Source organism: Acomys russatus, chromosome 15 (genome assembly GCF_903995435.1).
Source record: "Acomys russatus chromosome 15, mAcoRus1.1, whole genome shotgun sequence".
Taxonomy (NCBI): Eukaryota; Metazoa; Chordata; class Mammalia; order Rodentia; family Muridae; genus Acomys; species Acomys russatus.
In genome coordinates, this window is record NC_067151.1 from 62,637,930 (window position 1) to 62,708,811 (window position 70,882).

A 70,882-nucleotide genomic window follows, 5' to 3' on the forward strand; every position below is an offset into this window, starting at 1 on the left:
AGTCTCGGTATCTCATCCATGATATCTAACATATAACTAAAATTGTTGCATTTGTGAAAATGTTGAAATTTTTACCTATAATCACAGAGTAAATATCAATAAAATCAGATTAACAGATTATCTGTTATCACTATGACAAGGGGAAGAAAAGAGACACAGTAGGTGAACAATGAGCTCAGGATGAGCACTGGCCTAGCAGGCACGAAGTCCTGAGTGAAAGTCATATGATAACATTTAGGGAGGAGTGTGTAAGGGCTGGAGAGATGGCTCAGTGGTTAAGAGCACTGACTTCTCTTCCAGAGGACCCGGGTTCAATTCCCAGCATCCACATGGCAGCTCACACCTGTCTATAACTCCAGTTCCAGGTAATCTGACACCCTCACACAGACATGCATGCAGACAAAACTGTAGGCATAAGGTTATTGTGTGGTTCAAATACTGATTTCTGTACCCCCCCCCCATATCTGGGTGTAGTCCTTGTTATGAGAATTTCCTGTCTCAATATTGTGTAAACACTGCTCCCCAGTTGTCCCCCAATAAAGCAGTTTACAGCTCAATTGCTGAGCAGGGAAGAGAATACGTCTGGATTTTCTTCCAATTGGGGGGGGGGCGGGGGAGAGGAGTTAGAGGAAGAAGTAGGGATTCAGCTAAGGAAGAGGTCCAGAAAACATCAGGAAGGAGGAGCCGGAGGAGGAAAGCTACAAAGTGCAAGCGTCGCTGGGGTGTACACTGGGAGGAAGCCAGACTAGAGTAATAACCAAGCAGCTCACAACCACCTATACCTCCAGCTCCAGGAAAACATACACCATCTCCTGGTTTCCAGGTGTATCTGTACACACACACACACACACACACACACACGCCATACCACCATCACCACCCACCCACCATAGAACTAAAAATAATAAAATACACACTTTATTAAGAGGTAAAGGATAGAAGATTTTAGAAAGAAATGGGGAAGGGAAAACTAGGTAGAATTTGGAAAGTATACTATCTTAAAATGCGAATAGCCTTGCATGTGCTTAAAAGCAGGTGGCACAAAGCAACAGAAAATACAGAGATGGAGACCACCTGCAGCCCCTAGCCACACATGCCCTGACACCTGCGAAGGAGCCCCAGCACCTGTGGATGTCAATGTCATTTTGAAATATCAAAAGGTTGGACACCCTGAATAGGTCAGTGTGGGAAAGCCTGTGTGCTAAATAGCCCAGAGAGAAGAAAACAGGCAGAGGGTTGGGCTCAGCCAACACTGAGGCTTTACAAGACATGACCCAGTGAGAACAGTCTTAGACTAAGGTAACTTACAGCCTATGGGGCCTAAGCTAAGGAGGAAAATGATTTGCTTTTAGTTTTAAGGCAATTGGCCCAAGATGGACTCCAACTCGAACACTCCAGCCTCAGCCGTTCTGGGTGCCAGTACAGGTGTGCATCACCATGCTGGGCCCTGCAGGTTGTTTTTTTTAACAGATGCATCAGTTGTTTCTGTTGCTTGTTAAGACTTTGAGAGCCAGACTCATAGAAGGAGCTCCGTGCACGGAAGGTGCACAGTGGGATGCTTGGGGTGGAGGTTTTGGAAAAACTTGCTTATTATCAGTAACAGGGTCTGGAGCACAGCGGAGAAATGAGAAGCTGCGAAGAGTTGAAAAGCCCTGGAGGACAGCGGGCTACGAAGTGGTGGGGCACCATCAGGGAGTGAGTGCGCACTGAGTGAACCAGAGGAGGCAATTCGTACCGCGTGCGGGGCTGAAGGACGAAGGGGTTCCAGTGAAGGAGCGGCAGAGGACCACAGTCAAGATAGCAACACCCCCACCCCCCTCCAGCAGAGCCTAAAGAGAAAGGATGAGAAGTGACCCGGTCCATCACCGCATTCCCACGCCCCATCTTTCCAGCTCGGGGAGACTTTGGGAGCCCGGCAGACCTGCGTCCTCTCCTCCTGTGGTGATGGAACCAGAGGTGCAGCAGCCACTGTGCAGCATCTCTGTCGGAGAGGCCAGGAGCCACAGCGCTCCCCAGCGCAGTGTCAGCATACCGTGCTGGGAGTTTTGGCGTCTGAAGAGGATATTCCTGCTTGGGACCCCATAACGTGGCGAACTTCCAGAGGGCAGCTTGAACCACCTATCTCTTGCTTCTCCTGGAACTCAGACAGGGAGCTGACAGGTTGAAGCCATCGCGTGTGCACTTCCGTGGCTGCAGCCAACCCTGACGTACAGAAACGGGATCCCTTGCTCCTGATTCACCCTTCTGCACTAAGCATGTCTCCCACCCCCACCCCACCCCACCCCACCCATCCCCCACTCCCACCCCCACCCTCACCCCCACCCCACCTGTCCCCCATTCCCACCCCACCCCCACCCCCACCCCCACGCAGGCTCAGGGAAGCTCCTGCCCGCAGAGGCACTGCCGCTGATCAAACTTCCTTTTGGCAATGTTTGCCATCGTGCCAAGAGGGACCAGATTTTATTCACCCCACACCAGCAGCCAGAGCCAGGCGGTGAACATAATAAGCAATTAATGTGTGCCTCTGTAAACAAATAGAAACAGGAATTTCAATACTCCAAGTGGGAAAGATCTGGCTGAATTGTCACATGACTTTCTGTCCCTGCCAGGAAGACAGACTCACCTTTGTTTTGGTGCCTGGACAGGCTGCTGACGGCCAAAGGCTATGAAAGTTCCCTGAAGCCATCTAGGCCAGATTCACTGCGTGAGCAATCTTTTGTTTTGTTTTGTTTTGTTTTGTTTTGTTTTGTTTGGCTTTTGGTTTTTCGAGACAGGGTTTCTCTGTGTAGCCTTGGCCATCCTGGACCCTGGACTCACTTTGTAGACCAGGCTGGCCTCGAACTCACAGTGATCCGCCCGCCTCTGCCTCCCGAGTGCTGGGATTAAAGGCGTTTGCCACCACGTGAGCAATCTTAAAGCAAAGCCTCCCACCCGGAAGAGTAACCAGAGCAGAGCCCACAGGTTTACCCAAAGCTCCCAGGCCTGTGATTTTCGCCACTGAGAGGCCTGGGTGGAAGTTCAAGGCCTGGTCTAAGAGTGAGTTACAGGACAGCCAAGGATATACAGAGAAACCCTGTGCTGAAAACCAAAAACAAACAAAAAGGTACAAAGAGGGATGTGGGGTGTGCCTCAACAGTGGAGTGCTTGCCTAACATGTGCGGAGGCCCTGGGGTCCATCCCCAGCACTGAGGGGAAAAATGCAGATCAGAGCTGCTGGGCAGCAGCAGAGCTACAGAGCAGGCTCCTGGCCCTCCTCTGTAGCCTCAAGAAAAACAGGGGGTTGGGGAAGGGAGGGAAGGAGGGGGGGGGGAGCGTGCGTGCAGGGCCACCAGTCAGGTCAAACTCAGGAGTGGGAAGTGCCTCAGCAACTAGAAGAAGCAATTTCTTTTTTTTGAAACCGTAAATAGCACATTTTGTGACTTTGTGTTTCTTTAACGCACCCACCCCTAAAGCTCAAAGAACTTTTATTACTTTGAAAACGAAAATGAGGCTGAGTGTAGCGGCATGTGCCTGAAATCCCAGCACTAGGGAGACTGACGCAGGAGGGTCGTGAGTTTGAGGCCAGTGTGGACCACATAATGAGAGCCTGTCCCCAAAGGGAGGCGTGGAGAACACAGGAGGCCGGCGCGGACACCAGGGCCCAGGGGAGCTGATGCCACTGTCTGCTGAGTCAGAGGGTTGAAGATGGGATGGGGCGTTCCCAGATGTCACTTTGCCAAACTGCCTCATCTGCAACATCCACCTATCAGCAGAGTGGACAGGGGAGGGGCCCACTTTCCATAACAGACAAGGAAGTGGTCACTGCCGCATCTGCTCTTTTGGGTTCTGCAGACACAGAGAGGGCCGTGGAGTCCTTTAGAAGGGAGAGGGTTTCCTCCCACAGCAGCCGGAGAAAGAGAGCAAGTGGCATCACTCACACTGAGCTCCCTCTGACCCCAGCCAGTTAACTAAACACTAATTCAACTAAACACATCTAGTGAGACTCTGCTAGGTGCAGGGTGGACCGGACTTCACGTCCATTGCTGAGAATACAGTCAGGTGGGAGGGATGAAGACTGCTGTTAGTGAGCCTGAGCACTTCAACGGGGATGGATGTGAGGGCAGTGAGCAACGCCACAGAGTGACAAATTCCACAGTGAGCATGCAGGACCAGTGCTGAATCTAGATTTGGAAGCAAAGAGGCAGGAGGTCCCCAGGAGGAAGGACTTGCACACCTCTGGAGATCCTCTCACTGCTCTTGACCAGAGCCTGGCTGTCACTGTCCCAAGATACGGCCACTTGACCCATATACATCCCTGCTCCTCCTCTTTACTCTCACATGACCCTTCAGTCCCAGTGAGCCCGCACCCCAGCCCTAGCCTACCTTGACCCCCTCTTCTGCTCTGAGATACCATCCCTGCCACCCTGGCATCTGCTCTCATGGAAAGCCTTGTCTCCCTGCAGATTGGCTGCCAGCCCTGCACAGCAGCATCCGAAGATCACAGGTGCTGGTGCCACTGTGATGGCTCTCCTTGGGGCTGTGATGGATGGCTTTTCTCAAGCCTCGGCCTTACTCATCTCATACCTGCACACCCACCATGCTTCCTGCTTCATTCCCAACCAACCCTCACTGTTCCCTGGGAAGTCCTATTCTGGAAAACTGTTATTTATGCCACCATTTTGAAAAGCATGTTGTACCAACCTAAAGTCACCATGTTGGTGAGGAGAGCAAAAATAAATAAATAAATAAATAATGCATTATGTATAACGTGTGCTTCCCTTGCTTCATGTTTATAGAACATTTAAATTCAAAGTTTTTAATTTGCTTCGCTTTTAAATATTTAATGTTTATTACACTTGAATCTACGAGATACAGAGCAACAAGCAATCTGCAAGGACAACTCTGCATTTTCCATCTAAGAAGAGCTTGCATATTTTTTATTCTGCAGTCATCATAGCCACCCTGTGATGTGCACATTGTGAGGTTTCCCATCCCACTGATGGAGAAAAATAAGGGGTAGAGGTTAGGTGACCTCCCTCAGATTCCACAGCGAATCTGCAGTTAGGACTTGCACTTTCAGGCTTGTAAGTTCGTTCTTTCCACTTTATCATCAAAACCATAATGTGACCACCGTGATGTACGTGTCTATCATCCTACCAGCAGGACTGCAGTCTGAGGCCAGCCTGGGCTACACAGTGAGACATTGTCTCTAATGACAAAGGAATTAAAGAGGGCGGAGAGATGGCTCAGAAGTTAAGACTGCTTGCTGCTCTCGCAGAAGATCCAAGCTTACAACCACTGTAACTCCAGCTCCAGGGGACCTGGTGACCCGCAGTGGATATAAACACCCCAAGTATGGGGGGTGTAAAACAGACTTGTGTGAGGGTGTGTGGTGTTTGTCCACTGGAAACAGACTTGTGAGAGAACACAAGATGTTTGTCCACTAGAAGAAGACCTGCCTCTTGCAGGGGGCATGGCCTTTGCCAACTGATAAGCATCCTAGTATGGACTCTGAAAGGAGATTTTTTATATATTTTGTATATATAAGCTCCAAAACAAGAGGTTTGGCTTTGTCACGACCCCAGAACCCAAGGCGACGGCTCCTGCCCAGGGAGAGCCTCCTGGAATGGGTCTGATGTTCCTGACAGGAGTAACTAATTGCAGTTTTTCTTTTTACTCATTTGTTTTGGAACATTCTGCCTTTGTTTTTACTTTCTTATTAGAACTTTTCAAATGTAACTGTTGCTAGGAGACGCCTTAACTTGAGACTGCCGCCAAGGGTCAGTTAGGCAATATTATCACCAAGTTCTGTTCCACTTGTTAATAAAAACATGGCTAAGAAGGCTAAGAATTAATCATAGTTTGTATTATGACTTACAAATAAAGTGTTTAAGAAAGCTCCAGATGGAGCTGGAGTGATGGCTCAGAGGTTAAGAGCACTGTCCGCTCTTCCAAAGGTCCTGAGTTCAGTTCCCAGCAACCACATGGTGGCTCACTACCATCTATGATGAGATCTGGTGCCCTCTTCTGGCATGCAGGCACATGTGCAGGCAGAACACAGTATATGTAATAAATAAATCTTAAAAAAAAAAAAAAAAAAAAGAAAGAAAGGAAGGAAGGAAGAAAAAAAGAAAGCTCCAGATAGTGGTGGAAGAGCTAAGAAAAAACTGTCTTGACTCACAGATGTTTGGCATAACGAGAGAACACTGACCTTTGATAAAGAGGGCACATGCACTGATACCAATCTAATGACTTATAAATGATGGTTCAAGATGGATGACAGGTTACAGTAGGTCCTGGTGGAAGAACTTTGGGTGCTAAAATCTGAGCACATTGTACACTGTCAAATCCTCACACAGACCAGAGGAAGGTTCTCCCGTTTCTCTGAGCCTGCGCCTGCGCCTGGGGGATGTTTTTGCCATGCCCATGGGTCTGAGGCGTGAGGGTCCTTGATCCACGTCAACAGCATACATTCACTCGGGATTCATCCACTCCCCACATCCCTTCTTAGCTCCCTCTCTCTCTCCCCACATCCCTTCTTAGCTCCCTCTCTCTCTCCCCACATCCCTTCTTAGCGCTCTCTCTCTCTCCCCACATCCCTTCTTAGCGCTCTCTCTCTCTCCCCACATCCCTTCTTAGCTCCCTCTCTCTCTCCCCACATCCCTTCTTAGCGCTCTCTCTCTCTCCCCACATCCCTTCTTAGTGCTCTCTCTCTCCCCCCCATCCCTTCTTAGCTCCCTCTCTCTCTCCCCACATCCCTTCTTAGTCCTCTCTCTCTCCCCCACATCCCTTCTTAGTGCACTCTCTCTCCCCCACATCCCTTCTTAGCGCTCTCTCTCTCTCCCTCTACTCCCTCTCTCTCTCCCCACATCCTTCTAGTGCTCTCTCCTCCCCACACATCCCTTCTTAGCTCCCTCCTCTCTCCCCACATCCCTTCTTAGTGCACTCTCTCTCCCCCCACATCCCTTCTTAGCTCGCTCTCTCTCTCCCCCACATCCCTTCTTAGCGCTCTCTCTCTCTCCCCACATCCCTTCTTAGTTCTCTCTCTCTCTCTCTCTCTCTCTCTCTCTCTCTCTCTCTCTCTCTCGTGTGTGTGTGTGTGTGTGTGTCTGTGTGTCTGTGTGTCTGTGTGTGTTTGTGTGTTCAGGGCTGATCATTGGTATTGGGTAACAAATTGGTGTGATTTGGGGGAGGGAGGCTATTTCTCCTGCTCTTAGCATTCCTTTATGAAATAGGGTTGAGGATTGCCACGGACCGTCTCAGTTGGGTATAGGTCCTTGGGAACAGGAGTTCTAGAAGCGTCGGTGGGCAGAGACAGGCGAGTGACAAATAGAGACAAACTCAAACCCAGAGGTACTGTTTGAATCTGAGTGTATTTTTCAGACTAGCAAGCCAGGTTTTTATACATTTTTGAAACAGGGGGAGGTGTTTTTTCGTTGTTACATTTTTTCCCCATACAATTCAAAATACAGGATGCAGAGCAATAATGCTGTCATCAATTTTGAATAATCATTTATAAATCATTAGATTGGTATCAGTGCATGTGCCCTCTTTATCAAAGATCAGTGTTCTCTCATTATGCCAAACGCCTGTGCGTCAAGACAGTTTTTTCTTAGCTCTTCTGTCACTATCTGGGGCTTTCTTAAACACTTTATTTGTAAGTCATAATATAAACTATGATTAATTCTTAGCCATGTTTTTATTAACAAGTGGAATGGAACTTGGTGGTAAAACCTCCTGAATGACCCTTGGCTGCAATCTCAAGTTAAGGCGTCTCCTAGCAACACAGTTACATTTGAAAAGTTCTTCATATGATAGTAGGTCAGAAGAACAGAACAAAGACAGGATATTCCGAAACAAATGAGTGAGAAGAAAAACTGCAATCAGTTACTCCTGTCAGGAACATCAGACCCATTCCAGGAGGCTCTCCCTTGCCTAGGGGTCGTCGCCTTGGGTTCGCAGTAACGTTTGTCACACAGACTCCACTGGAGGGGTCGTGACAGAGGATCTATGAGGTCACCTGTTGTTATAAAGAAAGAACAATCCCAAACTTCGAAGAAAAACTCAAAAAAGACTCACAAGCCAGATGCTGGGGTGAACACGTGCCAGCTCAGAGAGGCAGAGAAAGCACCCAGCTGACCTTCCCACTCAACTCATGTTCTGAGGGAAAAAGCCAAAAACCGAAAGCTTGCTAGCTCACCTGACAGCCCAGGAGGAAAAAGCCAAAAGCTGAAAGCCAAAAAACTCTTTCTTCTTCTCCACACTGTCTTAAATACTCTTCTCTCAAAGTCCCTCTTTCTACTTAATCCCTGTCAGCTGGTTTCTCGATCTGCCTCTTAATCCAGGCTTAACTTTGTTAAAGTCCTGTGTATAGAAAGCTCTTGGATTAAAAGTGTGTGGTGAGGATGAACCACACCAAACAAGAAACAGGAAACAGGTCTTTACAGTTCACAATCTTGGGGTTCACAATGGGATCAAATATCCTGTAACAGTTGCCACTTTCCACATTAGCACAACTGTTTGGTGTCATCCTTGATTGGGAAGCTAAGTTGCTGCAACTACACGGGTGTCGCTTCTCTGACATAACTAGGAGAGGAAAGCTCACTGCCAATTTCCAGGTCCTCTGCTCTTAACAAGCTTTCAGCCCCCTCTTCTGCTGTGATCCCTGAGCCTTGGGTGCAGGAGCTATGTTGTAGATATGTCAGTTGGAGCTGGGCACCACGAAGTTATCTGTGCTCTGTGTTTATCAGTTGTAGTTTTTTGTTTTGTTGGTTTTTTTTGTTTTTCCAGACAGGGTTTCTCTGTGCTTGGCCATCCTGGACTCACTTTGTAGACCAGGCTGGCCTCGAACTCACAGCGATCTCTGCCTGCCTCTGCCTCCCAACAGTTGTAGTTTTTTAAATTGTTGTTTTTTATAATGACCTCTGACTGTTGCAAAAGGCATTTCTTTGATGAGGGGTGAGAACTATACTTATCTGAGGGTCTAGGAATGTATATTTAGAATATAGTTAAGAATCTTGCTGATAGGGCTGGAGAGATGGCTCAGTGGTTAAGAGCACCGCCGTCTGTTCTTCCAGAGGTCCTGAGTTCAATTCTCAGCACCCACATGGTGACTCACAACCATCTGTAATGAGATCTGGTGTCTTCTTGTGGCAGGCAGAATACTGTATAAATAATAAATACATCTTAAAAAAAAAAAAAAAAGAATCTTGCTGATTTAGAAAACTGGCAGTTGTAGGTTCTAGTCCAAGATCCGTGACTTTATCTACATTGATAGTTGGCTGGTTTATTAGTACCAGACACGATTTACCTCTTGTTGAGTGCACTTTAAGTCCAATTAGAGAGCAGTCGGTTGCTGCTGGGGGATGTGTGCCACTATTTCACATGTGAGGATATTGTGTCATGTGTACTTCACAGGTGCCATGGCTGGTTAGAGCTATTGGCTGTCTCCCTCTCTGCACAGTACCTTCCGGCATCATGAAAGCTAGTCCTCACGGAGAAGGCTTTCCGGTCAGATCCAGCTGGCATCCTGTGTCTCGAGTGCGTGGTGTCTTCACAATAAGGACTTATGTCTAATCTCTAGGAGAAAGCCAAGGGCAACAGCAACAGCCTCTATTGTTCTGGAACTCTCTTGAACAGTTCTGACCAACAACTAAAAAGGGTGCTTTTTATGTCTGCTATGTAGTGGATGTAAACATTTTTGTTTTGATGCCAAGAGTGGGATGTGAAAGGGACTTATGTGAGGGTAAGTGGTGTTTGTTTGCTGGAAACTGACTTGTGAGAGGACACATGGTGTTTGCCCACTAGAAGAGGAATCACCTTGGCATGGTCTTTGGCAACTGATAAACATCCTAGTATGGACTCTGAGAGGACACACACACACACACACACACACACACACACACACACACACACATACACACACACACACACACACATACACACACACATACACACACACACACTCACACACACACATACACACACACACTCACACACACACATACACACACACACACACACACACATACACACACACACACACACACACACATATATATATATCCCAAAATAAGAGGTTCAGCCTGGCATTGTTTCCTATCGTTTGGCTGTTCATCACTCCGCCTGTAGATGCTCTTAGAGAGAACCCCTCCGGAGAATGATTCGAGGTTCCGGGTTCCAGCAGCTGCTCCAGATTCCGGCTGCTGTGGTTGCAGTCGCCTTTGCTGAATTGCTGCTTTGCTGTTTAACGGGTCTGCTGGAATCCTGCCTATGAAAGTGGAATCGCTCCAAGGAACTGAGTCTAAGAAGGTCCCCTGTTCCCATTAACCTCTTTTCTCTCCTGTCTAGGGTAGGTGGGTTGGAGAGGGGGCATAGGCATTAAAGGACCCTGAATAAAGTAGGTTTGAAAAAGTTCAAGGCCTACACTGATATTAGGGGGTTTTTGTTAGTCTATAGTTTTAGGGAGGAGTATTATCAACCCAAATGGGACTATTTCATTTAAACTTCATATGTATATGTATACATACATATAGACTTATGTGTATTATATGTAATTTTATGTAAATATACAATAATGTGATTCCTTATAACTTTTCAGACAAAATTCCTTTTAAAAAATGTATTCGGGTGTTTTGCCTGCATGTGGGCTACACACCACGCACATGCAATGCCCAAGGAGACCAGAAGAGGGCATCAGATCCCCTGTGACTGGAATTACAAGGCAGGCTGCTACGTGGGTGCTGGGACTCCAACTGTGGTACGGTGGTATTCTGTAAGAACAGCCAGTGCTTTTAACCACTGAACCCTCCAGCCCCTAACAACGGCTCTTAATTCTGACTATTGACAAGATTCATATGGAAAATTCACTATTTTTCTCATTTTTAGCAGCCAATGAAATTCCTAGGCTATCTCAGATAAACAAAATCAGGACTGGGAGTAGGACTAAAGCATTAATTCTTTCAAAATTTCTCCACCTGTACAGCATGGTAAGTATTCTGTAATCCCAGTGCGCAGGAGGCAGAGGTTCAAGGCCAGCCCTAGCTACAGAGGGAGGCCCTACCTAAAACCAAACCCAATCCTCCCTAGATGACCTTAATAATCAATTGAGGTCAAAAGCAACTGCTCTACAGTGTGTGTGTGTGTGGGGGGGGGGGGGGTGGTTTTGTGTACTGCGTTTTCAGATGCTGATTTCTGTGCCCAGAGATCTGGTTGCAGTCCCGATATGGGGATTGCCATTGTTATGGAAGAATTGTGTAAAAATTGTTCTCAGCCTCTCTGGTTGGTTAATAAAGAGCTAAACAGCCAATAGCTGGGCAGGAGGGTTGAGGTGGGACTTCTGATCCCAGGTAGGGGGTCCTAGGTAGAGTGAGAGACAAAAGGAGGGAAGAGAAGGTCACCATAAAGAGGTGGCCATGGGAGAGTCACCTTGAGGACAAAGATGGAATAGGAGCAGCCAGCAAGAGGCCAGGTGGCAGGTAACAGGGGTGGGGCAGGTGGAGGCACACAGCTGGGAAACAGTCCAGACCAGTGTAGATGGGCTAGAATAATACATTTCTGAGTTGTGGAACCCTGTTGTTAAGGTCAAAGCCTGGTATTACCAGATACCCCCTGAGCTTAGTGTAAAAATGACAGATTCCCTTTGTCAGCAGGGCTCCCTCTTCTCTGCCTGAACTGGGGAGCCTGGATCCCCACATTCTCTACCTGAAGAATGTCACATAGTCCTTGGGGGAATTAACAGGTTCAACTCTCTTTCTTCTAGTAGAATCTGTTCAGCAAGCACCTGAGGATTCCTTGAAATACCTCTCTCTGCTAACGAGAACTTAGCTTTCAGAAAATGACCTTTAACCATACCTGGAGTTCTTCCCCCACCCTTAGGATAATTAAGTACTACGTTCCCCCTCTTATGATAGGTCTGTGCTATTGCATGTAAATGAAGTATCCCTGATATCCCTAGCCCCAGAGAATGAAACACATTTACCCCCAAACCCCCCTCCCACTGCACAAGGTTTATAATGTCCCTGGTTCATGAAATAAATGCTCTCTCACTCCATTCATCCACCATGACTGCCTGATACCTGTCATTTATTCTAGGAAAGGACGGGCTTTCCTCCTCCCTGAAGAATTTGCTACCAGACCCTCTGGGCTTGGCTTCTGGCCAGGCAGCCATTGCTGCCTCAGTCACTGCTGAAGAAGAGGCAAGCTGCTGAACTGTAAAGGCACAGTGCAGTGTCAGCCGGCATCGTCTACCGCTGCCGCCATTAGCACCACAGCTTAACTGAAGGGCTATAATGCTGTGGTATCATCAGCAGCTTCGGAACACCCAAGTTTCCACTGTCATGTGGTACCAGCAATCTCATTAAAAAGAGCTAACTGTAACACCCTGTGAAATTTTCTTTTCAACACCCCCAGTGAGATTGGGAGCCTTGAGTATGGACCTCACTCTGAGCACTCTAGCTGTTCCTGGGGAAAGCAGAACCTGAGATGCTGAGGTCCCATCCACCCCCACCGGGAAGGGAAGCAAACAGCCCCTGGCCTGGCCATCGAGGGCAGCAGCAAGGAAACACAGACCACCACCACACCATTACTTGGGAGCTAGAGGGTAGCAGAAAAGCCCGTACATTATTTTTACAGCAGGCCCAGGTAGCACTGGGTTTGGGAAATGTACTTGAGGACCAGAGAAAACCCTCCAAACCCTCCTTTCCTCCAACACACATCAAAATGCAAAATAAAGCAAAATGCTGCTACCCGATTTTCATCCACAAAATGCTACTGTTGATGGCTATGAGTAGGCATCCCCCCAAATCTGAAGACATGCCTGCTACTGTTGACGTTATCTAATATCTGTACCACTAAAGACACAAGAGGCAGAAACTGAGGTAAAAACCCACTAGCTCAGCGAGGTAACTTTATTTTCTGAAGTATATACAAAATATCTATGTACAACCCTCATCCTGCAACTAACCTCCTAGCTCTGTAGAAATCGCCTTCTGTCTGTGTCTTTCTACCCAGCTAGTCTGCCTTTCTCTTGAGCTCCTCCAAAGCCAGGAGGGCTCCTTAGCGCTCTTTCCTAGATCCTGTTTTACCCGTGTCCTGCCAGCTGCTCCTCTGTTGTTCCTGCAAGCCCAGAGAGAGGATCTCTTACCCAGAGCACCTACAAAAAGGCTATTCCAAGCCAAGGAAGAAAGAAACAGAGAGAAAGAGAGAGAGAGACAGAGACAGACAGAGACAGACAGAGAGACAGAGACAGAGATCTATCAAAGTCCACTTGCTTATCAAAGAAGTCTCTAGCTCCTCCCCCTACACACTTGGCTGGCTGAACCATGTAACTGTCATGGTGGGTTCCAAGCCAAGTCAGCAGGGGCCGAACAATTTCACCTTTACAGTGGGGTAGCTTGAAGCCACCCAGTTGATTTTGCCTCGGGTCATAGGGCACAGACCACAGACCTCTCCCAAGCAACCAGCCTTAAAATAAGCAGGAACTTTCTTTCCATTCTTCAGCACCCTTATCTGTGGAGGCTTTTAGAGGCACACCCAAACCGCACATCTCTTCAGGACACACCTAGCTGCATCTGACAAACACAGTATCTGTTCAGGCTTTATACTTTGCTAACAATTAGGTTTTCTATGTATAATAATCAAATATCCTGTAACACATGCCCTGTCTAAGTCTGCTTTCTACTGGTGTGATAAACACTGTGGTTTATTTGGCTTCCATCACTGAGGAAAGTCGGAGCAGGAACCTGGAGGCAGAGACTGGGAGAGTCCAAGGTGGGTGCTGCTTCTTGGCTTGCTCCCCATGCCTTGCTTAGCCTGCTTTTATCCACACCCCAGGACCACGCACAGCAAGCTGGGACCTGCCTTATCAATCTTAATCAAGACATTATCCCATAGGCTTGCCTAAAGCCAATCTGAAGGGGATGTTTTTTTCTCAATTGAGGTTTCTCTTTCGGGGTGATTCTTGCTTGGATCAAGCTGAAAAGCAAAACAAAAACCTCCCAGGTTTTCTTCTGATACTCCTTGTTAGCAGTCAGGCATCTCCACAGCCTGCCCCAGGGTCCCAGCGACAGCAGGATACATCATTACTAGCTGCCAAGATGTGACACATTCCCACTGTCCCACGAGTCTCATATCCTCCCCCTGCGCATGCGCTACACCCCCTTATGAGCGTCATTCCTCCTCCCACTCTCTCTTTTCCTCCACCCTCGCCCAGAGGCAGCCTCGGTATTCCCACTCCCAATAAGCCTCCCTCCTGCATGAAATCTGACACACGGTGTGACTTTACGGCGTCCATCATTTTGATCATAATGTTGGTACCGCGACTTGATCGACTCTTCCGGTGCTTGTGTTCCCCTTTGTGGGTCGAAGCTGCACGCCGGTTCACCTGCAAAAGGCTCACTTTTCTAACTGGTCGATAGGCTGCTCCATCCAACTCCGGCGAGACTGGATTCAAGAGAGTGACCACTGAGTGTCCAGCACCCCTCTGGGTTTTTTTGTTTTTGTTTTTTGTTTTGTTTTGTCTTGTTTTGTGTTTTGAGACAGGTTTTCTCAGTGTTAGTCTTGGCTATCCTGGACTCACTCCGTAGACCAAGCTGGCCTCGAACTCATAGCAATCCGCCTGCCTCTGCCTCCAGACTGCTGGGATTAAAGGCATGTGCCACCATGCCGGGTTTCCTCTGGTTGGTATTCTTAGATATGGAGGTACACTTAGCCATGGTCCCTCCCCCCCTCCATTTCTCCACCATGATCGTCTGAGACTCATTAGAGGGAAGTGCTCCCTTCTTCCCCAAAGAATTCACTGCTGGACCCCTGGTCCAGCTTGCCTGCCAGGCAGGCAGCCACATGCTGACGGCCGCCTTGAGCTTCCACCATTCACTGGCGTGCCAGCACAGCTGCCACCATCTTCACGCTACCACCCAGGCCTCAGCCACACCCCCACCTCCGCCTACCATAGTGCCCACCTGCGAAGGTGAGTGCCTGGCTGTTCTAGAAGCAGCCACTCACTCTCCCAAGTCAAGCCAGGTCCTTGTTGCTGCCTGACTCGGGTTTTGCAGCCCTAAGGGCCCCGTAGCCACCTGGCCAGGTGCTGGAAGCCCAGCGAAAAGAGCAGGAACATTTATTGCCGGGAAATCTTTTCTCGGCATCTCGGGCTGAAGCAGAGATCTTTTGGCAAGGATCTCAATTCCAGGCTCCACCCTTACCGGCCTGGAGACCAGCGGTCCTGGGAGAAGGAGAACCATACCCCTGTATCCACCTTCATTGAATGACCTTTTTGTCTTAAAAGTCACTGTAAACCGTGGCCAGATAGATATGGAGGCTGCCCGTACAGGTCTTGCCAATACCACTCGCCAGTTGTGAAACCTCACCCCAATTCTCTCCTCTCATTCAAGATAAGAATCTCTACTTCCGTATCCAAGACCCATGGAACCCCAGGTGGGTTGGTAACCTCTACCGTGGATTCAATCCCAGACACCCAGTGAGCACGGTACATATTCAGAGAAAACATGTCCTGATTATCCAACCCCTGGAGATAAGGATCCAAACTCATTGCTGCTTTAACATCCTCTCTCCGGACTCTGACCTCAGCTTCCCCCCCCCCACACACACACATACACAGGGTTTCTCTGTGTAGCCTTGGCTATCCTGGTCTCCCTTTGTAGACCAGGCCTTGAACTCAGAGATCTTCCTGTCTCTACCTCTGCATGCTAGGATTACTGGTGTGTGCCACCAAACCCAGTTCCTATTGGCTCCTTAATGTCAACCAACCCGGCCACTTTGGCGATTGCTGGCTGTGTGTTCCTCCTGGGACTAGCTCACAACTGCCACTTACAGCTTCTCCAGTGACCCTTCATTCTCCGTATCACCCTCTTTGGCGTGGCAAACTGTTGTAAGGCATCTGGGACACATTCTGCCAAAATCCCCTAGACTGCATGTAACACTCTCAATACCTCAGCTCAGCCCACAGCACCTGCTGGTTGGTCAGGAGTCTGGTGTCTCTCTTCCCCACATTGGGGGTGATATATGGAGAAGCGCCCCTATCAATTCCCGACCTGGACTTAATAGCTGCCCGACATAATAAAAGGGCAGTTCAAATCTTGCCCCTCTGGGCTATTGCAAGAATAACTGTGGGTGTCACCACTGGGCAGCAGGACTGACCTCTTCCCTAACTTGTATCATCAATTTTCTTCCCAATTTACCCAGGACCTCCAGCAGGTGGCCCACACCACAGTCACTGTTCAAGGACAAACTGACTCCCTTGCTGTGGTGGTACTTCAAATCCAAGGGGGACTAGAGCTTCTTACAGCTGAAAAAGGTGGCCTTTGCCTCAACCCCCGCCCCCACCTGTCATTAGTAATCACACTGTGGGATGATCTGCCCCTGGTAGCTGGGCTCTTCGGGAAGACTGCCCTTGCCCTTGTGGTGAGCGCTATAATGTTCTTTCTCTACAAATTGTGCAAATCTACACAACAAATTTACCACAGTCTGTAGACAGACTCCTTGAATTAACAAGGACCGGCGGGCAATTCATTGGCATTGCTAAACCAAAATTCTTTCAAGGAAGAATCGTATTCCAAGTTCTTTAGAATTCCAAAGGAGGCCTGTGGGTAAAAGTACTCTTCACCTAGCCTGAGGACTTGGGTTTGGAGTCCAGTCCCCATGACCCATAAAGTGGAAGGAGAAAACTGACTCCTGAAAACCTAAACTCACAGGTACACAGAGAGACAGGGAGGAGGGAGGGAGGGAAAGAGATTTAAAACAAAAAATTTTAACATTTTTAAAAAGATTTATTTATTTATTTAATGTATGGGAGCCATCTATTTTCACGTACACCTGCATGATAAAAGGTGGCATCAGATCCCAGTATAGAAGCTGGTGAGCCACCATGTGGTTGCTGGAAACTGAACTCAGGACCTCTGGAAGAACAGACAGTGCTCTTAACCGCTCAGCCATCTCTCCAGCCCCAACATCAAGTTTCTAAAGGGTCTTTTAGAATATTGGAGAAATCAGTGATTTCATTTCTCTCCATAGGAGTAGTTAAAACACTATGCGTGAGTCCCTGTGGTAATATTTATTTGACTCTTCCCCTGAGCAACAAATGTAATCTTCTGTAAGTGTTGGGAGTTTTCACTTTGCTCAGAATTGCTCAGACTCTTTGGCAGTTTAAGTGTTGTCCTGTTAGGCTGGGGAGAGGCTCTGGTCAAAGTGCTTGGGCTGTGGCCCACCTGTAACTCCAGAGCTCCCTCAGTGGGGGTGGGGGTGGCCCACCTGTACCTTCAGAACTCCCTCAGTGATGGGTGGGGGTGGCCCATCTGTAACTCCAGAGCTCCCTCAGTGAGGGGTGGGGGTGGCCCATCTGTAACTCCAGAGCTCCCTCAGTGGGGGTGGGGGTGGCCCACCTGTAACTCCAGAGCTCCCTCAGTGGGGGGGGGGGTGGCCCACCTGTAACTCCAGAGCTCCCTCAGTGGGGGGTGGCAGTGGCCTACCTGTAACTCCAGAGCGCCCTCAGTGGGGGTGGGGGTGGCCCACCTGTACCTTCAGAGCATCCTCAGTGGGGGTGGGTGGCCCACCTGTAACTCCAGAGCTCCCTCAGTGGGGGTGGGGGTGGCCCACCTGTAACTCCAGAGCTCCTTCAGTGTTGTGGGGGTGGCCCACCTGTAACTCCAGAGCTCCCTCAGTGGGGGGTGGGGGTGGCCCACCTGTAACTCCAGAGCTCCCTCAGTGGGGGCGGGGGTGGCCCACCTGTAACTCCAGAGCTCCCTCAGTGGGGGTGGGGGTGGCCCACCTGTAACTCCAGAGCTCCCTCAGTGGGGGGTGGCAGTGGCCTACCTGTAACTCCAGAGCATCCTCAGTGGGGGTGGGTGGCCCACCTGTAACTCCAGAGCTCCTTCAGTGTTGTGGGGGTGGCCCACCTGTAACTCCAGAGCTCCCTCAGTGGGGGTGGGGGTGGCCCATCTGTAACTCCAGAGCTCCCTCAGTGGGGGTGGGGGTGGCCTACCTGTAACTCCAGAGCTCCCTCAGAAGGTGGAGACAAGGCCCTGGGAGCTAGATGGGCAGCTAGGCTAGCTTCCATTTCAGAGTTCATGTATAACTGAGATGCTGCCTCAAGGTAAGGTGGAAAGGGATGGAGAAGGACCCCTGCTGTAAGCCTGGGCAGGCACATGCAGACATGCTCTTGTACACACAGACTTTCGGGGTTTTTTTCTTGTTTGTATATTTTTGTTTTTAAAAAATGGATTCATCTCAAAATTTGATCTAGGCCGGGTGGTGGTGGCGCACGCCTTTAATCCCAGCACTCGGTAGGCAGAGGCAGGTGGACCTCTGAGTTCGAGGCCAGCCTGGTCTACAGAGTAAGTTCCAGGACATCCAGGGCTACACAGAGAAACCCTGTCTCAAAAAACTAAAATGGAAAGGATAGAAAACATGATTACTTACAGGCCGCTGGTCTGTCCTCACACAGAATCACGCATCAGGAAGCAACAGCAGCGCATTACAGGAAGGTGGACAGAAGGCCAGGGCACAGTGTGCATGATTAGCTGGGAAGGGAAGGCGTGGCCTGTGCATGTAACTGCAGACAACACACTGCTAACCTTTCCCGTTGTTTTTTTCCAGATCTGAGAACTTATGCCAAGACTGTTATACTGAGCTACACATTGAATTCACTGAATCTCCCAACATTTTTCTTGCTCCTCTTGAAAAGAAGAAAGATGATCTGATGGGTGAAAGAGGAAAACAGAAAGAGAGATAAACACAGAGAACAGGGCTAAGGGCAGGAAATGAAATCAATCAATTTCCTTTGAACAGACAATAAAGGACCCTAACACTATTATACCTTGGAAGGATTCCTACCTAGCTTCCCTGAGAAGTGACTGTTTTTTTACCTGAGGGAAGACGAAAACAGATTTAAAATCATCATCATCATTATTATTATTTTATTATATTATTGTTATTATTATTAATACATATTAATTGAACTGCAGTATTAGTCACAAAATATACACAGTAATATTAATTTATTACTGTTACTGTTATTAATAATACAGGCAAGAGCAGATTGGGGCATAGAAGAAGTCTCACCAGTTGTGGCTGTGCGTGTAAAGGGTGCATCTATTTTGGAAAAGTGAGAGTCTTCACAAAGTTAAGCATGGAATTGCATGTAACCCAAAAAGTTTGACCTTAATTATATACCCGAGAGAACATGTATTTACACAACAAAAAGTTATACAGTGGAGCTGGAGAGATGGCTCAGCTGTTAAGAGCATTGGCTGCTTTTGCAGAGGACCCGAGTTCAGTTCCCAGCACCACATGGCGGCTCACAGCAGCACAGGAGCCCAGCTCCTGGGTGTCTGATTCCCACTTCCGGCTTCTGAGGGCACCAGGGACACACATGCTGCAGATACACACAGGCAGGAAAAATACACGCATAAGGTTTAAAGTTATACACTAATGTTCATATGCATTATTCATAATAGCCAAGAAGTAGAAATGGTCCGCATGTCTGTCTGGCAGGCTAACAAAGTATACTGTTTCCACACAGTGAGATACTGTTCATCCATAGGAAGGAATGACATGGGGTTACTGCTCCACTGATGATCCTAAAAGCACCACTAAAATGTAAGAAAACAGTTCTGCACATTGTCTGAGCCTATGTCTGTGAAGACTACAGACTAACTCAAACTCCTAAACACACATCAAAGCTGCTTCCTGTGTTGCACAGTGAGTGTGCTAGTGGCTTTGCTGGGAGCTGGGGGGTGGGGGCAGGAGGAGGAAGAGGAAAGAAGATGGGTTCAGGACTTAGTTTAGATTTTAAAAATATTTTGGTGGCGGTGGTACATGCCTTTAATCCCAGCACTCAGAAGGCAGAGGCAGGTGGATTGCTGTGAGTTCGAGGCCAGCCTGGTCTGCAAAGTGAGTCCAGGACAGCCAAGGCTACACAGAGAAACCCTGTCTTGTAAAACTAAAAGAAAAATATGTTTTGGTGAAGCTTACTAATATATTACTTCTTGTGAATAATTTTGTAAAACTACTGAACAGAACATTTAAAGATATTTTACTTTGGGCTGGAGAGATGGCTCAGAAGTTAAGAGCACTGATGCTCTTCCAGAGTTCCTGAGTTCAATTCCCAGCAACCACATGGTGGCTCAGAACCATCTATAATGTGATCTGACGTTCTCTTCTGGCCTGCAGGTGTGCATGCAGGCAGAGCACTGGATATATAATAAATAAATAAGCTTTTAAAAATGTACTTTATTTCTAATTACATGTATGTGTGTGTGAATATGTGTATATGGTGACTTGAATGAGATGCCCCTCCCCCCGTAAGTCTCAGGCATTTTTTTTACATTTTTAATTAATTTATTCATATTACATCTCGATTGTTAGCCCTTCCCCTGTTTCTTCCCATTCCTCCCTCCCTCCCACTTCCCCCCTTCTCCCCTCCCCTATGTCTGTGATTGAGGGAGACCTCCTCCCCCTATATATGCTCTTAGAATATCGAGTCTCTTCTTGGTAACTTGCTATCCTTCCTCTGAGTGCCGCCAGGTCTCCCCATCCAGGGGACGTGATCAGAAAAGGGGCACCAGAGTTCGTGTGAGAGTCAGATCTCACTCTCCACTCAACGGTGGAGAATATCCTGTTCGTCGGCTAGGTCTTGGTAGGGGTTCGAAGCTTACTGCCTATATTCTCCTTGGCTGGTGCCTTAGTTTGAGGAGGACCCCAGGACCCAGATCCGCCTGTCATAAAGTTCTTCTTGTAGGTTTCCAGGACCCTGTGGGTCCTACTATTTCCCCATTCTTCCATGCTACTCTCGCCTAAAGTCTCAATAGGATGTCCTCTCCTCTGACCCACTTTCTTGGTAAGTAAAGTTTTTCATGGTACGTATCCCTTGGACTAGTGTTTTGATATAAGTGAGTATATACCGTTTGTCTCTTTTTGCTTCTGGGTGAACTCACTCATTTAAATATGTGGTCCCTAGTAGGGGCCGACTTGGAAGGATTAGGAGATGTGGGCTTGTTGGAGGAGAGGCATCACTAGGGATGGGCTCTCGCTGCCTCCTGCTTGTAGATCCTGATGTGAGCTCTCAGTTGCTGCTTCGTTTCATCGCCATGCCTGCCTGATGCCATACCACAGTCCCCACCGCGGTGGCAACAGGCACCTCTCTGAAACTGTAAGCCTCAAATAGACCATTCCTTCTTTAAATCATTAGAGTTTTTTATCCAGCAATAGAAAAGTAACTAAGACAATGCATGTGGGTGCAGTACCCTCAGAAGCCAGAAGAGGGCTACTTTGGCTGGAATATCCTTAGTGCACACCTTTAACCCTTTAATGAAGGTAAAGTTAAGTTGTAGAAGGAAGCATACATGTTTCAAAGTGACATCTAACTGAGAGTAAGATTAAGTGATGAGTCAAAGAAAGATTTGGCAACTCACACAAGATCACAGAGGAAAGAGAGAGCAGCACAGAGAGAGAGGAGAGGAGACAGTTTTACAGACAAAGGTTGAAGAGAGAACAAGCCAGACACAGATGAAGACAGAACAAAGCAGAGAATGAGAAGGAGCCAGAAGATAAGGACAGATCGCTAGAGTTAGTTTGAGGCCAAACAGAGCAAAATGGTCAGAAGTGAGAGAAGCCAGTTTGAATTGGTCAGCTTGGAGAGGAGTTGGAGCCAGAACAGATGAGTTGAACCAGCTAGCCAGAGCTAAAAAACAAAAACAAAAACAAAACAAAACAAAAAAACCCGAAAAAACAAAACTAAACTAAAAAGGATGGGCTTACTCAGCAGTAAGCCTCAGAGGCTGAAAATATCCTAAGTCTAGATTAGATTGAACAGAGGCTAGAAGTTTCCAGGAGTAAGCCTAGGTTAACAGATGGAGGCTGTAAGCCAATGAGACAATTTTTTGTTTTGTTTTTTGAGGCAGGGTCTCTCTATATAGCGTTGGCTGTCCTGGATTCGCACCGTAGACCAGGCTGGCCTCGAACTCACAGGATGCCTCTGCCTCCCGAGTGCTGGGAGTAAAGGCGTACGCCACCACCGCCCGGTGCCCCTGAGACAATTATATCAGGAGAATAAGAGTTACTTTACATATGTTTATTGTGTGTTTCTGTGTGTGTGCCAGATGTGGGCAGGTGCCCATGGAAGCCAGAGAAGGGCCCTGGGCCCATTGGAGCTGGAGTTACAGACAGTTGTGAGACACCCAGCGTGAGTCTTAGAAACCAAACTCTGGTCCTCTGTAGGAGTAGCAAGTATTCTTAACTGGGGAGCCATCTCTCCAGCCCCCTAAAAGTGTTTCTTGAGTACCAGGCTTTGCGAGAAGGATGAAGATGGAGCTAGGGAAAGTAAGAGACTTACATGCGCTAGCTGTTTTCCAACAAGCTTCTGCAAAGCAAGGCAGCCTGGCTGGAGACAGGCCAGAGGAACCTCCACTCAGTAGCGGACACGGCAGGCGGGGTAACATCCCTTAGCCTTCCACATCCTGATCCGTAGGACCTAGAAATATAGTAAACCTTGAGGAGGGGCGCTAAGCAACTTAACGGTAAAATAGGTTCTCTAGATGGGCCCAGCGTAATCACATGGTCCTTGAAAGTGGAAGAGGGAGGCAGAAAAGATTTGTTTTTGTTTTGTTTTGTTTTTAAAAAAACAAACCATGGAAGTCTAGTAGTAAGATTAAAGTCATGTGAAATGAGAACACAACCATAGCTGCTGTTGAGAGAAGAGGGTTCACCATCAAAGGAGTTGGAGCATCCTGAAGAAACTAGAAAAACCAAGGAATGGGAGTCTCCAATCCTTATGTCAGCCCTGTTGACAGGCTGGCTTCAGCCCAGTGGGATGCATATCAGAAGTCTAACCCACTGCACTGGAAGGTAGCCTTTGTGGCGATGTGCTACAAGCAACAAAGTAGCATATTCTGCTAGCAGCTTTAAGTTTAAAATATATTTTTTTAATTTTTATTTTATGTGTAGGGGTGTTTTGCTTTGCAGGTGTTTCATGCATACCACATGCCTACTGTGCCTGCAGAGGTCGCAAGAGGGCATTAACTATCATGGAACTGGAATTACATGGAACTGGTTGTAAGCTGCCATGTGGCTGCTGAGAATCAAACCTGGGTTCTCTGCTCTTAATCACTGAGTCATCTCCCCAGTCCCCGAAGCCATGAACAACGTTTAAGTCCCACATGCTTGGACACAAGGGTTGGCCTTTGAGAGCAAGGCCTGGGAAGGTAGACCTGCAGCTCTGAGCAGAGGTGCTGAGCGTGCTTCTACAGGATGGCCAGTCACTGCAGTATCCACACCATAGACAGGGCTTTGGAAGCTTTCCATCTGAAAATCCTTCCTGTCAGGGCTAGAGAGATGGCTCAGCGGTTAAGAACACCATCTGCTCTTCCAGGGGTCCTGAGTTCAATTCCTAACAACCACATGGTAGCTCACTACCATCTCTAATGTGATCTGGTGCCCTCTTCTGGCATGCAGGTGTACATGCAGATAGAACACTCATACACATTTAATAAATAAATAAACTTTAAAAAAGAAAGAAAGAAGAGAAAAATCCTTTTTTTTTCCCCTAAGAAAACTTTACATGGTCCCAGATCTGTGGGTGTCTTTGTTAGGTGCTGTGACAAAACCCCATGGCCATAAGCAACTTGAAGAGGAAAGGGTTTATTTCACTTACGCCTCCAGGTGACAGTCCATCACTGAGAGACAACAAGACAGAAACTCACTCTGAGCAGGAGCCCGGAGGTAGGAGCAGATGCAGCGGCCATGGAGGAGTTACTGGCCTGTTCTTCATAGCTTGCTCAGCCTGCTTTCTTACAGAACCCAGGGCCACCAGCCTGGGGATGGCCCCACCCACAATGGATTGGAGCCTCCCACATCAATTATCACTCAAGAAACTTCCTCACAGTCTTGTACACCGACCAATTTGGTGAGGGCATTTTTTAAATTCAGGTTTCCTCTTCCCAAATGAATCCTAACTACTAACCAGCACAAATATGTATGTAAAATGGGCATATGAATCAAAGACTTAGCCAGGCGCAGGGGCCCATGCCTTTAATCCCAGCACTTGGGAGGCAGAGGTAGGCGGATCGCTGTGAGTTCAAAGCCAGCGTGGTCTACTAAGTAAGTTCAAGGACAGGGCTACACAGAGAAAAATGATAGATAGATAGATAGATAGATAGATAGATAGATAGTACTGATAGTAAGTCATAAATGCATTTTTAAAACAATTCTTTGGTACACACCTAATTTTAATATTTATATTTTCTAACGTTTAATTTTCATTTTTATTATTAGGTATTTATCGCATGCATGAGTGCAGCCTCATTCTTGCGACTGTTGCATGGGGGAGTCAGAGGGCAGGTTTGGGGAGTCAGTTCTCTTTTCCCCCCATGGGTTCTGGGGACCTAACTCACATTGCTGGATTTGCATGGCAGGTGCTTTCACCCACCGAGCCGTAGAGCCAGATGGATCTTACCAACTATGAAGGCCAGGCGATCACGATGGCTCTGTGGGCAAGAACACGTACTGCCAAATCTCACCACCTGAGTCTAATGCCCAGATCTCACACTGAGGGAGAAAACTCAGTCCCACAGTTGTCCTCTGTCGTCCATACACGTGCCATGGCACATGTGCACCCACACCCATTCACAAAATAAATGAACAAATATGTCTAAAAACCAAAGCTGATTAAGGTAAATCTGCATATTAATGGAAGGATTGTTAGTTTTGCATAAAGAATTAACTCTGGGATGAGTATTTGATTCCAAATGAATGCAGCATCTCCAATGCTTTTCAGAGTTGATCGATATTTTGATTTTATAATTATCAATGCTGAGAATGACACTTCTCATAAACACATACCCAAGTGGTACACATAATATAGGGGGATGTCAGGAAGTACTGGAAGCATGTCATACATAAAAATGAAACTCAAATTAGCAACCCGAAAGCCGTTTTGTTTCTCTGCTCCAGAAGTGTAAACCTAGGACCTCCTATATACTGGTCAAGGGCTCTGCCACCAAGCTTCACACCACACTGGTTTGAGAGAAAAAAAAAAAGCATTTTAAAAAAATGAAATATCCTATCATCAATATGAACCAAAGACACAGCAACTTGATGCTTACGTTGCTGAGGAATGGCAGTGGGGAAATATTGCTTTTTGTTTTCCATCACTAGACACTGTGTTTCTCTATGAGTGGAAAACTCTGCGTGCACAGTAGAAGTACACACCTGAGACCATAGAACGTGTTGAGTCTGAGCTACAGTGTTTCCGGCATGTTCCATGGCCTTGCATTGCCTGGCAAGATGGCACCCATAGTGCTAACTGTGTGTGCTGTGCATTCAGAACCAAAGTTCAGTGAAGTTATCCATGCGAAACAACACAGCCACGGTGGTTGATTTTTAATTTGTGATTTGCCTATTTAGAAGCTTTTGATTGTTGCCGTTTCCCCCCCCCCCCCATAACCTCCGTGTGAGTTGTGCCAGGGAGTGTCTGTGGAAATCAGAGGACGACTTCTGGGACTGAACTCTCGCCACCCACTTGCTGAGGAGGGGTCTTTTTGTCTCTGTTGCTGCACTGTGCATTCCAGGCTATCGAACCCGGCTTTGTTAGTTTGTTTTGTTTTGTGTGGGTGTTTTTGTTTGTTCGTTCAAGCCTTATGTCTTTGGAGGGCAGAAGAGGGTGCTGGATTTCCCAGTCCAGGAGTTCTGGGCTGCTGTAAGCTATCATGCAGGTGCTCAGATCCTCTGCAAGAGCAATGAGTGCTCTAAACCACAGAATCATCTCTCCAGCTCAAACAACAGCAACAACAACAACAACAAAAACAACAACAAAATAAGGAGACTAAAGTGAGATTGAACATTGACTGTGAATAGACAGCAGCTACGTGGATAGCTGTAAGTCTTTGCTTGGCAGCCCCTTCTGGTCTGCGGGGCTTTATCTGTGTCTTCTTTCCGTGGTGGTGGAAGTGGGGCCCATGCCCTGCCACTGAGATACACCCCAGCTAGGTCCCATAGGTGGGCAAACCAAAGCTTATGTCACCAGCTGAACAAGTCAGGCCTGTGACTCTACACCCTGCTGTAGAGATGAGAAAGCTGTTAAACTGATTCTAAAGGGGCCTTTTCCCCCCATGCTTTAAGAGACATGCCAGTTAAAACACAATTATCAGTGTAATTGCTTTTATTTGTTTTTATTTACTAATTCTAAAGACAAAGTCTCACTGTGGACCTCTGGCTAACCTGGAACTCTGCATAGACCAGGCTGGCCACAAACTCAGAGAGAGCTCCCTGCCTTTGCCATCACAGTGCTGGAATTAACACCCAGCTTAAAACATTAGTATTAGGACTGCCGGTGGTGGTAGTAGTATCGCTGCAGTTGATTTCTTCTCTTTTTCTTTTTCTTTTTTTGTGTTTTGAAACAGGGTTTTCTCTGTGTAGCCTTGGCTGCCCTGGAATCACTCTGTAGACCAGGCTGGCCTCGAACTCACAGAGATCCGCCTGCCTCTGCCTCCCAAGTGCTGGGATTAAAGGCATGCACCACTGTGCCCAGCTGATTTGTTTCATTTTTGAGACAAGGTCTCATGTAGCCCAGGATGGGCCTTGAGCTCCGCAGGTAGCCAAAGATGGCCTCAAATTCTAGACATTCTAGCCTCTGCCTTCTATGTTCTGGTATTACCCGCATGCACCGCCAGGCCCAGCTACAATGTTAAATATTAAAAGCGAAACTCCTCCCTCTAATATGTTCCCGGCAGTGGGAGGAGCAACTGCTATAGCTGCAGTTATAGCTACTAAAGCTAAAAGTAGCTAAGAAGAGACCTAAGGATGAATGAAGGAGTTTATGGGGAACACCGGACACAGACAGCGCACACGGGCTTCCTGTTGACCCATGGGAACGGATACATGATCTTTTGGACAGGCACCAAGACCTCCCAACCACAGGCCCGCCAAAACCTCCCAAGATGCTGCACTGGTCTGCCTGGGGTCATGACGAGCAGCTCCTACACACCTCACTTCATCCCCAACAACATCCCAAAAGGGCGGCACCAAAGAACAATTATGAAAAATTATAGGAACCAATAGTTTTAAATTAAGCTTAAGCCGGGCGTGGCGGCGCACACCTTTAATCCCAGCACTCGGGAGGCAGAGGCAGGTGGATCGCTGTGAGTTTGAAGCCAGCCACTGGTCTACAAAGCGAGTCCAGGACAGCCAGGGATACACACAGAGAAAGAGACCATGTCTTGAAAAACCAAAATAAATAAATAAATAAAATTAAATTAAACTTAGTTGTTTAGGAGTTAAGAAGATACTTTCAGGTCTAGATAGATACTTTTAGGTTGATAGATTTGAACTTTGATAGATATTGATTTCATTCAAATCTTTAGACTCATCAAAATAAAACATAATATTGTCTCTAAAGTTGCCAAACACTTTTTAATTAGACATTATGTATATAAGTCTTATCTATTGGCTTTTATAATTTTTCATGATTGTTTTTACTATGTATAAAAATGGCCTTTTATTTAGGGAAATTGTTGGTCTGATGTACTTTGATGCTAATTAATAGAAGGCCTTCACACCCGGGCAGAACAAATGGGATAGGTGTGACTAAGGTTCCAGGGCTGGGGGAGACGGGAGGATCTTGGGAGGAAGAGAGACTGGAGGAGCAGGAGAAGGTCGCCATGATGGGTTAGGTGGAGGAGAAGCACATGGCCAGAGTGGATGGAGACTTGGCCCAGATGATGATAATTAGCAAATATTTGGGATTATGCATGGGAGGTAGCTTGATAGAAATTTTTAGGACTAGACGCCATGGGATTGGGACAGGGATTCTACACCTTCCCCACCATGGGAAGTGGTTTAGAGGATTACCATCTACCCTGCCCCAGGTTAACTAAGGCTATTCTTAAATTTAACAAGTATGTGTGTCTTGATTAATTGCTAGCGGGCGATACTGCCATAATAACAATTATAGCCCTGATAATAAACATTATTAGGCCATACTGATAAATTAACAACAACACGCAGTCTCGCTGCTGCTGCCCCAGCGCCATGCCTGCCTGCTGCCACACTCCCCACCATGACGATTATGCTCTGACCCCCGAAACTGTAAGCCAGCTCCCAATCAAATGTTTTATTTTTATTTGGTTGTTTATTTATTGAGACAGGGTTTCTCTGTGTAGCCTTGACTGTCCTGGACTCACTTTGTAGACCAGGCTGGCCTCCAACTCAGAGATCTGCCTGCCTCTGCCTCCCGAGTGCTGGGATTACAGGTGTGCGCCACCACGCCCGACCTAAACGCTTTATTTTATAAATTGTTTTGGTCATTGTGTGTCTTCACAGCAATACAGCAGTAACTGAGACAGGCTCAGGTGGCTCGCCTTGAACTCCTAGCCCTCCCGCCTGCCTCTGCTTCCAAAGTTTTGGGATTTTAGAGACATGTTCTCACATCTAACTAATGTTCCACACCTCTAGCTAGTAGAGAAATGCTGTTTTGGGGTTTTGTTTTGTTTTTGAGACAGGCTTTCTTTGTGCAGCCCTGGCTGTTCAAGAACTTTGTTCTGTAGACCAAGCTGGTCCTCAAACTCAGCAATCCGCCTATCTCTGCCCTCCAAGTGCTGGGATGCCCAGAGGTTTTCTTTGCGGGTGCCGGAGTTCACACTCATGTTCTCATGTTTACATGCCAAGCATGTTAGCAGCAGGAGCTGTCTTCCCACCTATCAGGTGGATGCCTTAAAATCAGACTATAAATGAGACTTAGATGTTTTAAAATTTTCCCATAAGTATACACGTTAAATAGCGGAATTTTGTGGCGTCTAAATTATACCTCAATTACGTTAAGATGCACTTTCAGCATCCCAATGGTCAGGGTAAGCCTGCATTTCTTCTGCCTGACCAACCGCCACGCACAAGCTGATGGAGGCTGGCTGCTGGTCCTGTCCAAGTCCCACGGTGTGTAGCCTGGGCTTTGGAACGCGCTGCCCACGGCGCTGTAGAGCACATAGGGTTTTTGTTGTTGTTGTATAATGGTGTTGTTTTATTTATTTGTTTGTTTGTTTGTTTATTTATTTATTTATTTATTTTTACTTTGAGGTTAGAAGACGATTTTATTAGAGTTTGAGAGAAAAAAATGGCAGAGCAGGCAAACTGTAAACTCTTGGTAGTTAAAGGATAGAACCGGGCGCCAGTGGCCCACGCCTATAATCCCAGCAGTCGGGAGGCAGAGGCAAGCGGAAGTCTGTGAGTTTGAGACCAGCCTGGTCTACAAAGCGGGTCTGGGACAGGCAAGGCTACACGAAGAAACTCTATCTCTGGGGGGGGGGGGGAGAAAGAAAGAAAGAAAAAAAGATAGCTAGAAGGAATAGAGAAAATCACACCTCTGAGATCAGTAATCGAAGTCTATCAAAAGCCGCCCGAGGCTGAAGGCTTGGTTGGGTTGATAGAGCGCTTGTCTAACAAGCACGACGCCCTGGGTTCCATCCTCAGCACCATACGGAATTCACAGAGGTGGCACACCGTGTGACATCCCGCGGAAGTTCAAGGCTTTCCTCCAAAACGCAGAACTGGAGGCAAGTTTGGGTTACAGAGGGTCCTATTGGAGGAGTAGAAGATAGAGAGAAGCTGGTGGGAGAGAAGAGGGACGGGCGGGGGGGGGGGGGGAGGGAAAGAGGGAAAAGAAGGAGGGGAGGGAAAGGAAGAACAGCGGCACCATAGGAGTATCAGGTCATGCGGACTTGGTATTTTGGCCTGTATCCGGAAAGAGAAAAAGACACATTTTCTGACTCAAAAGTCCGCACGTCTACCAGTGAAGACTTGTAAGCAACTGCCATGTTTCTTTTCTTCAAACGAAATTATTTAGCTTCGCGTTCATATTTAATCTTTTTAACGAAAAAGCTTTGAAATTCCTTTAAGGAGAGAGCGAGAATGAGAGAACGAACGACTGGGAGTGCGCGCTGAGGCATCTCTGCGCGGAGCCGGTCGGGGCCACCAAGCTCTTCCCCCAACAACGCCTCCGGAGTCGGGGGGGGGGGGCTGTCACCCCCTCGCCGATCCCGCGGCCCAGGCCGTCCCTGCGCTAGCCTCTCGGGTTCCCTCGCTGCCGCCTAGCCGAGCTTCGAGCCTTCGCCGCTCACGCGCCCCGCGACGCGCGTGCGGGCGCTCACGACAACCGTCCCTGAGCGCGACTCCAGGTAACTTCTCCCTGCACAGGTCCGATCTGTATAAAGGGGGACTGCCCAGCGAGGCCGAGCTGGGCTCGGTGCGAACGCGTGGGGGGGCCCCCACCCCACCCCCCGGCGCCAGCGAGGGAGGGGTGCGGCCGTCCGTCCTGTGCGTCCACCACGGGGCGGGCGCCCGGCACTGCGGCCGCCGTTGTCCCTGGGAGTGTGGGCAGGGCTGTCGGGGGCTTCCGTGAGCTCGGCCTCGCCCACCTCAAGAGGAAAAGCAGGGGAAGCCCCGGCGCCCGCCAGCCCCAAGCGGTGGAGCGGAGAGGACACGGCGGTCCAGTCACCGCGCCCGTCCAGCTTTGGGCAGAGGGGTCCCACCCTGGCCGGCGCGCCCGTCCACCGGCCACGAGCCTCGCGGCGGCTTCCAGCGCCCAGCCCCGGGGAATGCAGCGATCCCTGGCCCCTGGCGCCCCTCGGTGTCTCGGCTGGGCCTCCTCGTTCGTCTGCTCCGTGGCCTCGACGCTCCCGGGCCCCTTGATGGCGGCGAAGTGGTTCAAGGAGTTCCCCCTGACTCTGAAGACCGCGTCCGAGCGCGCCAGGCCCGGGGGCGCCGGTGGCAAACCGCGCAAGAACTCGGAGACTGGCGGCGCGGCGCCCACCCCGGGCAAGGGTCGCAAGAACTCAGCGGCCGAGCTGGGAAGCAGCAGGGCGGGCAGCGGACCCCCAAAGGACAGCCGGCTGTCCCGGGACAGCCTGCAGGGTCTGATCCAGGCCGCGGCCGGCAAAGGCCGTAAGAACTCCCGGGTCACCGCCACCGCCACCGCCGCCGCCTCCACCACCACCGAGGAGGAGCCCCCCCGAGGCGCGGTGGCCAAGAGCGCGGGCTGCAGCACCTACATCAGCAGGCTCATCAAGGTGGACACGCAGGAGAAGAATGGTAAGAGCGGCTACCCGGGCAGCGGCAGCACCAGCAGCTCCAGCAGCTCCTCTTCCTCTGCGTCCTCTTCCCCATCCTCCCTGGGCCCCGAGCTGGACAAGGCCAAGATAATGAAACAGCAAGACACGGTAAGAATACAGCACCTTTACCCCACCCCTTAGTGCGAGGGTGTGGTGGTACACGGGAACCCGCTGCGGGTCAATATTTTTTATGCTTAAGGGAAGTTGAAGATCTTTTCTAAGGTCCTTGTGCCCATTCGTACTCCCAAGTGACCCTTCAAAAAGCATATTAGACTTACTTTCTCTTGGAAAAATTCCCACCCGGGGCTTGGAGGCTTTGCTAACAAGGTTTGTTGTGGTTGGTTTTGACGAGTGGTTTACAAGAGCATTTGAAGGGAAAGGAAATAAATTGGCCTTCTTATGGGCCTGGTGTATTTCGGTTCTTGTTTACGAGTTTGACATCAAGGGGTCTAGCTTGCATATGGCTTACATCTCTTAAGCACGCAGAACGGCAGCGAGTAGCCTGTGAGCTGTCAAGTGCGGACCTCCCATCTTCAGCTCGTGTTTCAGCACCGCCATTCATTCTGCGGATATTTGCTGTGCTACAGACACACAGAGTCAGGGCCATGGACACTAAGGGGTGTTGGGGGTACAGTCCCTAACAAGGAAATGCCCTTAAGGAAATGACAGATCAGGAGAAAAGAAGGTGTTTCCTGCATCTTAGTCACCAGAGGGCTTCTGGGTACTGTCCAGTGTGGGAAAGGTAAGGGGGTTGGGGGTGGGGTGGGCCTGTCAGCCTATCCTCTGTCCTTGCAGGGCAGGGCTGGCTTTCTATCTTGTGAGAAATGTAGGAGAGGAGCCCTCCTACCCAGATTTTGCTTTTGTTTTTCGGTTGGTTGGTTGGTTGGTTTTTCGAGACAGGATTTCTCTGTATAATAATAACCCTGGCTGTCCTGGACTCGCTTTGTAGACCAGGCTGGCCTCCAACACACAGAGATCCACCTGCCTCTGCCTCCCAAGTGCTGGGATTAGAGGTGTGCACCACCCCGCCTGGCTCCCATCCAGATTTTAGACTTCAGCCTGAGCAATACCTTCCTGGCCAGGGGCTTTAATCTCCTCTTTAAACAAGCTGCCTACCTACGCGCTCAGGAACTTGTGGCACATGTAAGGTGGCATATATTGGGCATCTCTGTTCATTCCTCCATTCAGGCGTTTACAGAGATGTTGAGTGGGCCTGTCCTGTGCCAGGCCCTGAGCAGAGCCACGGAGAGATGGATGTGGAGGCATCTCATATGTAACCGGGTGGCATGCCTCACTGTTGGGCGAGACCCTCACAGCAACCTTAAAGGCAAGGACCGCGTGCACATGCCACAGTCTGACTTACCTGCTGTAACTAAGCTATAACGCATGCAGCGGCTGTCAAGGAGATGGGTCGGGGTGTGTGGTGGTCACAATCCTCTGTTATGGGTGTCACTTTCCGGCAGCTGAAGTTTCTTAGGCTGTCTTCACCAAGGGGGAGGAGTTATCCGGTCTGTTCCTCTCTGTTCATTTCTCCTTAACCGTTGGATTCTTTCCTCGGGCTCCTGTAGTGCTTTGTGAGCTTTCTAGGGAACATTCTGTCAAACCATGGAGCAGAGCTCTGGCTCCCTCTCTGAAGAGGGTTCCTCACTGGTGTCACCCAGACACTGCACATCGGAATGACTGTGCGCAAAGCACTTCTCCAGGCACCCTGCCCATGCTCTTCGACACAAATACCATCAATTCCATCTGTTGTGTAGCCACTGGATCCCGCTCCCTGTGGGTCACGGAACCCGGAATTCTGCTAAGCTGTGAAGCCTGTCTCTTTGGAGCTTGTAGAACTCCCTTGAGGCCAGGAGGCAGGGCTTGGGTTCACTCTGACTTGACTCAGCATTGTGCGGGAACTGGCTCACTGGGCTGTACGGCTTAGCTGACAGGAGCTGGGAGGACTCAGAGCTCTCAGTGTGTGGCGGATCAATTCTTCTTACCCATGGAAGCCACAGATACCCTCCACGTCCCACTGCCCACACTGCCACCCTCTAACTTACAAGAGCAAGAGTTTTGGTAAATTGTCACAAATCAAAAAAAAAAAAAAATTTTTTTTTTGTTTTAAGTTTGTCTGACAGAGAGATATGATCAAATACCAAAACTGCCCCAACTAACGAGCGATGTTGACTCCTTGGGCCTGTAGAGGATTTCAGTAGCCATTTCAGTGCTGTTGCCATTTTCCTGTCTGGGAATCCTCAGCAACTATCCTTTCTTATTGGGCAGGTCATCATTTTAGAAGACTATGCTGACCCGTATGATGCGAAACGGACAAAAGGCCAAAGGGATGCAGAGAGAGTGGGTGAAAACGATGGCTACATGGAACCGTACGACGCACAGCAAATGATAACAGGTTTGTTACTAGGCTCTGCTTCATGAGGGCAAACGTATCAGTCTCGCTTTGAGTGTTAGAGAATTGTAACCAGGGCTGGGCGTAGTGGTGGCGCACACCTCAAATAGCAGCACTTAGGAGGCAGAGGCGGGCGGGTCTCTGTGAGTTCAAGGCCAGCCTGGTCTACACAGTGTGTTCCAGGATAGCCAGGGCTATGTAGAGAAAGCCTGTCTCAAAAACGAGAGGGGGGGAGGGGGAGAGAGAGAGAGAGAGAACAAGAAATGAAAAAACAAAGATGGATAGATGGATAAATGGGTGGATGGGTGGATGGATGGAGGGATGGAGGGATGGAAGAGAGCGATCTAAGCAGGTCCTGCCTACTGGAAGAAACAGAAATTAGAGTAAAATCTTAAAGGGAATTTTCCTAAATGCCTTTTAGTGTCTTTCAGAGTTATAAGAATTTGAAGAGTTTTGTCTTTTCTAATTTTGTGCAAGATGGCACTTGAGAATCTCTCAATATGTAACCTTCACCTTCTAAAATAGTTGATTAACTTTATTTGGGGATACACACGGCACTGAGTGGGGATGGAGGGCAGATGGCAACTTGGGGAGGCAGTTCTCCTACCTTGTGGGTCCCAGGGATCAAAGTCAGATTGTCACACCAGGCTTTGTGGCAGGTACTTTTACCCGCTGAGCTGTCTCACTGGCCTCATGGTCCCCAGCTTTTAAGGTTGTTGATAGACATTTCTTGGCCATCCTTAATGGGAGTCATAAGTCAGCACAAATACATACTTAAGGGATCCAATTAGCAAACATTTGCAGTTGTAATATAGTGTGTGTGTGTGTGTGTGTGTGTGTGTGTTAGAAGATTTATCCCAAATTTTTCAGCATTGAAACAAAACAATTAATTACTAGGGACTAACTAGTTAACAATCACCGTCAGCCATTCCAGGCAAGCCCCATAAAACCAAACTAATCTTGTCGCTTTCAAGTCCCAGCCATTCCAGTCTGTGGGCTAAGAACCTCTCTTGTCAGCTTTAGTGTAGTCTTTCCCTTTTCCCCAGTTCTTGTAAGTTGATATAAGCAGTTCTCAAGCAAATCATCAAGCCTGCCGTCCATATTTACTTGGGAATTTTAAAGTAAACAATTGTACTAAAGTTCCTCGAGCGCCTATACTAAAAGCTGTGGTTATTGAGTGCTGATGGCCGGAGCACCCCCTTCACGCCTGGAAGACTGTTAAAAATGAAGCTGACAGCGGCAGAGCTCTCTAGCTCTGGCTGGGCAAGCCCATCCCTGCAGAGGCAAGCAGAGAGGTAACTGTCACACCCTGGAAGGCCAAGACAGGCTCCGAGTGATCTGAGCAGTGACAGGAAAGCTCAGCTCTGCTTCCTGCTTCCCTGCTCACGGAGATAAGGCACCACTCTGGGGAGGGTGTGCCCTGGCCAGGCTGTGACCCTGCAGGTCACCGGACTGTGGCCTCTAATGAAATCTGTGAATGAAAGGAAGTGAAAATGAATTTAGTGACTTTTACAAAATATCAGTGGCTTAAAGGAATAAGGGAAAGGATTGGCTTTCACATGCAGCCAAGGAAAAGTGTTTTCTTTCCGTTTTATTCTTTTACTTTTTATTTATTTTTAGAATTTTATACGTAAGTACAATGCATCATGGTCGCACCCACCCCTCCCCTCAGCTCCTCCTGTGTCCTCACCCCACCTCTCTCAAATGCACGGCCTCTTCTTCTATTACGTAAATACTAGATGGCATGTAAGCATAAAACCTACTGCATCCAGAGTAGTGTTGCCGACGTGTATATGGGCATAGGGCTGACCACTGGGACATGGGCATCCTACGGAGGACTTGTCGCTCACTGGAACTGACTCCCTCTTTTAGCAGCCATGGATTTTCTGTAGCTTCTCAACTTGTGGGGTTAGGGAAGGCTTGCAAACCATGATGTGTTTACTAGTGTGGCCTTGAGCAAGCAGACACAGCCACCGAGAGTCCATGAGTTCAGCATCCCTGCCAGGCCCAGAGATAGTCCTCCTGGTCCTCTGGCTCTTACAATCTTTCCTCCTCTTCTTCCACAGTGTCCCCTGAGCCTTGGGTGTAACAGTTGTGTTATATATAGATGCCTCTTTGGGATATGAGCAGTCCACACTCGCGTGTTACCTGTTTTAACCAATTGTGGTTCTCCGTAGCAACAAATGCCTAATGCAAAAAGGATCTTCTTTAATGGGGCAGTGGTGGCGCACGCCTTTAATCACAGCCCTCGGGAGGCAGAGACAGGCAGATCTCTGAGTTCGAGGCCGGCCTGGTCTACAGAGCAAGTTCCACGACAGCCAGAGATACACAAAGAAACCCTGTGATGAAACCCAGCATCCTCACCAAAAGAAAAAAAAAAAAGAAAAAAAAGAAGAGACAGACAGAGAGAGAGAGAGAGAGAGAGAGAGAGGAAAAAGAAAAGTAGCTTCTTTGATGGGGCTCAGAACTGTCCAGGAGTGCATGCAGCTGCCTCCCTAATGCTCCCCGCCTCCCCTGCTCTGTGCTTGGGATTTGAACCTGTGACTTTGAGAGTCTTAACAGTGCTTTACAACTGAACTGCATCCTCATTTAATCACCACAAAAGCTGTCTAAAGGGACTGTAGTCCTCCCCTGTTGTTAATAGGTGGAAAACAAGGCTTCTTTAGGCTTGTCCCACTTGCAAGACATTTTATTTGGTGGTGGGTCAGGTGCCTGCTACAGTTCATGTGTGGAGATCAGAGAGCAGCCTGTCTGAGTTAATTCTCTCCTACAGTGTGGCTTGTAGGGAGTGAACCCCTGTCCATTGGAAGCAGGCCCCAGCCAAGCCATCCTGACACACCCATACAGTTCTGTTTTTTTTTAAAAAAAGAGATAATATCTGCTCACTACGGTTTTTAAACATTTTTGTTTGTTTGTTTGTTTGCTTTTGTTTTTCAAGACAGTGTTTCTCTGTGTAGCCCTGACTGTCCTGGAGCTCACTCTATAAACCAGGCTGGTCTTGGATTTACAGGTTCACCTCCCTCTGCCTCCTGAGTGCTGGCGTTAAAGGCGTGCGCACTGCCATACTTAGCAAGGTCTGTTCACTATGTAGCCCAGGCTGGCCTTGCATTTAAAGCAATTTTCTTGTGCACCAGCCCCCAAGCCCTGAGGTCACAGGCAAGAGCTTCTATGCCTGCTATCTGGGTTGTTTCTGGTTGTTTGTTTCGAGGGAGGGTCTTGCTGTATAGCGATGCTGCCCTTGAGCCCACTGCTCTCTGTCTTCCTCAGCCTTCCCGGTGCCGAATTACAATCTCTTGCCTGACTTCACAAAACTTTTTCAAAGACAAATGAAGAATCTGAGTTGTGATCCGCCACTCCAAATTGAGCGCCCTGTTCCCAGTGCCACACAGCCCTGAAAAATCTACTTGGAAATAACACCTGCAAAGGCATTACAAACTCAACCCAAAGCTAAGGCTATCTCTCTGCTCAGACTCACGTGATACACCAAAATGAAAACTGAGCCTGGGGTAGTGTCATCTACCTGTAAGCCCAAGACTGGAGAGTCTGAGACAGGAGGATAGTGATTTCAGGGCTAGCCTTGGCTATACACCGAGTCATTGTTCCCCCATCTACCTACCAAAGAAATAAAAAATGTCCATTATGAGATAAATATAATAAGCTGTGCATGGTGACACACACCTTTAATCTCAGTGCTTAGAGACAGAGCCAAGCTGATCTCTGAGAGTTCAAGGCCAGCCTGGTCTACAAAGCAGTTCTAGGCCAGTCAGGGCCACATAGTGAGACCCTATCACATACATACATACATACATACATGCATACATACATACATACATACATATGTGAATATTTAGTGTTTAATATTTGAGCATTTGTAAGGTCTTTGCTTTGTTTTAAACAGTATGGGTAAATCAAATTTAAAATATAAGATTAATTTATTCAATGGTAAGTGAGTTCAAATTTATTAATAATGTAGCTTACTAACTTTCAACAAGGTATTGGTGGCACAAGCCTGTAATTCCAGTATTCAGAAGGCAAAACAGGATGATTAGGATTAAGTTAAACACCACCCTGTATTATATTTATAGTTCTGGTCCAGACAGTGGGATCCTGTCTCAAAAAGAAGATAAAACCAGGCAGTGGTGGCGCACGCCTTTAATCCCAGCACTCAGGAGGCAGAGGCAGGTGGTGGATCTCTGTGAGTTCGAGGCCAGCCTGGTCTACAAAGGGAGTCCAGGACAGCCAGGGCTACTACACAGAGAAACCCTGTCTAAAAACAACAACAACAAAACAAAACGAAACAAGAATTTACACACAAATGCTCCTTGAAGGTTATCCAAAGGATTGTTAATGAATACAGGACGGGGCACAGGAAACCTGTCTCTTTTCAGCTAAAGTGCCAGAGCATGTTCCCTGAGCAACTGATACATGTGTTGTGTGTAATTTAGCAGTGCAGCTTTTAGCCACGGAATTGAGACTTCCACCTGAGCCCCAGGCTTTAGGAGTCTCTCAGACAGCTGGCAGTTAGCATGAGGATTCTTCCCATAGAGCTTTGGGGAGCCAAACTTGCCAAATAACCTTACCAAATGCCCCAACACCAGTGTAAAGGCAGAGGCTGTTAAACAGCCAAGGAAATCTAGGTCCAGAAGAATTAGTTTGACCAGGTCACTCGGCCGGCAGCCTGTGGCTTTGACTGCTGAACTCTCATCAAAGATTGTTTTTAAAATTTTGCTTTGCCACCAAGTGATTTTACTGGTTTGTTTAAATAGTCAGGTCTGTGGGACAACCTCAGTGTGTGGGTCTGCATGTTTAGAAACTATTACAGGAAAAAAAAAATTCATACGAATTCTTTAATTTTCCTTGGTGCTGGAGATTGAAGTCAGGGCCTCACACCTGCTGGGAAGTGCTCTGCCACTGAGCCACACCTCAGCCCAGTCTCTAATCTGTCTCTCCTTGGTAAATGTCAGGGTGTACAGACTGTATCTATTTCCCTTTGTTGAGTGGCTTGAGTTAGCACATAGGAAAACGCTGACCACATTAGGAGCTGAGCACCTGGTAGAAGACCCAGGTAAGACCACTGTGCAACAGCCCTGTTCCTGACTCCAAGAGGAAAACAGAGCTTCATGAGGCCAGCTGCCGGTTGAGTGACTTTGGAAACATGAGAGCGATTCGGAGAAAGATATATTATTTGGAATCATAACTGAAATATTACATGTGTGGCTGGAGAGATGGCTCAGTGATTTAGAGCACCTCCTGCTCTTCCAAAGGACCCGGGTTTGGTTCCTAGCACCCACATGGAACGCAAGCCTGGCTGTAAGTTATTCGGCCAGGGGACCTGGCGCCCTCTTCTGGCCTCAACAGTCACTGCATGCTCATGGAGCACAAACACATGTGCGGCAAAAGCTCTATACACATAAAACAAAAATAAATAAATCTAAATTTTTAAATTAGAAAAATCTCTTAATGAGGAATTTTTTAAAAATAAAGATGCATACTAAGTAAAGTGTGGTAGACAGTGATAGGCCTCCCATTTGTACACCAGAATCTGTGACACCAAGGAGGGCCCCCTGTGAGATTCTGGGCGTGTCCCACTGTGCTGTACATGCCCAGCAAACACAGCCAGCATGACTGTTGAGAGAATCCTGCTTTTAAAGAGAATTCTGGCTAACATAGGGTGATAATAGCAGTTAAATTTGTTGCCAGGTGTAGGAGTACACTCCTGTAGTGCTAGTCTCTGGGAAGCTGAGGCAGGAGGATCCCTGCAACTTAGAAGTCAGCCACAGAGTGAGACCCTGTGAAAACAAATCTGTCAATAGTACATTAAGAAAGATGTTGGCCTCCTGCCACGTGCTGAGTGTAAATGGCTTAATTATGTGTGATGAGAACTGAGGGTTGGAAAGGGAAGTTTTCCAGCCCGTTAGGCTTTGTACAGATCAGTCCCACCAGTTTGGGGCAGCCCTGGGTCTCAGGGAGGCCGCAAAGGAGTGTTTATCTGCTGCCCAACCGCAGCACCCGGTTGTCTGCCACAGTAAATGGCCTCTATCGGCAGCCAGGGTGTAGCTTCCTCTCGCCATTTCCTCCTCCTCAGGCCCATTTCCTCTTGGAGTCAGCTCTGCACGTCAGGGGCTATTCTCCATGCAGGAAGGGTCGGCTAGCAGCCCTGTGATTGTTTCTGTTTCTATGGTGCCTCAGGTTGGGGACAGGCAGGTGTTGGAATGGACCTGCAAGGTTAAGGCCCTGGAAGGGGGAGGTGTCCAGCCTCTTTTCCGCCTAATTAAACGCTGTTTCAAACGATGTTTTACCAACATCTCTGCTCCCCGGGCCATGCAAGATGGAGCATTTTCAGCTGTGTGCTTTCCAGTTGGCCTCCTGTCCATTTCAAATGGGCAGGGGGTGCACAGGAGGGCCCCACTGCAAAGAAACACGGCACACGGATGTAAATCGCTCAAGGTGCCAATCACTGTGCCTCCTGTGAATGCAAGTCTGTTGGCATTTCCTTGTGAGCAGGGCCTCTACCCTAAGGATGGTCCATACAGCTCATGGGGGTGGGCAGGCTTGAAGCCAAGACATTTTTCTCTTTATGTCTACTTTGTGTGTTTGAGTGTTGCCTGCATGTACATACGTGCACCATGTGTGTGCCTGAGGAGTCCAGAAGAAGATGTCAGAAACTGGAGTTCCAAATGGTTGTGAGCCTCCATGTGCATGCTGAGAACCAAACCTGGGTCTTCTGCAAGAATGGCAAGTGCTCTTAGCCACTGAGCTGCGTCTCCAGTCCTGAAGCCGGGACCTTGGGGAGAGGATTTTCTAAACTGAGCATACATAAGCTCTGGTTAGAAACGTAAAAACTCTAAATCCATCCCGTAGGTTCCTTTGTGTGTTCTGCTTCCCTTACCCCCCACCCCCAGTTCTTGGGAAAGGTTTTTTTTTTTTTTTTTTTTTTTTTTTAAATGCCAGCCTTATCTCAACTGAACCAAGAACAGAGCATGTTTTTGTTTCTTGTTTTTCATAGCTACATCTAGAATAGGCAATGAAGAAAAAAACCATGGGGTTGAAAGTCAAGAGGCTAGGACAAAAGACACAGCTCTGGCCTCAGACAGCCTGGGCCCCTGACCTGGTGTGAGGTGAGCAGGGGACAGTCCTGCCAGCTACATTCACAGCATCATGTTTAGCTGTTCAGTAGAACACCTTACTAGTCTGTTCCATCTGGCTGACAGGCTGTATCCCACCAGTGAAGTCGGGTCCTGTGGAGGCAATCAGTGGCTAGATAAATGAATGTTGTAGTTCGCCCAGGTAACCCAGTGAGAGTCGACTTGCACGGAATTGGAGGCAGAGGTGGTGTCAGACAGGATCCAGAATCCCACAGATCCAAAACCTCACCCTAGAAATTAGTCATACACACACACACAGAGAGAGAGAGAGTGAGAGAGAGAGAGAGAGCTCGGAGCAGAGACAGAGACAGAGAGACAGAGAGAGAAAGAGACAGAGAGACAAGGTCTCACAATATAGCCCTAACTGGTCCAGAACTCACTATGTCAAGCAGGCTGACCCAGGACACACAGAGATCAGCCTTCCTCTGCCTCCTGAGTAGCTGAGACTACAGATATACATCAGCATGCCCGCTCTTTTTGGTTTTTGGCTTTTGGTTTTTGGTTTTTTGAGACAGGGTCTTTCTGTGTTAGCCTTGGCTGTCCTGGACTCATTTTGTATACCAGGCTGGCCTCGAACTCACAGCCGTCCACCTGCCTCTGCCTCCCAAGTGCTGGGATTAAAGGCGTGCACCACCACGCCCAGCTTAGTGGCCTTTTTAAAAGTAACTTTTTCTTTGTTATAGAACTTTCACTGAGTCAGTAACTCTCCGGGGACATCCTTTTCTCTGTTTTAATTTGTAGGAGGCCCTTCAGCGCTCATTGGCACAGCACTGCAGTCCTCTGATCCTGTTTGCCCCACCGTTCCTTCTCAACCTCACTTGCTTCTGCCAGCCACCCCTCGCTAGATTCCCTCGCCTAGCATTCTGCCATGGGCACGCTGTGCTTTCAGAATGCTGTGTTTACTCTCACAGTAATAGCAGCCGTCCCAGGCAAGAATCTCCTTGACACACACAGTGTTCTCATCCTGGACAGCCACCATCCCATCCCATCCCATCCCATCCCATTACACAGCCCTGTGTCCTGCCAACATAAGCAAGGCAGAGAGGCCCCTGCCCCAGGCCATCTCTGCCAAGTTGGAAACATATCTGTCAAAAACTAAGTCCACGGTGGTAAAAGCACAAGGCAAGAATGGGCCTGGCCTACCACAGTAGCTGGTGAGCTGTAGAACACAACTGTGTCTCTACAGTCAGAATCCCATTCTTGGCCGGGTGTGGTGGCGCACGCCTTTACTCTCAGCACTCGGGAGGCAGACACAGGTAGATCTCTGTGAGGTCGAGGCTAGCCTGGTCTACAAAGCAAGTTGCAGGAAAGGGACAGCCAGGGCTGTTACTCAGAGAAACCAATGATTTGCAAATGGTTTTGCACTGTGCATGGCATGATCCAAACTTCATGTCCTTGCCTTTAAAAGAAACTTCCAGAAGAGTTATGTACACCTGTGTTCAAGGCCGTTTTTTCTCTAAATAGCAGTCTCCAGGCCATCCTGGCCTACATGACGCCTTGTCTTTAAAAAGCAACAAAGATGAGGCTGGAGAGCTGGCCCAGCCATCAAAAACACTTGCCGCTTTGGCAGAGGACCAGAGTTTGATTCCCAGAACCCAAGTTCATCGGCTCAGAACTGTCTCCCGGTGATCTGGTGCCCTCTTCTGGTTTCTACAGAAACATACACACATAATTATAAACAAACCTTGAAATCTTTTATTTTAAAAATAGATAGATAGATAGATAGATAGACAGACAGACAGGCAGACAGGCAGACAGGGCTAGAGAGATGGCTCAGTGGCTAAGCATTCTTGGCTATTCTTCCAGAGGTCCTGAGTTCAATTACCAGCAACCACTGGGCTAGAATCCCTCGCCTAGCATTCTGCTATGGGCTCACTGCCCTTTCAGTCTGCTGTCCTCTTCTCTATACGCTGCTTTTACTCTCACAGTAATAGCAGCCGTCCCAGGCAAGAATCTCCTTGAAACACACAGTGTTCTCGCCCTGGACAGCCACCATCCCATCCCATCCCATCCCATCCCACAAATCCCAGCTCATGATTCAGTGCCCTCTTCTGATGTGCAGGCTTACATGCAAAGAAAGCACTCATACATACAAACATACACACACACACACACACACACACACACACACACACACATACATTCACACATCTTTTAAAAATAAAAAGACAGCAGCACTAATGACCCCACAGCTTGCTTCTCTGCACCTGTCCCTTCTCCAGCTAAGACCTTCCCCCAGTGCCTTCTGCTCCTCTGGACCTCTGCCTTTGAAACTCTCCTCTTGCTCCCCTGGACAGCAGTGCACCCCTTGTGTTCCCCACTGCCCTATCTTCTCCCATGCAGCTCCCTCCACTGGAAATGACCTTCTCCATCCGAGTCAGCTCATCCTCCATTTTTCTTCCACTTGGAGTCCATCCAAGCATGGTGTCAAAGAGTAAGGCTCCTAGCGCCCAGCTTCCTGCTTTCCACCCCAGGCCTTGCCACGTCCCAGTCTGGGTCATTTCCTTGAGCCCTTTGTGCTTTGGTTCTCTGTAACATGGGGGACACAGAAGTATTTATCTCACTGAGCAGCCCTGAGCATCAGGACCCTGAACAGCCCTTTGCCACCGGTGGGGCAGAGGCGGGAAGGGGCTGGGGATGGCTGCGGGGGGGGGGGGTTGGCGGGGGAAGGGGGTCCGGGAGTGTCACAGATTACTTTGTTTTCTACCATACACCTTTTATTTGGATGTATCCTTCAGTAATTAGCCCAAGTATACTTTGTAAATGTGTCTGGCTCCCACTGCTCTGAAAGTGTCTGTGTCTTAAGAACTCTGATGGTGGTGCACGCACATGCACGCACGCCTCCATCTCTGAACTCGGAAGGCTGAGGCAGGCAGATCTGTGAGTTGAAGGGCCAGCCTTGTCTACATGGTGAGTTCCAGATCAGCCGTGGGCTACATAGTGAGACCTGTCTCAAACACAAACCGGACGCAAATAGCTTTCCTGATGTATCGTGAGTGAGCAATGCTTTCAATACCATACGCAGCTAATTTTCCTCAAAATACTTCAGTCTGGGCTTCCTAACAAGCAGTATTATAGGAACGGAAGCAGGGTAGACTCAGGGCAGACACTAGACACCCTGCTACCCAGAGGCCCCTTCTCTACTACCCTAGAAGGCATCCTGCAGGCCACCTGCCCACAGGTGTCATCCCTCATCTTAGGCTTGGCCCGTTTGGCTGTGCAGAAGTCGTTTTCTTCTGATAGCTGTCTTTTTAGAATTGACACATGGCAACTGCACAGGCCGGGGACTGTGTGGAATCTCAGTTTGTGTGCATGTTGTGCAGTAGCCAGGAAAGCTCTGGAGCCTTCCTTTTGCTTCCGCAGCATGGCCCGGGAGTGGTCAGCCCAGACCAGGACAGTTTCGACATTCTGCCACCTCCCAAGGTTTCCTGGGTTATGCACAGGCCCCAAGCCACCTTTCCATGTCCATTTGAGGTGCTCTGTGTGACCTGTGTGCCCGGTTTTCAGAAATCAGACGCCGAGGTTCCAAAGACCCCCTGGTGAAGGCCCTGCAGCTGCTCGACGGCCCATGTGAGCCAGGGGAGAGCATAAAGGCGGAGACCACAGTCAAGAGACGCAACTCTAAGGACCTGCTGGGAAAGCCACCACAACTGTACGACACGCCCTATGAGCCTTCGGAGGGCAGCCAACGGGCAACAGAGGTGAAGGCACGGCCAGCAGACAGCAGGCTGCCAGAGGAGGATGATCGGCCTGCTGCTGAGTACGAGCAGCCCTGGGAATGGAAGAGGGAGCAGATCGCGCAAGCCCTGTCAGGTGAGGGTACAGCACCTGCCGCTCCAGGCCTTTTCATGCGAACACTTCGTACTTTTCAGAGCTGGCATGCAGCAGTGCTGCAGGCTCATGGGGCATAGTGTGGCGTTCAGTACATGTGTACCTTGAATGATGGTCAAGTGGGCACGGTGGACATGTCCACCCAGCATGAGGAGAGTACTGGTTACCAGAGGCTAAGGCAAGGGAGGAGGAAAGGAGAGGCTGGTCACTATGTCCAGTTCCAGAGGAGCAGCGACTCTGATGGCTGATGACAGAGGGCTCTGAAAGTGATCCATGCTTCATAGTCTCCAGGGGACTTCAAATGCGGCATCAAATCTTTCCTTTCTTTTTCTTTCCTTTCCTTTTTTTGTTTTTGTTTTTGTCTGTTTTGTTTTTGTTTTTTGTTTTTTGGTCTTTCAAGATAAGGTTTCTCTGTGTAGCCTTGGCCATCCTGGACTCGCTTTGTAGACCAGGCTGGCCTCGAACTCACAGCGATCCGCCTGCCTCTGCCTCCCGAGTGCTGGGATTAAAGGCGTGCGCCACCACGGCCGGCTCTCTTTTGTTGTTTTCATTTGTTTGTTTTGATGCAGGCTTTCATTACGTAGCCCATGCTGGCCTCAAACTTGCAATTTCTTGCCCCATTTCCTCAGTGAGGGTGTTCTCAGCATGTGCTACAATTCCCAGCTACAAACTGACTCCTTTAGAAAGATATTCCAAAGTAAAACCTAGATTGAAGGTAGAGGCACATCTTCAGTGTGGACCTTTTGTTGAGGGGCCAGAGAAGGCGTCTCTCATTTAGTTAGCTCAGGCTAGCTTCAAGTTCCCGGGCTCAACCTCACAGGCAGCTGGGACACAGGCACAAACTACCACATCCTGTTTGTGTGAAGGCTTTTAAGTAATTTAAGAGGAAAATGTATAAACAGGCTTTAAAAAAAAGAAAGAAAGAAAGAAAACCAGTGGGGGTAGGGGTGGTGCTGGAGCTTACATAGCTCAGTGGTTAAGAGCAATTACTCATTTTTCTCTTTTTTGAGACAGGGTTTCTCTGTGTAGCCTTGGCTGTCGTGGTCTCCTTTTGTAGACCAGGCTGGCCTCGAACTCACAGCAAGTCCACCTGCCTCTGCCTCCTGAGTGCTGGGATTAAAGGCATGCGCCACCATGTCTGGTTAGCAATTACTGATCTTGCAGAGGACCTGATTTAGTTCCCAGCACCCACATGGAGGCTCAGCCATCTGTAACTGCTACTGCCAAGACATGGTTTTTTCCATCTGGCTTTCACGGAATTTGCTTTGCCTTTGATTTAGAATTTTCAAGGCATCTTTCCCCCTTAACAATTAAATTCAATTAAAAGCAGAGCAAGTGTGCTGGTTGGTGGTGTGTGCCTGTAATCCTAGCACTCCCTACACAGCAGCAGGGGGGATGGCGAGTTCCAGGCCACCCTAGGCTGTATAAGAGTTTGTCTAAAAAAAAAAAAAAAAAAAAAAGTGGGGCTGGAGAGATGGCTCAGCGGTAAAAAGCACTGACTGTTCTCCCTAGAGGTCCTGAGTTTAATTCCCAGCAACCACATGGTGGCTCACAACCATCTATAATGTGATCTGATGCCTACTGTATACATAGTAAGTAAATCTTTAAAAAAAAAAAAAAAAAAAGTAAAGCCGATATGAAGTGCCTCTGTGCGTGTTCTCCTCTGCCTGTCCTGGGGTCTCAGCAGCTATGAGGCACCGTGTTATGGTTTTGTTTTGTTTCTGAGTGCTTTTTGTTTGTTTGTTTTCACTTTGTTGCCTCATAGTGGAACTTGCCACTGATTTTAAAGAAAGCAATGGGCTCCTGCATTTCACCAAGTGTGTGTATGTTTAGTCTCTGAGAATTTCATATGGGCTATTTTTACCATATTGTCTGCTGCCCTCCAGCTGCTCTTGGATCTTACGTCCTCTCCACCTACACAACTTCTCCCTTGAAAGGAAAGGAAAGAGCCGTTAAAAACCATAGAGTCCGGACCTGCAATCCCAGCACTCCAGCGGCAGAGACAGGCAGAGCTCTGCGAGTTCAAGGCCAGCCTGGTCTATAGAGCGAGTTCCAGGACAGCCAGGACTACACAGAAAAACCTTTCTCAAAAAAAGCAAAACAAAAACCGAAACCAACCAACCGAACAAAAACTCCCCCAAAGCACAGAGTCCCATTAGTGTTGGCCTGCTGCTCCCAAGCTGACATGGTGTGTGCTCTGGAGTGTGGCTGAAAGACTGGTTGCCTTCTCTTGATTAGCTTCGTGGCTAGGGCTCTAGGGCTCGGTCTCTGTGCTCCCTTCCCTCCTTCGTGCTGCCATCTTGTCTGGCTTGAGCTTGTGCAGGTCTTGTGTGTGTACCATCACAGTCTCCGTGAGTTCACAGGTGTCTGGCCCTGTGGTGCCTGCAAATGTGGTTTGATTACAATCACCTCCACATGAGGATCTCGCGGCCTTTCTGCCCCCTGGTCTGCTCAGATCCCTGAGCCTTGGTGAGAGTGTGTGATACAGATATCTCACTCAGGGCTGAGAGCTCCAGAATCACATACTAAATTTATGTCTACTCTTTAAAAAAAAAAAAAAAAAAAAGCCGGGCGTGATGACACACGCCTTTAATCCCAGCACTTGGGAGGCAGAGGCAGGCAGATCGCTGTGAGTTCGAGGCCAGCCTGGTCTACAAATGGAGTCCAGGACAGCCAGGGCTACACAGAGAAACCCTGTCTTGAAAAACCAAAAACATAAAAAAAATAAAATTAAACCAACCAACCAACCAACCAACAAACAAAAACCTTACTGTACATGGTTTTTTTAGAATAAAGTCCGTGCTGAAACACAAGTCTCTTCTTCTGTTCCCAAACTGTTTACATGGATGAGTCACTTCAAGAAAAGTGGTTGTATGAGGGCACTAGCCATGTAGTCAGATGTCCATCCGAGGGGGTGCACAGCTGTCTAGTGACACTCCTGTATATTACACCTAGCTTTAGGAAGAACTGTCTCTTCCCTGGGCTGAGGCAGGCATGAAGGTTACATGGCTGGCCTCTGTGGTCTCCGGTATTAAGTGACTGTCTTCCTTCCAGTCCAGTTTGAGGGATCTGATCGCCCTCCGGGCAAAGAGGAGGCAGGGAGACCGCACCACTGGCAGAAGACTTTGAAACCGACCCTGTCAGACCACGGTGACGGGGAGAAGGTGGACCCAAGCCTGGCCCTGGAAAAGCAGCCGTAAGTCTCCCTTGACCACTCTGTCACAGCCTGTGTGGAGTCCCCTGGTCCATATTGTACGATCCCTTTCATCTATGAGTTCTTGATCTACAAGGAACTTCTAAACACAGTGCATTGGCTCAGGATGGAAAGGTCTATATCCCAGAAAGATTCTTTCATCTTTTTTTTTTTTTTTTTTTTTTTTTTTTTTTTTTGAGACAGGGTTTCTCTGTGTAGCCTTGCCTGGCTTAGACTCCCTTTGTAGACCAGGCTGGCCTCGAACTCACGGCGATCCACCTGCCTCTGCCTCCCGAGTGCTGGGATTAGAGGTGTGCGCCACCACGCCCGGTTTAGGAAGGTTCTTTAAGCCTCCTGCCATGCAGAAGAGGAGCTTGCTTTGGTTTTATTTTATGATGTGAATTGTGCACATGCCTGATACACAAAGAGGCCAGAAGACAGCGTTGACTCCCATGGAACTGGAGCTATGGGTCGTTGTCAGCCACTGTGTAGGTGCTAGGAACTGGACCCAGGTCCTCTGTAAGAGCAATGACTTCTCTTAACCACAAAACCATCCCTCGGAGCTCTGGAGGGAAACATTTCAAACAACATGGCCGTGTCGGCCTGAAAGGCTCCGTGGACCAGGACCACTGCACTGTGTCTGTTTCCAAGTGTGAAACAGGATCTTAACCCAGGCTGTTGAGCATCTTCCAGAAAGTCCTTACAAACTGGGCCTCAGCTGGGTGACGCGCGATCTGGATTTGCACTGAGACACTCACGGCACTGTTTCTCGCCTCCCCCTGTTCAGTTGGTATCATGGCACCATCACCCGAGCTGAGGCTGAGAGCCGACTCCAGTCCTGCAAAGAAGCTGGTTACCTCGTCCGAAACAGTGAGTCAGGGAACAGCAGGTACTCCATTGCACTGAAGTAAGTGTCTGCGTCCCGTGGCCTCCTTGTCTGAAGGCAAGGGCTGCTAGGAGAGTCTTTCCTCCCTGGGAGTAGATGGGCAGTCAGAACAGGTATAATTTGAAGGTGGTTTCAGCTGGGGCGGGGATGATGAGCACTGAAAGAAAACAAAAGGCATTTACTTGGACAACAGATGGTTAAACTCTGTGATCAGGAAGCACAACTGATCCTGGATAAAGACGCCAAGATCAGTGACAGTCACGGTGCTCCTGTGTTCTTAATCACCAGATCTAAGACCTCTTAGAGAAATAATTCCTGATAAGAAAAGAAAGTGTCAGGGCTGGAGAGATGGCTCAGTAGTTCATCGCACTGGCTCCTCTTCCAAAGGACCTGGGTTCAATTCCCAGCACCCACATGGCAGCTCATAACCATCCTTAACTCTAGTTCCAGGGGATTTAGTGCCCTCTTCTGACTTCTGTAGGCACCAGACACGCACATGGTGCACAGACATATATGCAGGCAAAACACCCATACCATATAAAATAAATACTAATAAAAAAATGAATAGTGTCTGGGGTTGAGGCAATAGCTCAGGGGTAGAGTACTGGTCTATCATATACAAACCCCAAGTTTGTCCCCCAGCAGTGAAAAAAAAAAAAGTCAATAAAAAAATTAAAAGAGTGCAGTTTAATCTCGTCTGTGTTTTTTAAAGTTATGTTAATGAGTATTTGCCTCCATGTTTGTATGTGTAACTATGTGCATTTCTGGTACCCATGGAGGCCAGAAGAGGGCATCCGATCTCTTGGAACAGGAGTTAAAGATAGTTGTGAGCTGCCCCGTGGGTGCAGGGAACTGAACCCAGGTCCTCTGCAAGATCAACAAGTGCTACTAACCACTGAACCATCCCTCCAGTTCCCCTTACACACACACACACACACACACACACACACACACACACACACACACACTCGCTCACACACACACACGCTCACACACACTCACTCACACACACTCACTCACACACACACTCACACACACACTCACACACACTCACTCACACACACACTCACACACATACTCACACACACACTCACTCACACACACTCACTCACACACATACACACACACTCACACACACTCACTCACACACTCACTCACACACACACTCACTCACTCACTCACACACACTCACACACAGTCACTCACACACACACTCACTCACACACATACACACACTCACTCACACACACTCACTCACACACATACACACACACTCACTCACACACACACACTTTTTTGTTTGTTTTTCGAGACAGGGTTTCTCTGTGTAGCCTTGGCCATCCTGGACTCACTTTGTAGACCAGCTTGGCCTCAAACTCACAGCGATCCGCCTGCCTCTGCCTCCCGAGTGCTGGTTTGTTTGTTTGTTTGTTTGTTTTTGAGATAGGATTTCTCTGTGTGGCTCTGGCTGTCGTGGAACTCAGTCTACAGACCACACTGGCCTCAAGCTCACAGAGATCGGCCTGCCTCTACCTCCTGAGCGCTGGGATTAAAAGCCCGTGCCAACATGCTCAGCATTCTTTTTCTTTTTCTGAGACAGTGATCCCCCTGCCTCTGCCTCCCCAGTCAGAGAACTGCAGGCCTCTGTCAGCGCACCCAGCTTCAGACATTTTCCCTTCATTCCCTAGGGAGGATGAGGGACGTTAATAACTGTTTAGTCCTTGATTATTGTCAAAAGGCCAGCTGCATTCGGATGCTTGTCTCGTCTGTGAAGAAAGAAATGTTGAGTTGCCTGTTGCTCCCTCTGTCTAATTGTGCACAGAAAACTCACTTTTGCCCGGTGGGCCAGGCAGAGCACGCCTCACGGAAATTCTCATCAGTGGGGCTGTAGTGGATAGTCATTGTGAAGAGGCCTAACAGCACTTCCTTCCTGAGGAAGCTGAGCCCCTGCAGCTGAAACAATCAGGCTGGAAGGGAAAGGGGGAGGGGGGAGGGGCACATGAGCAATATGGCTCAGAAAATGGGATAGGCCACAAGACAATGCCAGGAACAGCCACTGTGCTCCCAAAAGCCACGTTTGGGATGAAATAGTTGAACCTTCAGTGCCAGCTGTCGTGATGTGCAACCAGGACTGGTCTTTCCTCACACCGGGAGTGGGGTGGGGGCAGTGGACAGTCACTGTTGTTATTACTATTAATGTGTTCCTTTTGGGAAAAATAAAGGAGAAAACCTTACATATCTTTTTAGCAGCAGAGAGGGGCTTGGGTCTGAGCTGTACAGAGGCGGCAGCAGGCTTGGTCTCATGCGCTTGTCGTATAATTTGGGCAGTAGAAAGGATTTATTTGGCTTTTTCCCTCCAGTCCTGACTGGACGTGTAATCCTTCCAGCCCTGACCGGATGTGGAACAAGGACAAACAAGTTGGGGTGCCACGCATTTAGGCTTAGAAGCGTCTATAAACACCCCACCGGTGTGCTGGCCGCTTGTCTGTATATGTGCAACGATTGCGAGACGGGAGAGAGCACCAGTCCATCTATTGCGAACCCAGCTGGGATGGGTTCCAGTGGGGATGGACACTCTTGCTTGCTCATTCATGCCTCCTTGTTTCTTTCCTTCAGGACTAGCCAAGGGTGTGTCCACATCATAGTGGCTCAGACGAAAGACAACAGATACACTCTGAATCAGACGAGCGCTGTGTTCGACAGCATCCCTAAAGTGGTACACTACTATTCCAGTGCAAAGTTGCCTTTCAAAGGGGCGGAGCACATGACGCTACTCCACCCAGTGCACAAGATTCACTAAGGTCCAGCCCAGCGCGAGCCCAGGCGCCCACCAGCCTCACGTGGACAGGACTCTCTCTCTGCTGCTGCACACCGGGAGTTGGGCACCTGGAAGTGAAGCAGTCTGTGGTCCTAGATCCAGGACGCGTGGTTCTGATCTGTTCTTTCTGTCCCTGCCATGTAGTTCTGATGTAAAAACACAAACAAAAACAAAAACAAAAAAACCTACCGCTCGCCTGTTGCCTTCCCTCTTGGGCTAGGAGTTCTGTTTGGGGTGTGACACTTGGGTAGATCTAGGACTCGGGAGCGAGGCACTGTTCTCTGGAGCGCCCAGCCTCTGGACTATGGAGAACCTGTAGGCCCTTACCACCGTAGGCTGGAAGGTCCTGCAGTGTGACCCACTCGTGGGGAAACGGATGGAGAGTGGGAAATGGGGACGACAGACGGGGAAGCTGCCGTTCTCGGGGTCCTGCTGCAGCTGTGGCCTTCACACAGCACCCAGAGCTTCACTGGAGGACTGTTTGCTTGGTCAGCCTACCTGAGAAAAGTATTTTGCTTTCTTGCTGTCTCTGGGTACCCTCGTCACTTGTCAGTACATCAGGACCACAGCAAAAATGGGATGGAGGATCCCAGATTAAGGTGTTAGCAGGACAATCGCGTGATAGCATCCTTGTGTGAGCCTGATGGTTACTAAGTGTACTCCAAAGATTTGGTTTCTGGTTTTTAAAAAAAAAAACTGTACAGAACCCAATAACTACTTTGTTATTGGATAATTACATAGCACATCAGACATCTTTTGTTTTCTCTTTGTGCATTTTAGTTGCATGAGATCATCTTTAGGTTTTCTTTCTAAAATTAGATTTGCTCTGTATTTTTAGCAAAAAATAATTTACAACAAGAATAGGATCCAATTGTATGGACTGAGTCACTGGTCTGTAATGACCCCCCCTTATGTACAAAACAAACCAACGTGTGCCTTACAGAAACCTTTTGAAAGGCACTGAGATTGGCTGTACTGCTCTCTGAGACGATGCAGCCTTGTATGTTTTCCCCTGTGATCTGTCTAGTGTGGAAAATCCCACAGGAGTGGCATGAGGTGAGCAAGTGCTACAGACAATGGGCAGGACCAGAGCTGGATGAACTCTTGCTCAAAGTTTGTAAACTGAGTCTCAAGACTGTTCTAGAGGCAATGCACTCACTACCCCCGGTGGAAAGTTAAAGTGTATAGCGTTATTCAGATGCACAAGAAATTCTTCTTCTTCTTCTTCTCCTCCTCTTCCTCCCCTTCCTCCTTCTCCTCCTCCAGGTCTGACTTCTTAGTAAAACACAGCTTCGTACTTAGCTTCATCGCTCAGCTGTCCTGGCTGAAACATGGGAAGGCTTTTGCTCCTGTGTCAGTGAAGATCTTAGCCAAAGGGTCGTGTGATGTTTTATTTTTGAAAGGGACTTTTCCTCCTTGGAGCAGTGATCTTCACCAAGGCCTGTTCTCGCAGTACTGACAATTGTTTCGGGCTGTGTGTGTGTGTGTGTGTGTGTGTGTGTGTGTGTGTGTGTTGCAGGGTGTTCGTTTTAACATTTTCAGCAGCCACAGTTCGAATTCCACCTAGCAAATGTTTATTATCTTGTATATGTGCAGTGCTCACTGTATTAAGCCTGTTCTTAGCTCGTCTTTCTGGCCACGATGACTTACTTTTTTGCTTAGCCTGCCTTACTCCTCAAAGGAAATCAAGCTGTTCTCTTGAACAGCAAGAACATTTAAAAATGTTACTGGGTGTGCAGGGACTAGGGACTCTGCTAAGTGCAGGTCTGACGTGTCATTGTCACCCGCTCGCCCAGGTGTGCTGCCTGTATATTTGCTTTTTGTGACTGGAAGTGGAGGAAACAGTTTGTATACAGTCGGTGTTTACGGTAGGGAGATAGGGGCTATAAAAAGCAAAACTACCCAACATTAGTGGGAGGCCAGGGTGAGGGGACGTGTTAAAGCTGCTATTTTCTTCTTGGGTTGTGACACAAGGAGACAGAAGGCAGGGAGCTCACAGCTGGGTGATGACATCAAGTACGCTGGGTTCTAAAACAATTAGACCCAACAGGGTGTCCTTAAGGCTCACTGGTGAGCAGGGCCAGCTGAGCTAGAGCCCTGGGATTTGTCCTAGCTCCAAATGCTCAGGCCTTTTTTTTTTTTTTTTTTTTAACCTTCTTCTCCTGGTAAAAGTATTTTCTTGTCATCTTTATTCTTTTGAGTTGATTCTGCCTCCTAGAGGGAAAAATTTTTTTTCTAGAAAGATTGTCTTTCGATGACCCCTCAAGATGCCTTGAACACTAAGTCATCTAGAGAGCTGTCCACCTTTTCTCCTTTAGAAAAACTTGGTTTCAAAAACTGCTCTGTTCCCAGGCACTGACTTAGTCAGGGACCACTGAGAACCGAGGGCACCTGTAAGCCAGCGAGCTACCCAGGAAGGAGGGAGGAGGGTGAGAGTTCAAAACTAGCCTGGGCAACAGAGTAAGAGGGTCTCCAAAAAATAAATAAATAAATAAAACAGGAAGGCAAATGGTGTCTCTAGTCCCCGCAGTAGCACAGTGGCTTCTCTGAGGATACTTTTTAACCACTGCCTGTGGCAGGCAGGGCCAGTAGGATGTGCTGAGGAGGCAGAGGCAGGAGGATCTTCAGTTTAGGCTTATTGCTGGCTTACACCTTTGGGCTAGAGAAATGACTCGGAGATTGAAAACACTTGCCACTCTTACAGAAGAGCCTGGTTCAGTTCCCAGCACCCACGTGCCGCCCAGTTCCAGGGGATCCGATGACCTCTTCTGGCCTATGAGGGCACCGGGCATACACATACAAGCAAAATGTCCATGCACATAAACCCTTCTTAAAAACTTGAATAAAGGAATTTTAGTGAGTGTACACAAAGGCAAGTGGTGATAAAGGCACAGTGTCCTCAGGCCACTGAGAGAGCTTTAATAGGCCTCTGTAAGAAGAGCCTTTTGGGCTGGAGAGATGGCTCAGAGGTTAAGAGCACTGGTTGCTCTTCCAAAGGTCCTGAGTTCAATTCCCAGCAGCCACATGGTGGCTCACAACCAACTATAATGAGATCTAGTGTCCTATCCTGGTATAAATGCAGGCAAAACACTGTATAGTTAATAAATAAATAAATCTTTAAAAAAAGAAGAGCTTTTCATCTTGTCCATGTGGTGGCTGCTTCCTGGTCTGCTTCCGCTGTATTGGAGTTCAGTGAGTGGCCTCTGCCACAGGAAGAGGAGCCAGGCAGAGCCTCTAGGGAAATCCAGTTGTTCCCAAGGCAGTTCCTACTTTAATAGTCCTTGTTGGTTTGTTTTTTGTTTTCTCAAGACAGCGTTTCTCTGTGCAGCCCTGGCTGTCCTGGACTCTCTTTGTAGACCAGGCTGGCCTTGAACTCGCAACGAGCCACCTGCCTCTGCCTCCTGAGTGCTGGGATTAATGCCCGGTTTAGTCCTCTTTTGTTATTAGGATTATTTACCACTCTTACCACTGGATGCCTGGATAGATCTTAACGTTTAAGTCAACAGCAACTGTGAGACAATTTCTAGCTGCTTGCTAAATGAGTCTGCCTCTTCTGTTAACACGCCCTTTTAAGTTACAAGCCTTATTTTCCTTTGCCTTTGTCAAGAAGCCAGAGCATGCTAGATGTGATGCCTCCTGGGTGCTTTTGGTACTTAGGGTTTCACTTATCTCTTCCTTGGACCTCACAGCCATTGGCCATCTTTCTAATCTTCTGCAGCCAGCTCCAGGTTAACCTTAAACTCCCTTCGAATCGCTCTTCTTTCTTCTCCTTGCCACTTCTCTCACTTCCCGCTAACTTAGCCTTGACCTGCTGGGAGCCTTCCATGTAATTTAGCCTTCCTGGCTGAGCCTGTGTAATGAAAGATGGTGTGCTACTGCCATCTACTGGGGAAAGAGAAAAACTGCAGTTGAGAAATAAACTGCGTTTCAGGGTAGTTTTGTCTAAAGCATTTCTGATGCAGCCCATAAATCAAAATAAACCATGACACAGCAGCTGACACCTTGAACTACACCCTTTCCCACAGGAAAAGCATATCTGACTCCTAGTATTGACGATCACCATGAGGCCCCTGCACCTAGGCTGGGTCATGTAGCTTACAATCTTAATTCTATTTTTGAAGACAGCTATCAACAGATCATTGGGACAGGCACCATCCTGTCGAGTTAGCTGTTCCATATGTTTTCAGGAGGATTTGACATTTTAAATATCAGCTAATATATTGTTTTGACTTTTTGAGATATTTAAGAGATTGTGATGCAGGTGCCTTGGCAATTCGTATTGTAGCAGAATCTTACACATTGTTGGCTCTCTTGGTTGGGCCAATGTAGTTGTGTGCCTTCTGGAAGATGGTTCACTCTGCAATGTCACTTTCAATAAACGCTTTGCCAGGAAAATGATCATTTCTCTTTGTGCAGTTGGTGTTCTGGTTGGTTGGTTGGTTTTCTTTTCTTTCTTTCTTTCTTTCTTTCTTTTTTTTTTTTTTTTTTTTCTTATTTTTTATTTTATTTTATGTGCACTGGTGTTTCGCCTGCATGTGTGTCTGTGTGAAGGAATCAGTTGGAGTTACAGACAGTTGTGAGCTGCCATGTGGGTGCTGGGAATTGAACCCAGGTCTCCTAAAAGAACAGTCGGTGTTCTTAAGTGCTGAGCCATCTCTCCAGCCCCTGGTTGGTTTTCTTATACCGTGGAGACGGGCTGCACGGGCCAGTGCCACCAAGCTACACGCTCATTAGCTCCATTCCTTTGGCAGTCACCTCCCTTCATGAGAAGTACTTCCTGTGCAGACACCTACTGGAGCATTCTGTGAAATCGCTGATACCGGAGTGTGCCAGCACAAGGAACAGCCAGCAGCCCAAACCTCCCCGCCATCTTGCCTTAGAGCCTGGCACTCTGCTTTCCCTGGAGGACACAGCAGTGCAGTTTACCACGGTGCCGTAATTTTCCCCAGCACGTCCCCTTTGTTCTCTCCCTCCTCTGAGCATCGGAATTAGAGTGTGTGTGCCTCTGTGTGTGAGTGTGTCCGTGTGTGTGTGTCTGGTGTGTGGATGTATGTGTGCACATGTATATATGTATATGTGTGTCTGTGTGTTTATGTGTGTACGTATGTGTATGAGTGTGTGTCTGTGTGAGTGTGTGTGTATGTACCTGCGAGTGTGTGTCTCTGTGTGTGTGTGAGTGTGTCTGTGTGTGTGTGAGTGTGTCTGTGTGTGTGTGAGTGTGTGTGTGTGTGAGTGTGTCCGTGTGTGTGTGTCTGGTGTGTGGATGTACGTGTGCACATGTATATATGTATATGTGTGTCTGTGTGTTTATGTGTGTACGTATGTGTATGAGTGTGTGTCTGTGTGAGTGTGTGTGTGTATGTACCTGCGAGTGTGTGTCTCTGTGTGTGTGTGAGTGTGTCTGTGTGTGTGTGAGTGTGTCTGTGTGTGTGAGTGTGTCTGTGTGTGTGAGTGTGTCTGTGTGTGTGTGAGTGTGTCTCTGTGTGTGTGTGAGTGTGTCTGTGTGTGTGAGTGTGTCTCTGTGTGTGTTGAGTGTGTCTGTGTGTGTGTGAGTGTGTCTGTGTGTGTGTGAGTGTGTCTGTGTGTGTGTGAGTGTGTATGTTTTATTGATATACCTGCTGTCTCCCAATTGTAATATTTCATACTTATAACCCTGTTTCAAAGGTAGAAAATATATACATGTATTTTTAAATATATGTGCAGAACTTGGTGGCACATGGCTAGAGTCCCAGCACTTGGGAGGTAGAGTAGGAGGATCAGGAGTTCACGGTTATCCTCTGTCACACAGAGATCAAGACCAGCCTGGACTTCCTTGTCTTGAAAAAAGGGGTGCGTTGTGGGGAGCCCCTAGCTCTTACGGCTCACTGTCAACCGTGATAATCTACACTATCATCAATACATCATCCCAAATACTGTTGCCTCACTACATTTGCACACACACAAAAAATCCACCAGGTAATTTAGATGGGCAGTCAGGCTGAAAACCACCACTGCACATTTAGAAATGGGAAACTAGCCAGGTGGGGGCGGTGCATGCATTTAATCCCAGCATTTGGGAGCCAGAAGCAGACGAATCTCTGTAAGTTCGAGGCCAGCCAGGGCTACACAGAGAAACTCTGTCTTAAGTAACCAAGAGAGGGGGAGGAGGAGGAAGAAGAAGAGGAAGAGGAAGAGGAGAAGGAAGGGGAAATGGGAAACAGCCATTTGAAGGCGGTACACTGCTCAGTCTAGTATTTTTCACAAGATTTGCTTATTGATTTACTTATTTTATTTTACTTCTATTTTTGGTTTTGAGACAGGGTTTCACTGTGTAACAGCCCTGGCTGTCCTAGAACTTGCTTTGTAGACCTGGCTGGCCCTGAACTCAGAGTTACACCTGCCTCTGCCTCTGCCTCCACAGTGCTGGATTAGGGTGTACATGCCACCACTCCCAACTATTTTTCATTGTTTAAAAAGTCATTTTATTTTTAACTTTGTGAAGGGGGTGGCTGGTATGTGCACTTCCTTCAGAGGCCAGAGGTGTCAGATCCGTTGGGGCAGGAGTTGTAGGCAGTCGTTAGTGAATGAGTGTGAACATGCTTAGCTGCTGAGCCATCTCTCCAGCCCTGAGTCCACTTGTGTGCGTGTGTGCAGTGTCTGCAGATGACAGAGAGGGCGCTGGATCCCCAGAACCCGGAGTTATGTGGTACTGAGAGTTGGAGTCTGGTCGTCTTCAAGGACAGGAGTTGCCCTTAACCCCTAAGCCATCTAGCACCTGGTTTTTACCTTCTATTGCATGTGTAAGTGATTTGACACCAGGTGATATGAGAGTCTATTGCTTTTCTATGTCCACGCATAAGAGCAAGGGGTGTTTACATGCCCGTGATGCTCCCTCCACCCGGTCAAGAATGACGTCTCTTCAGAATTCTGACTGAACATATCTGTGAGCACCCAGGCTTAGGTCCTGGCACTGTGAAGGGGCGAAGTGTATATACAGAGAGTCTAGGTGCACAGCAGGTGTCGTGCTGAGCAAATGGTTTTCATGCCACAGGCTTTTAGCTTAACCCTACACAAGCCAGGTAGCCAGCTGGGTGAAAGCCTCATCTCAATAACACATCCTGAGTCACTTACATGGTAATAGGCACCAGATCTGCCTCAAATTCAGGGTTTTGGTTGCTTCTTATTGTTGTTGCTAAGACAGGGCTCTTTGTTTGTTTTGTTTGAGATGAGGTGAGGTCTGTCTGTGTAGCCCCGGCTATCCCGGAACTCGCTTTGCAGACCAGGCTCGCCTCGAACTCACAGAGACTCGCCTGCCTCTGCCTCCCCAAGTGCTGGGAATAAAGGTGTGCACCACCATCACCATGCCCAACCAGGTTGATTTTGTTTTGTTTTGTTTTGTTTTTTTAAGTGTAGTCCAAGCTTCTTCAAACTTGAGATCCTCCTGTCTCTACCTTCCCAATCTTCGGATAGCAGGTGTGTATCACCATGCCTAGCCAATTTGAAAAACACACCACTCTGTACTCTTACATTTTTGGTTGCGAGCCTAGCCTTTAATGGCTGAGCCATCTGTCCAGCCCACACCACTCTACTTTCTTTTTTTTTTTTTTTTCAAAGATTTATTTATTTATTATATATACAATGTTCTGCCTACTTTCTAACAATGGAAACGAGACAGACCAACGGGACACGAAGGTTGCAGTGATGACCTCAGAGCCCTTGAAGTCTGACCTCTCCTGTAGACTCAGGACAAGAGCTCTCTGCACACCCCTGAGGCAGCCACAACACAGAGAAAATGGCCCAGGAAGAGGAGGGGCAGCCCCTGTCTTTAACTTAGTGCTTCTACTTTAAGGTCAAGCCTAGGCACTGACCCTCTGTCCGCGTTCAGCCACACCTCTGGACTGCATCCCAGTGGGCTAGAGGCAAAGGAAACAGGCCCAGGGTGGACTCTACATCTACCTCCAGGACAAACCTGGGCTGAGGCTGACAGGAGGCCTCCTGGGCCCAGAAGCTCAGTATAGGGTTACACTGACAAGCCCTGCTCTGAGGCTGGAAGGTCACTTCCAGGCTCCACAAGTAACTGAGTCATCGTGCAGTCATCATTCACTGAAAAGGCTTCCTACGTGGCTTTTCAGTGATGCAGTTTGCCTCCTGATACACGCATGGGCAAACAAAAGAAAACAAAAAAACAGAACTACTAGTTTGAAATAATTATATTAAAAGATGCTTTACTTCATTTGCAAATAAATCCGGTCGACTTCCCAAAGAATGAACCAGTGTGTTAATGAAAAAGAAAAAGCCCTCACGAGGGCTAATTAACAGCCTGGTCTCCATAACAAGTTTCAAGCCAGGGGACAGAAGCAGGTGGATCACTGTGAGTTCAAGGCCAGCCTGGTCTACAAAGTAAATCCTGGACAGCCAAGAGCTACACAAAGAAAAACCCTGTCTCAAAAAACCAAACCTAAAACAAACTAATTAATTAATTAAAATTAAAATTAAAATGGTTTTATTTGCATGTCATCCTTGGGCAGGGGCCATGCTGGTTTTCTCTGGGCTGTTTCAATTTTAGTACACGTGCTGTCCAAATAGGCACTTTACTGTTAAAAGGACTGAGTCTGGCTACGGTGCCCAAATGAGCCTTGAACCCTTGGGTTCAAGTGATTTTTTTCTGCATCAGCCTCCTAAGGAGCTGAAATCACAGGTACATTCTGCTACTGGCCTTCATAGATAACTGCTCTGAGACAGTACACCTATTAAAAAAAAATTAAAAAACAAAAAATACAGAGAGAGGTGGGGTACAGTGGTGCTCACCTTTGATCCCTGCACTGCTAGATCTCTGTGAGTTCAAGGCCGGCCTGTTCTACATAGTCCGGGCTACATAATAGAAGGAGATCCTCCTCAGGAAACAAAAAAAATAAAACAAAGATGAAAGAGATAAGATTATAGCTACATTATAGATACTTAGTGGAAAGTTTTCTTTCATTGTAAAAACAAAATGCTCATGGAAAATGTAATACACACAAAGGGGGGAGAAGCACACACCTCTCTGGCTTCCCAGACGTTCTTTGCTGGCTGTAGCTCAGATCCAAGGACGCTGTCTCTAAGAGGAACTGTACAGTGGCCTCCAGTCCCAGCGAGCTGCTAGAAACAGCCTGACTGGAGGTAACACCCCGCCCTACCCCAGACTCCCAGGAATCAGCATCCCCAAAAGAGGAGGTAAGAGCAGGAAATCAGGGTTTCAAGACCATTCTGAGCTTCAGCGAAAACTGGAGCCCAGCCAGAGATACCTGAGACTCCATCTCAGAGAGAGAGAGAGAGAGAGAGAGAGAGAGAGAGAGAGAGAGAGAGAGAGAGAAAGAATGGAACAAGGCCGGGTGTGGTGACAAACACCTTTAATGCCAGCACTTGGAAAGCAAAGACAGGTGGATCTCCACGAGTTCAAGAGCAGCCTGGTTGAGCTGGACATGGTGGCGCACACCTGTAATCCCAGCATTCGGGAGGCAGAGGCACGAGGATCGCTGCAAGTTGGAGGCCAGCCTGGTCTACAAAGTGAGTCCAGGACAGACACAGAGTCCAGGCAGCACAGAAAAACCTGTCTCTAAATAAATAAATACAGCCTTGTCTACATAGTAAATTCCAAGACAGCCAGGACTCTTTAGAGATACCTTGTCTCAAAAAAAAAAAAAAAAAAAAAAAAAGAGCAGCAAAGCTGGAGACCCCAGCAGCTGACAGGAGGAGGAAAGGAGGAAGTCCCACCTTTTGAGTTAGGCTTGGCGATCAGAGAACCAGTGAGAAAGCCTAGAATGTCAGGGAAAGCTATATTTAGTCTTTAGCCAGAATGAAAAAAAAAAAAGATAATAAAGGAAAAACATGCTTAGCTCCAGGCCACAAATCAAAGGGCATCTAAGTCCAGGCTTTTGTGTCCTCGGCCAGAGGATTGTACCAGCAACAGCGGGGCTAGAAATAGAAAGAGGTATTTTATTTAAAGGGGAGTGGGGGAACGCCTGAGAGCAGAAGTGGGCCACGTAAACTGAGAGGACAAGCCCCTAAAGCCAAGAACTCGTTTTTCTTAAAACTAGCTGAGTTTAACTCCGGCACGGGCAGGCTGAGAGGGAAGATTTGCCAACTGAAAGGGCAGCCTGGGCTACATAGCAAGACTGTCGAGAAAGAAAGAAAGAAAAAACAAAACAAAACACGAAAACAAAAGCCTCCTAAGGGGCTCTCGGGCTGCTTTCATCCAGTGAGATCTAAAAGAACCCAAGTTTGTAAGGCCCCTGGGAGGCACACCCACAGGAAGCCAGTGGCCAAACCTCTTCCCCTGATGGAAGACCTTCTCAGTGAGGTGTTTCAAGTAACCGGAGCCAGTTCTCAGAAACGGCCGTGATTTTATTCTCAGCGCGCCCCGTGAACGTTTCCGAGATTTCTGGGTTTTCCATTGACTTTTTCCTTCTGCAAGCGCAGCGGGGGCTCTTAACCACTGAGCCAGCTTTCCAGTCCCAGATTTGTTGTTATTGTCTTGTTTTGTTATTTTTTTCAAGGCAGGGTTTCTCTGTGTTATCCTGGCTGTCCAGGACTCGCTTTGTAGACCAAGCTGGCCTCAAATCTACAGAGATCCACCTGCTTACCACACCAGCTCCAGCCCCAGAGTTCAATGCACTTTTTAAAAAATATATATTTATTTTCTATGTGTGTCTGCCACACATGTGCAGGTCCCCAAAGAAGACCAGCAGGCTGGGAACAGAATTTAGAGAAATTGCCGGGTATGGTGGTGCATGCCTTTAATCCCAGCACTCAGGAGGCAAAGGCAGGCAGATTGCTGTGAGTTCACGGCCAGCCTCATCTACACAGTGAGTCTAGAACAGCCAAGGCTACACAAAGAGACCCTGTCTGAAAAAACCGAAACCAAAAAAAAAAAAAAAAAAAAAAAAAAAAAGAATTTGGAGAAATTGCTAGAAATTTCCAGAAGCAAAACTTCTGTTGCTTGTGTAAGGTCCAACTCAGACTCTCAGGGTGGCCTCTTAGGCTGTTTGCCTTTCTGTGCCACCATGTGATCCAGGGCAGAACTGGAGGAATTTTTAAAGGCCCATTAAAGTGTATGCAAAATAAGCAGCTAATCAAAGAGCAAGTCTCTCCGGGCAAGTCCAGGGGTGAAAGGGAGGCCTTGGCTGTCCTGGACTCACTGTAGACCAGGCTGGCCTCGAACTCACAGCAATCCCCCTGCCTCTGCCTCCCGAGTGCTGGGATTAAAGGTGTGCACCACCACGCCCGGCGCTATTACACGACTTTATGTCTTATTTTATGAGGCTGGGAATGGAACCCAGTGCCCATGTGTGCTAGGAATGCTTTCCGCCAATGGGCTACACCTCCAGGCTTCAGTAGTGGATTCTGCTAGGTCAGCTACACCTAAAACGTAGTCTGTAGACTTCCTGGTAACCATAGAGCTGCTGGCCCACCTTTCTAACTAATGCCTGCTGTTGCTAAAATTCCTTCCTTGTGAGAGAATAAAGCAATGTCTGCCCCTCCTGCCCAAGGTCGAAGTTCATTCTGAAGACCAGTTCATTTATTGGGCTTCCCTACAGAGCCTAGAGGTGGGGTGCTTACAGGGGTGCAGACACTTCTCCTGCAACCAACTACACCTGGAGGCGCTTACTGAACACCACCAAGGGTTTTCACCCAATTGTCAAGTATGGACTTCCCCATATACTGTATAGCCCCTCCCCCAGGCCACAGCAGTTTGCCACGTGGTAGGGAGCAGCTCTTGGGTCTGACTCTAGGCCTCTGTTGGGGTCGGGGCATCAGACAGCCCCACTGGGATGAGCATTAGTGAGAGGGACACAGCTGAATTCCCCAAGACAGCGGTTGCTTGGCTCAGAGGACAGTCACTCACATATACAATCAGATTGGTTCAAAATCAGCTCTGGGGTCCAGCACAGAGAGTGTCAAGCTGGGTTGGAGACGGACAGATGCTCAGGCAGTGACAGCCCTGCTGCTGAAATTCTGTGGGTGAAATCAGCCTTGTCTTGATAAGCCAGATCCACCCAGGGGATCATCTGCTGACGTACATCAAGTCCGGAACTACGCTCCCCAACCCCCACCTCCGAAGGCTCACATCTCTATCTGCAGGAGAGCCATCTGGAGATTTCACATGACTTTCTGAGACACACATCAGATCTTCCAAACATCAAGAATGGGATTCTTTTGTTTGTTTCTTTCTTTCTTTTGTTTTGTTCTGTTTTGTTTTTCCAGACAGGGTTTCTTTGTGTAGCCTTGGCTGTCCTGGACTCTCTTTGTAGACCAGGCTGGCCTCGAACTCACAAAGATCCACCTGCCTCTCCCTCCCACGTGCTGGGAGTAAAGGCGTGCACCACCACTCCTGGCCAAGAGTGGGATTCTAACTGTGTTGTAGAGACAAGGATGCGTTCTGTAACAAAACATACTAAACACATATGTGGGGGGGGGGGAGCTTTCCTTCCTCCCACCCCCCAGCTCCGGTTTGCATTTCCTTTCATTGCTTACTGGCCACAGGCTCCTGTGTGCCGAGGTTCGATGACTCACTCACTTAAAAACTGGGGCTGAGGGGCTGGGGAAGCGCCTGAGTGGGAGAGCACTTAGCTGGTCTACATGAGGCCCGGGGTTTGGTCCTCAGCACCTCACAAGGAAAACGAAACAAAAGCTTCATATTGAGGAGTCCACAACTCCATGATCCAAACCAGACTGCAATCGTCCGGGTAGATTTTATTTTATGTATTTATTTTTGAGACAGTCTCCCTGTGTAAGTCCAGGATGGCTTTGAACTTGTGATCTTTCTGCCTCCGTCTCCTGGGTGCTGGGATTACAGGTATGTGTTCACAGTAGACCAGACTTTTATTTTTTATTTTATTTTTTCAATAAAGACAGGGTCTCAGAATGGCCGGGCATGGTGGTGCACACCTGTGATCCCAGCACTCTGGGAGGCAGAGACAGGCAGATTTCTGTGAGTTCAAGGCCAACCTGGTCTATAAAGCTAATCCAGGACAGCCAGGGCTACACAGAGAAGCCCTGTCTTAAAGAAAAAAGAAAAAAAAATTTTTTGTAATGAACTATCCAAAAATGTAGTTTCCATTGAGGCATAGCTATTTTCCCCCAAGGGCACTGGGTAGCTTTACTGAGCACTTTAAAGCACTCTTAATTGAATATTTCATAGACCTGTGGTGTGAGCATTTCATGACCCCACCACTGCCACCAACAACCATTAAGGTACCTCTGGCTGTGCCAATGTGTGGAGTGCCCAGGCAGGGACCTGCATGCTAGGACTGATTTCTACCAACTGGGTCACATCCCAAGTACCATCACTTCAGCTCTGTGCTTTCACCCTGGGCCCCAGGGCTGTGCCTCTCCACCTCCATGCCACCTAGCCTCACACAGAAGCCACTCCCTGTGGAACCCCTGCCTGGGAGCTGCACCCTTCCCATAGATCTGAAAGTGTTAACTTCCCTCGTGCCTTCAAAAATAAAGAGAGACCGCCTCTTTAGCAGAGACTTCCAGCGTCTGAGTGAGCCTTACATCCTTGACAAGAATCACCATCTGCTCCCCTTGGGTCTTCTGGAGAGCGTAGCTCTGGTAACTGTCTCACATGACAGCACCACGCAGACCGGGAAGTGGTTCTCTCCCTCCTGGCTCCACAGCACACTCTCCCTACCACCTGGCCACCCCAGCGGACACCTGGCTCCTGTGTTACTTTCAGCAAGGCAGGGTGCAACCTCGAGAGAAGATCAGCTATGCCTAGGGGCCTCCCAGGGTTGCCAGAGTTGAGACCTCTGCCTGAAGCAGCTTCTCCGCGGCCTGCTCTTACCTACAAAGCATCCACACGACAGGTTTTCTTCTGTTCGGATCACTGAGACGGCTGGCTCTTTTCTTTCCCAAGATCCTTTTCAGTGGGGGAGAGTTTTCCTTTTAATGAAAAGGTCCCCAAAGCAAAAGTACATCTCAAGTGCAGTTTTAGAAATTATTTATTTCAAACAGTTACAATTTTCACTTTAAAGCAAAACAGTGGCAAAAAAAAAAAAAGGCACTGAAAAAAACATACTGACTTTGCAGAAAGTCTTAGGTACCAGCTTGCAGGTAACACAGTGGAAAAAAAACTTTAAAAATACTGTCTCAAAAACAAGAACACGTAGCATTGAGGTATTCTGCGTAACGGATATGACCTCTAGCTGAAAAGTCTCTGTCCCTCTGTCTGTTCCAGCTTGCTACACATGTGCCAGTCCTCCCGCTCCCCCTCACCACTACCCCCACTACCCCCACAAACGAGCTCTCCCTCCGTCCAAGCCTAGGTTTACAAAACTGACAGTGTTCCTTAATAAGCATTACGGTTGCCATAGAAACTCCCTTGCGCTGGCTCCCAAGCACACTAGGACCAGAGGCTGGAGAGACTTTTGGCAGACCCCTCCCAGTGCCAGCCCGGGACCTGAGCCAGCTGGCCTGCCTCCTCCCGCCATAGTGGCACTGTAGGCTGCAGCATGGGAAAGGCCCTTGGGATGAGCCTGCCTCTCCAGACGCAAACAGGTCCTCACCACCTCCACCCGCAGTAGAGTGTGGGAACACTCCCCAACTAGGTCAGCCATAAAAAAAAAAAAAAAAACTTCTAGGAGCTGCCACAGTTCAGAACCCGAGCACCCGGGCATTCCTTAAACCTGTACACCATGGCCAACCCTGGACCACCTGACTGGGCTCTGCTCCACACTGGCTCCAGCCCAATTCCAGCAGTGAATCCCACACGGCTTTCCTTCCTCCCAAGACATCAGGGACCCAGGAAAGGTTCGGTGTGAGCCAGGTAAGAGGGTGCAAAGGCTAGGCTCATGGAAAGAAAGCATGGTCACCAAACTGTCATGGGTGGGGCCAAGGCTTCTCCCCTGAAATATTGGAAAGCTATTTCACTAATGCCATAAAAACCAAAGATCACTCTAGAACCTGAGCCGGTACGCTCTGCTCTTCATACCGTGCCACAATGGTCATTTTAAACCATCTCTGTCAAAACCCTTCACATCTGGCTGCCTGGTTGCTGACATAGGGTATTAAGTGAGTGATAGTGCCGTTGACAAGGCAGCCTGTGGGCTGCAGAAACCCCAGTAAGAATGACCCGAGGATGGGGGTCACCCACACAGCTGGCACAGATTTGAGACCAGAAGCAGCTGAGGACATACACCTGGGTGCACTGAGCGAAGCTGGGGCCCAGATAAAATAGACTTCATTGACATTAGCTTATAAAAAGTCAAAAGAAAAGCTGGGCATGGTGGTGCACGCCTTTAATCCCAGCACTCAGGAGGCAGAGGCAGGCAGATCGCTCTGAGTTCGAGCCCAGCCTGGTCTACAATGTGAGTCCAGGACAACCAAGGCTACACAGAGAAACCTTATCTTGAAAGACCAAAACAAACAAGCAAACAACAACAAACAAGTCAAAGGCATCCTTTTGAAATGGGGTTCGGGGGCAGGGCTATGCTGTTACAATAATAGTGAAAGCAATAACAAGGTGGAGATGAAAGCTATTTAGCTTTCAGAGATAATGAGCTTTCTGGATTTCAGTCTTCCGCCACCGGCTCTGCCTGGATTTGGTAACAGATGCAGGCAAAGCCATGGGAAGAACTGAGGAATCGTGGGTGGGCACAGGCACCTTTCCTGTGGACACCACTACTACTGTTTCCCTTCCACCGAATTCTTTTGTTACTCTTTTGTTACTTTGTGCCAGAAACTTAACAAAGAAGTGGGGGGGGGGGAAGACTGCCTGATTTTTGTCAACTTACAAAGCTTTTTTTAAAGACTGCAACAGGCCCTGAAATGCACAAAGCTCAAAAAGAAAAGAACTGCTTTAGCCAGAGGCAAGCAGACAGCACGGCATCATCGACAGCTTTTGTGCTCTGCCCCTGTCTCGTGATGGTGGCGCTTTCTGAAAAGGGGAGCTCCTAGCAAAGGTTTGAGACGTGGTAAAAGTGGAGGCTCAGGGTTGCACAACTCACTGTAATGCCAGCACCTCTCTGTGGTCTCCTGGGTGACACAAAACCTCTGGATTCTTTTTGTTGTTTGTTTGTTTTGTTTTTCAAGACAGGGTTTCTCTGTGTAGCCTTGGCTGTCCTGGGACTCACTTTGTAGACCAGGCTGGCCTCCGACTCACAGTGATCCACCTGACTCTGCCTCCTGAGTGCTGGGATTAAAGGTGAGCGCCACCATGCCCAGCCCCATCGCTGGATTCTAAAGACCCCAGGAAAGCAGCAGCTGAGGCTGCCAGTGCTTCTGCGGGACAGAACTAGGAAGGAAGGCCGAGGTGGCAGTGAGGTGGAGCAGGAAGCGAACACCCATCCTGAGTGAACCTGGGGAGCAGTCACAGCGGCTCATTCCCTGAAGCTGAGTACAGACAGACTATTTTTATACTTTTTAAGACAACAAAAATATATATATACACAATGAAACCAAGTCTTTTCTGTTATAGGAAGCAGTCATTTTTCTCGACTTTCACTTGAGTTGGCTTTTGTGCTAAACAAAGTTACTGCGCTCGCCCCCATGTAAGTCCCCCACCCACCCCCTACACCAGCGCAATGAGCAGGATCTTCCAGCGTCTCAAAAGAAACAGGCAACAGTTCTCTAAAAAGCAAGCGATGGTGCCTTCTTCTTACTTAAGGGTTGCTTTTTGCATGAATGTCATCTTTCCTAGAAGCTCAAGTCCAGTCGAAACCGGTAACAGCAAGGTTGGGGTAAGGTAGCTGTACTCTCTTCCTCTGGGAGACAGAAAACCTGTTTCCAGAGTCTCTGTCTCCCTCAGGGACAACAGTGGACGCCTGTCCTCTCTCCTGCTCCCTTTCCAAAGTCCTGAGATCAAAGAAGGAAACACAATCTGCGGTCACCAGTGCCTAGGAGTACCGTTCACATTTGAGAGATGATTGCGAGGGCTTGACTTCCCACTTAAGACCATCAGGCCCTGAGATAATTAGTCACCGCAACTGGGGCCAGCGGCTTTTCCACTGGCTTTCCAGGTGTGGAGAAGGAAAGTATCCTACAAAAAGGGAATGTCAAAGGTGCTTGGATTTTAAGAGGTCAAGCTAAAAGGTAGATTGGGGCACAACCCTCCCCCCCCCAGCCTGCGCTCCGCGACTGGGGCAGCCTTTGACGCCCCTTTCGTGAGGCTATCCTGAGGGTGCAGCTGTGTAGACAGTGAGTTCCTCTTCACGGCGGGTCCCCTTACAACCCCTTCCGTGGGAGCCTTCGGTGCAGCACACCAGCCTTCACCCACTCAGAACCTTGGCAAGGCTCTTGTGGAATAGCGATGCTGCAGCCCCACCCACCCCGCTCCCACCCGACCCCCGACCCAGGTGAAGGGCAGTGAGAAGCCTGCGCGCTGATCTCCTGGTCATCCAGTCAACTATGTGGGGAATAAGCAGTCTCTGCTGCAGGTGTCAAAAGGGCTCTATGTGTCCCTGACACCCAGGCAGCCGTGGCTTAAGGTGTTGTCAGGCCCAGAGGTGTGGTGGGACCCCTCCCGCCTGAGGAGAGGAACCAGAACGAAGGTCGGCTTCAGCTGTCCCAAGGAGTATGGCGGGGGAGAAGCCTTCTTGCTGTCCTTCACAGCTTGCAACTTCCATGTCTTCTTGAGCCTTTAGACAAATCCACAAAAATAAACACGCAGACGTTAGCATCCTCCCAAGCCAACGCCATGGTGACAAACACCAGGAGCAGCGGGCTGCCTTGGTTGGTTGGGTGTGCCCAGGTTCAGCTTGCAGAAATGCTGACTACTTGCTCCCCCACCCCACCCCACCACGCCCATGTCATCACCAGAGGGGTCCCACAACACCCTGAAGAGCTAGTGAGTTTCAAAATCACCTCAAGACCAGCTCTCACCAGCCCTGTTTACAAAGGGAGAGACATGTGAGTGGTTCCTTTATGGACTTCCAAAAGTCACCTAACAGCCTCTTAATCTGCCCTGAGCCAGAGGCTGCCCAGAGGCTGCCCGTTGGGCACACAGCACCAGCTCTCTATCCACTCACATTAAAGAGAGAGAGAGAGAGAGAGAGAGAGGGAAGGAGGGAGGGAGGGAGAGAATATTCTTTCAGTGGAGAAGGAAAATGGAAGTCAGTCCAACCACGGCTGGCAGGAGGCAGTTCATTCACACGGCCAGCAGTGAATAGCGGAAAATGGGCTGTGTGGTGGGGGTACCGCTGGGCACGTGTGTTGACACATCTCACAGGAAAGCTAGTGGTCCCTGAGCAGCACTCTGTCCTGTCCTCTGTCTTCAGTACTCTCATCCTCAGGTCTCCAGACACCTCCAGCCACCCCCACCCCTAGCAGGGAGAGACTGCACACCCTGACAGTGGGGGCACCGCTGGGCACGTGTTGACTCATCTGACAGGAAAGCTAGCCGTAAGCAGGAAGGAGATAGGCATCGCTCCGATCACAGCCACCTCAGTGCGCTGCCTGGGCCCAGGGCCAGGTTCAGTAAACATGAGAAAAGTCACCTGACAGAATGAAGAAAGCTGAGCTGCAGATACAGATCTGCAAAGGTACAGTGAGGGGAGGGGGGGTCACTTCCCAAGGCGCCTTTGGCTAGAGGTGTTGGACCAGGGCCTCCTCCCCTCCCTTTGACTTCCTGCTCTATGGCTGACTTGCTGTGTACTGACCCCAAGGTGGGAGTAAGGTGACCTCCCCCTCCATTCCACCACACAAAGAAGGGCTGGGAGGGGGGTAGGGGAAGCCAAGGTCATAAATAAGATTTGGGCATTTTTTTCTTTCTTTCTTTCTTTTTTTCCTACCAGCAGACTACTCCTGTTCCCGTTATGATAAATGATTGACAGTTGGCTCTGGCTCTGCCATTGGCGCTTGGCCTGTTATCCAAACAGCGTAAACAACCTGCAGAATGTTACTTGGATGCAGAAAGAGAAGTCCAGCAGGGGTGAGAAAGGGGGGCGTGCCCCGTCGCTGAGTGGAATTCTCCCTGTGAGAGGCTTGAGAACACATCGCTACACCGCAGACTACAAAGCATTCAGACCCTCTGACCCAGGGATTCATGTTCTGAGATTAGACCCTACAAATGACTGTGGCGCTTTAAATAGGAATGACCCCCATAAACTCACGCATTCGAACGCTTAGTCACCAGGGAGTGGCACTATATAAAAGGATTAGAAGGATTAAGAGGTGTGGCCTCTTTGGAGGAAGTGTGCCACTGGGGGGGTAGGATTTGAGGTTTTAAAAGCTCAGGCCAGGCCCACTTTCTCTCTCTCTCTCCTACTTCTCCAGCACCGTGCCTGCTCCCATGCTCCCTGCTGCCAATTAAATGCTTTCCCTTGTAAGAGTTGCCGTGGTCATGGCGTCTCTCCACAGCAGCTCAACAGTGACCAAGACAATGATGTAAACATAGAAGAACTTCGTTTGGTTGGTTGGGTTTTTTTGTTTTTTGATTTTTTTTTGTTTTGTTTTTTTGGTTTTTGTTCTTTTGGGTTTTTTTTTGTCCTGGACTCCCTTTGTAGACCAGGCTGGCCTCGAACTCACAGTGATCCGCCTGTCTCTGCCTCCTGAGTGCTGGGACTAAAGGCGTG

At 48.4% G+C, this 70,882-nt stretch overlaps 2 protein-coding genes and 1 non-coding gene across 4 annotated transcripts in view; 1 reads left to right on the top strand and 2 right to left on the bottom strand.

Annotated features, from left to right (window-relative positions):
* The first annotated feature begins 30,287 nt into the window (after positions 1-30,287).
* On the top strand, positions 30,288-51,509 carry She (Src homology 2 domain containing E). 2 transcript variants are annotated; one of them, XM_051157558.1, is made up of 6 exons: positions 30,296-31,193; positions 33,354-33,480; positions 44,130-44,435; positions 47,508-47,649; positions 48,434-48,553; positions 51,149-51,509. In XM_051157558.1, exons 1-6 carry the CDS (start codon positions 30,573-30,575, stop codon positions 51,330-51,332), a joined length of 1,500 nt encoding a protein of 499 aa, XP_051013515.1. In that variant the 5' UTR covers positions 30,296-30,572; the 3' UTR covers positions 51,333-51,509. The 2 variants fall into 2 exon arrangements, with proteins under 2 accessions (XP_051013517.1, XP_051013515.1); XM_051157560.1 differs by lacking the exons at positions 47,508-47,649; positions 51,149-51,509 and having other exon boundaries at positions 30,288-31,193; positions 48,434-48,552.
* An 8,302-nt stretch (positions 51,510-59,811) lies between these two features.
* LOC127199741 (U6 spliceosomal RNA) lies at positions 59,812-59,919 on the bottom strand. Its single transcript, XR_007832005.1, has one exon. It is a non-coding gene; the product is annotated as a U6 spliceosomal RNA (small nuclear RNA).
* Positions 59,920-68,675: 8,756 nt separating this feature from the next.
* Positions 68,676-70,882, bottom strand: part of Il6r (interleukin 6 receptor) — a 22,787-nt gene continuing 20,580 nt past the window's right edge. The window contains exon 6 of the mRNA XM_051156929.1: positions 68,676-68,950. Coding sequence (XP_051012886.1) covers positions 68,761-68,950 — 190 coding nt within the window. The 3' untranslated portion in view covers positions 68,676-68,760. The remainder of the gene's footprint in view (positions 68,951-70,882) is intronic.

Coding starts and splice junctions, on each gene's coding strand:
- She (XM_051157558.1), top strand. CDS start 30,573: ATGCAGCGATCCCTGGCCCCTGGCGCCCCTCGGTGTCTCGGCTGGGCC. Junction 44,436..47,507: donor GATCGCGCAAGCCCTGTCAG/GTGAGGGTACAG, acceptor TCTTCCTTCCAG/TCCAGTTTGAGGGATCTGAT. Junction 48,554..51,148: donor AGGTACTCCATTGCACTGAA/GTAAGTGTCTGC, acceptor TCTTTCCTTCAG/GACTAGCCAAGGGTGTGTCC.